The 72,089-nt window shown below is 45.1% G+C and overlaps 1 protein-coding gene across 1 annotated transcript; it reads right to left on the bottom strand.

Moving 5' to 3' along the window:
• Window positions 1-22,213: 22,213 nt before the first annotated feature.
• Window positions 22,214-50,374, bottom strand: LOC121857669. The gene is made up of 4 exons (XM_042353729.1): window positions 50,355-50,374; window positions 28,406-28,729; window positions 26,417-28,319; window positions 22,214-26,323 (listed from the first exon to the last, which is right to left on the bottom strand). The coding sequence occupies exons 1-4, from the start codon at window positions 50,372-50,374 to the stop codon at window positions 22,214-22,216; spliced, it is 6,357 nt and encodes a 2,118-aa protein (XP_042209663.1).
• Window positions 50,375-72,089: the final 21,715 nt, after the last annotated feature.

Raw genomic sequence — 72,089 nt, 5'->3', positions numbered from 1 at the left:
CTCCACCACCCTTCCCTCTCCACCACCTCTTCCTTTCCACCACCTTCCTCACCACCACCCTTCCTCTCCACCACCCTCCCTCTCCACCACCCTTCCTCTCCACCACTCCTCCTCTTCCACCACCCTCCCTCTCCACCACCCTCCCCTCTCTCCACCACCTTCCCTTCCACCACCCTCCCCTCTCCCCACCTCCCCCTCTCCACCCCACCCCTCCCTCTCCACCTCCCCTCCCCCCTCCCCACCCCCTCCCCTCCACCACCTCCTCCCCTCTCCACCTCCCCTTCCCCTGGTCACCACCATCTCTCTCTCTCTCTCTCTCTCTCTCTCTCTCTCTCTCTCTCTCTCTCTCTCCCCTCTCTCTCTCAAGCCACGCCGTTCCCTTTGATGTTCGTCTCATATTCACAGTATTTCGTTCAACTGCTACATTTTGACTCGTCCTGATTTTACCCTCAAAGTCCGTCGTCGAGTTGGATTGGTCTTTGCCTCATGTCGTTTCCATTGAAGTTGGAGGGTAGGCGTTCAAAGGGATAATCTCTCGTTTTTTCTTTATGTATAGTGGTATGTATGTATGTATGTATGTATGTATGTATGAATGTATGTATGTATCTATCTATCTATCTCTGTCTACAGTATCTAATGTCTATATATCTATTTATCTATCTATCTATCTGTCTGTCTGTCTATCTATCTATCTAATATCTATTTATCTATCTATCTATCTATCTGTCTGTCTGTCTATCTAATGTCTATCTATCTATCTATCTATTATTCACGGTATCATTATTATCATTTATTATTATTCATTGTTATTCATTCTTAGTCGTCATTTATTCACTCCTCCTCTCCCTCTCACTACTGCTCTTTCTCCCTCTCACCATTGTTCTTCTCTCCCTCTCACTACTGTTCTTCTCTCCCTCTCACCATTGTTCTTCTCTCCCTCTCACTACTGTTCTCTCCCTCTCACCATTGTTTTCCTCTCCCTCTCACTATTGTTCTTTTCTCCCTCTCATTATTGTTCTTCTCTCCCTCTCACTATTGTTCTCTCTCGTCATTGTTTTCTCTCCCTCCTCATATTGTTAACCTCTCCTCTCACTACTGCTCTCTCCCTCCTCACCATTGTTTTCCTCTCCTCTCACTATTGTTCTTTCTCCTCTCATTAGTCTTCTCTCCTCTCACTATTGTCTCTCCCTCTCACCATTGTTTTCCTCTCCCTCTCACTATTGTTCTTTTCTCCCTCTCATTATTGTTCTTCTCTCCCTCTCACTATTCTTTCTCCCTCTCATTATTGTTCTTCTCTCCCTCTCACTATTGTTCTTCTCTCCCTCTCACCATTGTTTTCCTCTCCCTCTCACTATTGTTCTTTTCTCCCTCTCATTATTGTTCTTCTCTCCCTCTCACTATTGTTCTTTCCCTCTCAGTATTGTTTTCTCTCCTCTCACTAGTGTTAACCTCTCCCTCTCACTACTGTTCTTCTCTCCCTCTCACTATTGTTCTTCCTTCCCTCTCACTATTGTTCTTCTCTCCCTCTCACTATCCATCTCTGGTCCGCCTTAAGTGTTGCTTCACCATCAACAAGGACACACATGGAACACTCCATTGTATTACTGTTTTCTGTTGACGTAGTTTGTGTGTGTGTGTGTGTGTGTGTGTGTGTGTGTGTGTGTGTGTGTGTGTGTGTGTCGTGGTGGTGGATTTTTAAGGTAAATTTAAGTTTTTTAGATCAATTTCGCTCAACTAAGTTAGTGTTCATATATATATATATATTACCTTATTCAGCGTGAGTAGCGACAGAAGGCCCACTGGGAGGTACTTTTAGGCTGAGGTCTTTCACATGTCACAACCATTGCACGGACTTTGCCTTGACACGTTCCCTCTTCTCAGGCTTCCTCAAAGGTGGTCCCTCTCACCCACTCTCCTTCACAGGGTCTGGCTTCACCACTGATCCTCCTTTACCTACAGCTACGGTCAGATGGCTTCTTCAACCATTCTCTGATGATCAAGTCTGGGAGGGTGTAGGTGTAGGGAGGGTGTTGATGTGTAGGTGTAGGGAGGTGTTGATGGTAGGTGTAGGGAGGGTGTTGATGTGTAGGTGTAGGGAGGGTGTGTGTGAGGTGTGAGAGGTGTTGATGTGTAGGTGTAGGGGAGGGTGTTGATGTAGGTGTAGGGAGGGTGTTGATGTGTAGGTGTAGGGAGGGTGTTGATGTGTGTGGGTGTGGGGTGTTGGTAGGTGTGGGGTGTTGAGTAGGTGTGGGGTGTTGATGGGGTGTGGGGTGTTGATGTGTAGTGTAGGGGAGGTGTTGGGGTGTGGGTGTGGGGAGGGTGTTGAGGAGTAGGTGTGGGAGGTGTTGGGGAGTGTGGGTGTGGGGAGGTGTTGAGTGTAGGTGTGGGGAGGTGTTGGGGGTGTAGGTGTGGGGGAGGTGTTGATGGTAGGTGTTGATGTGTAGGTGTAGGGAGGTGTGATGTGTGTGGTGTAGGAGGTGTTGATGTATGCGGTGTAGGGAGGTGTTGATGGTAGGTGTGGGAGGGTGTTTGGGGGTGTAGGTGTAGGGAGGGTGTTGATGGTAGGTGTAGGGGTGTTGATGAGTGGGTATTGGGGGTGTAGGAAGGTGTGAGTGTGGGTTGGGGAGGTGTTGATGGTGGGTGTTGGGGTGTAGGTGTGGGGAGGGTGAGGAGTGGTTAGGGGAGGTGTTGGGGTGTGGTGTAGGGAGGTGTGGTGTAGGGTGAGGGTGTTGGGGTGTAGGTGGGGGGGGTGTTGGGGGTGGTGTAGGGAGGGTGTTGATAGTAGGTGTTGATGTGTAGGTGTGGGGAGGGTGTTGGGGGTGTAGGTGTAGGGAGGGTTAGTGTAGGTGGGGTGTGAGTGTAAGGTGTAGGGAGGTGTTGATGTGTAGGTGTAGGGAGGGTGTTGGGGGTGTAGGTGTAGGAGGGTGTTGATGTGTAGGTGTGGGGAGGTGTTGGGGTGTGGGGAGGGTGTTGATGTGTAGGTGTGGGGTGTTGATGTGGGGAGGGTGTTGGGGTGTAGGTGGGGAGGTGTTGATGTGTAGGTGTGGGAGGGTGTTTGGGGTGGGTGTAGGTAGGGTGTGTGGGGTGTAGGTGTGGGGTGGGGGGTGGAGTGTGGGGAGGGTGTTGGGGTGTGGAGTGTAGGGGTGTTGGGTGTAGGTGTAGGAGGGTGTTGGGGTGTAGGTGTGGGGAGGGTGTTGATGTGTGGGTGTGGGGGGTGGTGTGGGGTGTTGGGGGTGTAGGTGTGGGGTGTTGATGGTGGGTGTAGGGTGTTGGGGTGTGTAGGTGTGGGGAGGGTGTTGTGTAGAGGGTGTTGAGGGGTGTGGTGTGGGGAGGTGTTGATGGTAGGTGTGAGGAGGTGTTGGTGGGGTGTAGGAGGTGTTAGGGGGTGTAGGTGTGGGTAGGTGTTGGGGTGTGGGTGTAGGGAGGGTGTTGGGGTGGTGTGGTGGGGTGTGGGTGTGGAGGGTGTTGGGGTGGTGTAGGTGTGGGGAGGTGGGGGTGGGGTGTGGGTAGGGTGTTGGGGTGTGTAGGTGTAGGAGGGTGTTGGAGGTGAAGGTGTGGGGAGGTGTTGGTGGTGTAGGGAGGGTGTTGGGGTGTAGGTGTGGGGAGGGTGTTGGGGGTGTGGGTGTGGGGTGTGGGGGGGTGTGGGTGTGGGGGGGTGTTGGGTGTGGGTGTGGGGAGGGTGTTGATGTGGGTGTGGGGAGGGTGTTGGGGGTGTGGGTGTGGGGTGTTGGGGTGTGGGTGTGGGGGTGTTGAGGTGTAGGTGTAGGGAGGTGTTGGGGGGTGTAGGTGTAGGTAGGGTGTTGGGGTGTAGGTGTGGGTAGGGTGTTGGGGTGTAGGTGTGGGTGGGGTGTTGGGGTGTAGGTGTGGGGAGGGTGTTGATGTGTAGGTGTGGGGAGGGTGTTGGGGGTGTAGGTGTGGGGTGTTGGGGTGTGGGTGTGGGGAGGGTGTTGGGGGTGTGGGTGTGGGGAGGGTGTTGAGTGTGTGGGTGTGGGGAGGGTGTTGGGGTGTAGGTGTAGGAGGTGTTGGATGTGTAGGTGTAGGGTGTTGGGGGGTGTAGGTGTAGGGAGGGTGTTGATGTGTAGGTGTAGGGAGGGTGTTGGGGGTGTAGGTGTGGGGAGGGTGTTGATGTGTAGGTGTGGGGAGGTGTTGGGGTGTAGGTGTGGGGAGGGTGTTGATGTGTAGGTGTAGGGAGGGTGTTGGGGGTGTGAGGTGTAGGGAGGGGTGTTGATGTGTAGGTGTGGGAGGGTGTTGGGGTGTGGAGTGTAGGGAGGTGTTGATGTGTAGGTGTAGGGAGGTGTTGATGTGTAGGTGTAGGGAGGGTGTGGGGGTGTAGGTGTAGGGAGTTGGGTGTGGGTGAGGAGGGTGTTGGGGGTGTAGGTGTAGGTAGGGTGTTGGGGGTGTAGGTGTAGGGAGGGTGTTGGGGGTGTAGGTGTAGGGAGGGGTGTGGGGTGTGGGTGTGGGGAGGGTGTGGGGTGTGGGTGTGGGGAGGGTGTTGGGGGGTGAGGTGTGGGGAGGGTGTTGGGGGTGTGGGTGTGGGGAGGGTGTTGGGGGGTGTGGGTGAGGTAGGGTGTTGGGGGTGTGGGTGTGGGGAGGTTTCGGGGTGTAGGTGTAGGTAGGGTGTTGGGGGTGTGGGTGTGGGTAGGGTGTTGGGGTGTAGGTGTAGGGAGGGTGTTGGGGGTGTAGGTGTGGGGAGGTGTTGGGGGTGTGGGTGTGGGAGGGGTGTTGGGGTGTAGGTGGAGGGTGTTGGGGGTGCAGTGGAGGTGTTGGGGGTGAGGTGTGGGGAGGGTGTTGGGGGTGTGGGTGTAGGGAGGTGTTGAGGTGTTGTAGGTAGGTGTTGGGGTGTAGGTGTAGAGGAGTGTTGGGGTGTAGGTTAGGTAGGAGTGTTGGGGTGTAGGTGCTGGGTAGGGTGTTGGGGGTATGGAGTGTGGGGAGGGTGTTGGGGTATGGGGGTGTAGGGAGGTGTTGGGGGTGTAGGTGTGGGGAGGGTGTTGGGGTGTGGGTGTGGGAGGGTGTTGGGGTGTAGGTGTGGGGAGGGTGTTGGGGGTGTGGGGTGTAGGGAGGGTGTTGGGGTGTGGGTGTGGGGGGGTGTTGGGGGTGTGGGTGTGGGGAGGGTGTTGGGGTGTGGGTGTAGGAGGGGTGTTGGGGTGTGGGTGTGTGGGAGGGTGTTGGGGTGTAGGTGTAGGAGAGGTGTTGGGGGTGTAGGTGTGGGGGGGTGTTGGGGGTGTGGGTAGAGGGTGTTGGGGTGTAGGTGTGGGAGGGTGTTGGGTGTGGAGTGTAGGGAGGTGTTGGGGGTGTAGGTGTAGGGAGTGTTGGGGTGTGAGTGTAGGGAGGTGGTGAGGGGTGTGTGTAGAGGAGGTGTTGGGGGTGTGGGTGTAGGTAGGGTGTTGATGTGTAGGTGTGGGGAGGGTGTTGAGGTGTAGGTGTAGGGAGGTGTTGGGGGTAGTGGAGGGGTGGAGGGGGTGTAGGTGTAGGGAGGTGTTGGGGTGTGGGGTGTAGGGAGGTGTTGGTGTGTAGGTGTAGGGAAGGTGTTGAGGGTGTAGGTGTAGGGAGAGTGTTGGGGGTGTAGGTGTAGGGAGGGTGTTGATGTGTAGGTGTAGGGAGGTGTTGGGGGTGTAGGGGGAGGGTGTTGGGGGGTGTAGGTGTGGGTGGGGTGTTGGGGTGTAGGTGTGGGGAGGTGTTGGGGTGTAGGTGTAGGTGGGAGTGTTGGGGTGTAGGTGTGGGGAGGAGGTGTTGGGGTGTGGGGGTGTAGGGAGGGTGTTGGGGGTGTAGGTGTAGGTAGGGGTGTTGGGGGTGTAGGTGTAGGAGGGTGTTGGGGTGTGTGGGGAGGGTGTTAGGGGTGTAAGTGTAGGGAGGGTGTTGGGGATTTAGGTGTAGGGAAGGTGTTGGGGTGTTGGTGTAGGAGGGTGTGGGGTGGGTGTAGGGAGGGTGTTGGGGGTGTAGGTGTAGGGAGGGTGTTGTGGGGGTGTGGTGTAGGGGAGGGTGTTGGGGTGTAGGTGTGGGGAGGGTGTGTTGGGGGTGTAGGTGTAGGTGGGGTGTTGATGTGTGGTGTAGGGAGGGTGTTGATGTGTAGGTGTGGGGAGGGTGTTAGGTGTGGGTGTGGGGAGAGGGTGTTGGGGGTGTAGGTGTAGGGAGGGTGTTGATGTGTAGGTGTAGGGAAGGTGTTGATGAGTAGGTGTGGGAGGTGTTGATGGTAGGTGTAGGGAGGGTGTTGATGTGTAGGTGTAGGGAAGGTGTAGTTTGTTTATATTACCTATACCAGGATACACCCTCGTTACGTCGTGTAGTTATTTGAATCAACACAGCAAATAATGTTTCATATCATTTTATAATAATTTCTGAACTGCAATTCATGTTCTGTCGTTTATGGCATTAATAGAGAAAACAAAAGAAATGAAATAAAAACAAGAGGGCTAAAAGACATGAATACATCACAAGCGTCGTTTGTTTTTCCCTCGCTTGTATCGATAACGTCACTGGGACATTCGAGTCTACACACAAAATCAATCAAGATATTTCGTTTGATAGTTTTCTTTTTTTTTTTACCTGTTTAGCTCTCCACGTGTACGACAATGACGCATGGGCCACCTCTTTTTATTTTCGTTGAGTTTTGCAGCGTGTGAGGCGAACAGGGCAAACGAAATCACTATGGGAACTGTTGTTATGGTAACGAACAAGGAATGTGGGAGGTGGGTGAAGAAGAGATCCCCAGGAGATGACTTGTGGCGCATTGTGGTGCACTGTTAACATCATCCTGCCGTCATGATGGTGTTAGTGTGGCGTTTATTTGAATACAATGAAGTATACCTTTGGGTTACGATGACATTGTACTCGAGGAATTGGCTATTGTTTACGTTACAACAGCTGACTAATGTTTACGTTACAACAGCTGACTCATATTAACGCTTCATCAGATGAGTAATTTATGTGGCCAGGGATGACGTCATTTATTTCTCACCCGCAAAGAAAGATGAAGAGGATGAGTAAGAAATTAATTCATGGGTAACACACACACACACACACACACACACACACACACACACACACACACACACACACACACACACACACCGTGATAACAGACAAATATAGTCATGTGTAGGCAAACAAACCCACAAGCTGTTTTTTTCTTAATGTCATGAGTTTGTACATTTACATATACACGTTGTTATATGTAGTAGTATAGTAGTAGTAGTAGTAGTAGAAGTAGTAGTAGTAGTCGTATTATTATTATTATTATTATTATTATTATTATTATTATTATTATTACAGGTTCGTCAATACAATGAGTCCTTTTCACCCGCCCATGTAATTCTTACGTACCCCGTAGTGAGGTGTCAATAACATAGATAGTCTCCTCTCTGCTCCTTACTCTTTAAGAATAATAATAATAATAAATAATAATAATAATAATAATAATAATAAATCATACTGTTATTTGAAGGCGAATTATTACGTAGTGGGGAAGATGAATATGCAAATTATAATGACCAATATGCAGTCTAGAACACTCTTAGCTACACCGGTCATAATTCTACAACATGACAGCATTCACAACAACACATATTAACATTTTGCAACATTACAATACTCATAACAACATATATCAACATTCTACCTCCATCACAACACTCACAGCAACATTCTACCTCCATCACAACACTCACAGCAACATTCTACCTCCATCACAACACTCATAACACTACAACACTCACAGCAACACATCCACATTCTACCTCCACCAACCTCATAGCAACATTCTACCTCCACCACGACACTCACAGCAACATTCTACCTCCACCACAACACTCACAACATTCTACCTCCACCACAACACTCAGCAACATTTTACCTCCACCACGACACTCACAGCAACATTCTACCTCCACACAACCTCACAGCAACATTCTACCTCCACCACGACACTCACAGCAACATTCTACCTCCACCACAACACTCACAGCAACATTCTACCTCCACCACGACACTCACAACATTCTACCTCCACCACAACACTCACAGCAACATTCTACCTCCCACGACACTCACAGCAACATTCTACCTCCACCACACAACACTCACAGCAACATTCTACTTCCACCACAACACTCACAGCAACATTCTACCTCCACCACGACACTCACAGAAACATTCCACCTCCACCACGACACTCACAGTAACATTCTACTTCCACCACAACACTCACAGCAACATTCTACCTCCACCCAACACTCACAGCAACATTCTACCTCCCACCACGACACTCACAGCAACATTCTACCTCCACCGACACTCAGCAACATTTTACCTCCACCCAACACTCACAGCAACATTCTACCTCACCACAACACTCACAGCAACATTCTACCTCCACCACAACCTCACAGCAACATTCTACCTCCACCACAACACTCACAGCAACATTCTACCTCCACCCTCCAGCACATTCTACTCCACAACACTGACAACATATGAATAATTGAATATTAGTAGAAATGTGTTTTATGTTCTTCATTTCGGTAGCTCCCCCTGCAGGTATACCAAGGAATATACATGCATGAATAATGAATACACTTTCACATATGTGTATGTATATAAACACCTTTATATGTATCGATAATTGTATGCATGTTTACTTATACATTTATATATCGGTGGTTGTTGAATGAAAGAGTGTGAGGGTGTGTAGGTGTGTGGTGAGGGTGTGTGGTGAGGGTGTGTAGGTGTGTGGTGAGGGTGTGTAGGTGTGTGTGAGGTGTATAGGTGTGTGGTGAGGAAGGTGAGAGGAGAACGACAGAGCAGCCCCAAATATACCCTCCACCCTGCCGTGATATTAACCTCACTCTACACACACACACACACACACACACACACACACACACACACACACACTCACACACACACACACACACACACACACACACACACACTTCAGTTAGGTTCCTACATTCTTTATTTCTGGTATTTTTCTTGGAATTTTTTTTCCTTTTAATTTCTTATTGTTTATTTTTGTTTGTTGATTATTGCATTTTTATGGTTTATTTCGTTTTTTCGTCTCTCTCTTTCTCTCTCTCTCTCTCTATCTCTTCTTTCATCTCATTCACTCACTCATGCACTCTCTCACTCTCTCTGTTTCTGTCTCTCACTCATTCATATACTATCTTTCTCTCTCCTTCACTTCGTCTAAGTTTCGTCTTGGTGTGAATAATTTTTTTGAAAACAAGACTTTCTGCTGAATCTTATTTACATTTTTTTTACAAACTTTTACACCATCTGAATCTCTCTCTCTCTCTCTCTCTCTCTCCTTGGTTTACTCTTTTAATCAACAAAGAAATCCACATGCGAATTTTTTCTCAATCTTTTTTTAATTTATTTCATTTGATGTTTGTATTAAATTTTCCGTCTATTTGGTAACTGAGGAAATGAGTTTAATAATATGTTGTAATGTATTATTGTTGTTAGTATTGTACTGTATGTTAGTTTAAGTGTTACGAAAGAGTTTTATATAAATATAGGTTGTTGGTGTGATGGTGGTGATTGTATTACTTCTTTAGTTGTTTTGGTAGTAGTAGTAGTAGTATAAGTCACACTGTCGTAGTATTAGTAGAAGTAGTAGCGACCTGTAGAGTAATGGTCAGCATGCTCACCTCGCAAGCGAGCGAACCCGGGTTCGATTCCTGGGCAGGGTGAAACTACGGGCAAGTTTCTTTACGCCATTTGCCTTTGTCTACCCAGCAGTAATTGAGGACCTGGATGTTAATCGATTTGGACCGTGCTCCGGGGTAATGGTTACCCAGTGCAGTTGGCGAGTTGTCCGGTCTTCTCGGACTATTCCTTGACACTGGGTCATGCAACTCGTTAACTTAGGGTGTGGTTGTTGCGTTGGCAACAGCTTGTACACCTTAAACAAATTCACGCCTATGTGGCCCTTGGGCCGGCCATTCTCGTTACGCGAACAACCATTATTATTATTAATAATAATATTAATAATAATAATAATAATAATAATAATATAATTATTATTATTATTATTAATAATGTGTATTATTGTGTATGTGTAATTGTAATAATAGTAGTAGTGGTAGTGTCAGTAGTTGTTGTTTTTGGTAGCAGTAGTAGTTGTAGTAATAGTTGTTGTTGTATTAAGCTGACCTATCTAAGGCCACCACGCCAAGGATTTTATTAGCATTATTTTTATTATTATTATTATTATTATACTTCAAGATAGGTTAAGTATTATTTAAGTGAGGTTTATACTTATAATGGGCTTTGTACTTATAAACAGGTAATTTGTAAGTAAATTCGTTCTTGTACTTTTTAGTACGTATATTTAAGTACATCTCTTTATCTTTATACTTGTAATCAATTTATAAGTACACTTTTATATATATATATATATATATATATATATATATATATATATATATATATATATATATATGCTGATAACCTGTTTATCAGCATAGACCTAGATCACGCGCACCTACAGTTACTTGCATATATATATATATATATATATATATATATATATATATATATATATATATATATATATATATATATATATATATATATATATATATATATATATATATATATATATATATATATATATATATATATATATATATATATATATATATATATATATATATAAAGTAGATGAATAAAAAATAACTGCAAATTACATCACTGAACTTTTCACTTCGAACCAGATATTACTTACAGACAGGTATTTCTAAGTATAAATATAAGTCTAAGTATAAGTATGAGTAAGTCGACAGAGGAAAATCGTGGTACCTATAAAGTGAGTCGTCTTGTTGTGATATACTGAAGAACACATAGTAATAACCTGCTATCTGAGGCTAAGATAACGAAGGGAATGAGAAGGAGAAGAAGATAAGGGATGAGGAAGTAACAATAAAGGAGGAGAGGTTAGAGGGCAGAGGTGAGAGGTCAGTCAATGAGTGTGCGGTGTTATGAAAGTGGGATCGGAGTGGGGTATTTGGGCAGTGAAGGAGAGTGTGAGTGAGAGGGAGAGAAGGAGAGTAAGAATGAAGATGAGGGGGAGTGATGATGAGGGAGAGTGATGATTAGGGAGAGTGATGATGAGGGAGTGTTAGAGTGAGGGAGAGGATGCTGAGGGGAGGGCAGAGTGGTGAGAGGATGCGATGAGGGAGGATGATATTAGGGAGAGTGATGATGAGGGAGTGTTAGAGTGAGGGAGAGTGATGATGAGGGAGTGTTAGAGTGAGGGAGAGTGATGATGAGGGAGTGTTAGAGTGAGGGAGAGTGATGATGAAGAAGAATGAGAGTAGGAGAGTGAGGGAGAGAGAAGGAAAATGAAAGAGAGAGAGAATGAAACAATGATTATAAGAAAGAGTGAGAGAAGGAAAGAAATGAGGAAGAGTGAAAGTGTGAGAGAAAGCGGGAAGGAGAGAGTGAAACATTGAGAAGTGAGAGAGAATAATTATAGTGAGATAGAGATACGATTAGAGACGGAGAATGTGAAATAGTATGTGAGAAATTAAGAGAAAGAGATAGATAGAGAATCAGTGAGAGATAGAGACATGGCGGATGTGAGACAGCATGTGAGACATTGAGAGAGAGAGAGAGAGAAAGAGAGAGAGAGAGAGAGAGAGAGAGAGAGAGAGAGAGAGAGAGAGAGAATAACTCAACTGTGGATCCAAATTGTATAATATTATGACCTAAATTAAGTGCTATATTTCAACCTCTAAATTTATATCTGCAATATTTGGCGTCTAGTTGCAATATATTGGTTTCTTCTTGCGGCAATATCTTGACTTCTGTCTTGTAATATCTTGTCTTCTTGTAGCAATATTTTAACCGCCTGGATTTCTCTCTTGCAATATTTAAACTTCTTCGTTTTGCAACATTTTATTTTTGTTTCTTGCAACATCATGATTCTTGTAATAGTTTGAAGTTATATTGACTTCTCGTTGCAATATCTTGACATTTCTCTTTGCAAGATGCTGCTTTCCTATTGCAGTATCTTGAATTTTCTCTCTTAGCATCTTGTTATGGCTCCTCCTTGTTGTAATATCTTAAATGCTCTGTTTTGCAATATTTTTCATCTTGTTGCAATATTGCGGCTCCCCTTGATGCAGTATTGTGACTCCTCGTTGCAATATTATGGCTCCTCCTTGTTGCAATATTATGGCTCCCCCTTGTTTCAATATTATGGCTCCTCCTTGTTGCAATATTGAACTCCTCGTTGCAATAATATGGCTCCCCCCTTGTTACAGTATTATGCCCCTTTCATATTATGGCTCCCTTTTACAGTGTCCTTGTTCAGTGTTATGACCCCTTGTTACAGTATTATGGCTCCCCTTGTTACAGTATTACCAAAACCCATTTGCAGATTATGAAACCCTTGTTTGTATTATGGCTCCCCCTTGTTACAGTATTGTAAACTCCCTTGTTTACAGTATTGAAACCCCCCCTTGTTGCAGTATTATGACTCCCCCATTTACAGTATTATGACTCCCTTTTTACAGTATTATGAAACCCCCTTGTTACAGTATATGATACGTGTGCTCCCCTTGTTACAGTATTATGGCTCCCCCTTTTTACAGTATGCCAAACCATGTTACAGTATTATGAAACCCCTTGTTACAGTATTATGAAACTCCTTGTTACAGTATTAGCACCACCTTGTTACAGTATTGTAAATACATATTTGCAGTATTATGGCTCCCCTTGTTACAGTATTATGGCTCCCCCTTGTTACAGTGTGACACTCCCTTGTTACAGTATTATGAAACCCCTTGTTACAGTATTATGGCACCCCCTTGTTACAGTATTAGCAACCCCTTGTTACAGTATAAATACACTTGTTACAGTATTATGGATCCCCTTGTTGCAGTGTTATGACTCCTTGTTACAGTATTGACACCCTTGTTGCAGTATTGGCCTCCCCTTGTTACAGTTTATGAAACCCCTTGTTGCAGTATTAAACCCCATTTGCAGTATTATGACTCCACTTGCAGTATTGCGTCCCCCTTGTTACAGTATTGAAACCATGTTGCAGTATTAGCTCCCATTTACAGTATTATGGCTCCTTGTTGCAGTGTTAGGCTCCCCTTGTTGCAGTATTATGAATCCATATTTGCAGTATTATGGCTCCCTTGTTGCAGTATTATGCTCCATGTTACAGTATTAAACCACTTGTTACAGTATTATGAAACCCTCTGTTACAGTATTATGCACCCCCTTGTTACAGTATTATCCATTTTTACAGTATTGCCACCACTTGTTGCAGTATTATGGCTCCCCCTTGTTACAGTATTAGCAAACCATATTTACAGTATTATGAAACACCCTTTTTACATATTATGACCCCTTGTTACAGTATTATAGCTCCCCTTGTTACAGTATTATGGCTCCCCCTTGTTACAGTATTATGAAACCCCCTTGTTACAGTATTATGGCTCCCCTTGTTACAGTATTATGGCTCCCCTTGTTACAGTATTGTGGCTCCTCCTTGTTGCAATATTGCATCCCCTTGATGCAGTATTGTGACTCCTCGTTATATTATGGCTCCCCCTTTTTGCAGTATTGTGGCTCGCCCTTATTTGTATTAGTGACTCCTCGTTGCAATATTATGGCTCCCCCCTTGTTGCAGTATTGTGGCCGCCCTTGTTGCAGTATTGTGGCTCTCGTTGCAATATTATGGCTCCCCTTGTTGCGGTATTGTGGCTCGCCCTTGTTGCAGTATTGTGGCTCCTCGTTGCCAATATGGCTCCCCCTTTTTGCGTATTGTGGCTCGCCCTTGTTGCAGTAATGTGCCTCGTTGCAATATATGGCCCCCCTTGTTGCAGTATTGTGGCTCGCCCTTGTTGCAGTATTTGGCTCCTCGTTGCAATATTATGGCTCCCTTGTTGCGGTATTGTGGCTCGCCCTTGTTGCAGTATTGTGGCTCCTCGTTGCAATATTATGGCTCCCCCTTGTTGCAGTATTGTGGCTCGCCCTTGTTGCAGTATTGTGGCCCTCGTTGCAATATTATGGCTCCCCTTTTTGCGTATTGTGGCTCGCCCTTGTTGCAGTGGCTCCTCGTTGCATACTTGACTCCCCTTGTTGCGGTATTGTGGCTCGCCCTTGTTGCAGTATTGTGGCTCCTCGTTGCAATATTATGGCTCCCCCTTGTTGCGGTATTGTGGCTCGCCCTTGTTGCGTATTGTGGCTCCTCGTTGCAATATTATGGCTCCCCCTTGTTGCGGTATTGTGGCTCGCCCTTGATGCAGTATTGTGACTCCTCGTTGCAATATTATGGCTCCCCCTTGTTGCGGTATTGTGGCTCGCCCTTGTTGCAGTATTTGGCTCCTCGTTGCAATATTGAGCTCCCCTTGTTGCGGTATTGTGGCTCGCCCTTGTTGCAGTAGTGTGACTCCTCGTTGCAATATTATGGCTCCCCCCTTGTTGCGGTATTGTGGCTCGCCCTTGTTGCAGTATTGTGTCCTCGTTGCAATATTATGGCTCCCCCTTGTTGCGGTATTGTGGCTCGCCCTTGTTTGTGTGGCCCTCGTTGCAATATTATGCTCCCCTTGTTTCAGTATTGTGGTTCCCTCGTTGCAATATTATGGCTCCCCCTTGTTTATGTAGCCGTTCCCCTTTTTGGAGTATTGTGACTCCTCGTTGCAATTATGGCTCCCCCTTGTTGCATATTGGTCCTCGTTGCAATATTAGGGCTACCCTTTGTTGCAATATTATGGCTTCCGTTGTTTTCAATATTGTGGCTCTCCACTTGTTGCAATATTGGCTCCCCCTTGTTGCAGTATAGTGGCTCCCTTTGTTTTGCCCAATATTGGCTCCCCTTGTTGCAATATCTTCATACTTCATACAGTATATCACTGTTACTTACCACAGCAATGGTTTAACTCGGCTTGATATTATATCAGGCAATGCTTAAGATCCACTTCGCCTTAAAAACAATATGATAGAATTATGGTATTTCTCTGAAATTGTGACCTTGAGTGTATGTGACCTTGAGTGTATGTGACCTTGAGTGTGTGTGACCTTGAGTGTGTGTGACCTTGGGTGTGTGTGACCTTGAGTGTATGTGACCTTGAGTGTGCATGACCTTGAGAGTGTGTGACCTTGAGTGTATGTGACCTTGAGTGTGTGTGACCTTGAGTGTGTGTGACCTTGAGTGTGTGTGACCTTGGGTGTGTGTATGACCTTAAGTGTATGACCTTGAGTGTGTGTGTGACCCTGAGTTAGTAGCCAGACTTGTGTTGGTGGATGAAACAGATATAACAAAGAAGCGAAAGAATAAAAACCACACCAATAACAAAATAAAAAGGGTAAAAATCATATATATATAAAAGAATGGCGAGAATTATGTGTGAGTCTCCTGGTGTGATCTTTGTAAACAAAAATCAGCTGGTCTCGGGTTTCCTCGGCCACTCTCGGATTGCAAAAGTTAATTAAATAACTTCTTTTTGTCTTTTATTCTGCCTTCCTTGATATTTTCTTTAATACTCTGAAGCGCTTCTATCTTTTTTTTGTATTCCTTGTTTTATTAAATTTCTAATGATCTCTTCTCTTGCATACTTAAATATTATGAAACAGATTATTACGAATATATTAAATTGCAATAAGCATTCATAAGTTAAGCGCTGTTTCTGTCATATAATAATTTAATTCCTAACAAAGGACTCTGGATTATAATATAAGCATCTGTGTATTTGATACATGGTCTATACATCATTATAAAGGCTCATACTGTATATGTATGCATGTATGTATGTATGTATATCTAGCATAGTTCCCCTTACACCGTTCTCTATGTATGGAGGTGTTGGGCATGGAAGCGGCAGCGCGCAAGAATAATTTCCATTAATATATGACTACGACTCCCCCACGAAATATTATGAGTTCTAGCCATACTGAGTTAATTACATAAATATTACATGAAAGCATTGCAGTATTCACAGAGGGCAAGAAATGTTAGCCTGGATTCATGAATATTTTAAGAGAATTTTTTTGGTTTGTTTTTGTTTTGCTCTCGGCTGCTGGTCATAACTGAGGTGTAGTAGTGGCGTCGTTGTGGTAGTGGTGTTGTTGTGGTAGTGGTGTTGTTGTGGCAGTGGTGTTGTGGCAGTGGTGTTTGCAAATCTCACCAGATAAAATCCTGCCAGACCAAACAAAATCCCACAATCAAATTTAAATAAAGACAAAATTCCATTAAACTGAATCCCTAAACAAATTCTCAAAGACACAAAATCCTCGAAACAAAAAGACAAAATATTTCACTGGACTAAAATACCTTAAGATAAATTTACACACATACTACTTGGCTGTCACTCGTAATCGAGTATGACTAAAGGCCGATTCGGGACTGGCAGAGTTGTTCACAGATGTTGCACATGTGGAGGGCTACATCAGGTGCGGGAGGGGCGGCGGCAGAGTCTTTCCGGCGTTGGCGCTTGTCTGCCTCGGTTTGCAGTCGGGCTAACTCGATAGTATTGACACATTCTCGTGTGGTGCTCCTCCAAGCGTTACGATGTGGAGTAATCATCTCCCAGGTGAGGGGGTCGATTTGGCACTTTTTCAGGTTTGTCTTAAGGCTATCTTCATACCTTTTTAGTTGCCCGCCGGCGTCACGCTTGCTATTCGTTAGGTGACTGTAAAGTAGCTACTTTGGCAGTCTACTGTCGTCCAGGCGGGTAACATGGCCAGTCCAACGTTGTTGTTCATGGATAATGGTAGCATTGATGCTCCTGTAGTTGGTGTCAGCAAGAATACTGGCATTTGTTCTCTTGTCTTCCCAGCGAACTGGGAGGATGGAACGTAGACTATGTCGGTGAGAGTTTTCAAGTGCCTTGAGGTGCCTCCTGTATGTGACCCATGTCTCGCTGCCATCTAGCAGGGTGGGGAGGACCGCTGCTCGATATACGTGTAACTTTGTAGATAATTTCAGCTCCCTACAACAGAAGACACGGTTTTGAAGTCTGCCAAAGACTTGAGATGCACATCTGATCCGATGCTGAATCTCTTCATCGATGTCCGCGGTGGTGGACAGGTGGGAGCCGAGATGGGTAACATTAAAGGGGGTAGTATCGTTAAGATGGATGAATGGTGGAGATGTGTCTGAACCAGGGGCAGGTTGAAAGAAAATCTGAGTCTTACGTACATTAACCTCAGGACCGAAGTGTGCATACGCATCTGCGTAGGTGTTCAGGATTTCCTGTAGGTCGCGTTCCGTGTGAGCAACAAGAGTGAGGTCGTCTGCATACTGAAGTTCAGTAATGAAAGCTGCCGACGCCTTTGTTCTTGCCTGGAGCCGTCTTATGTTGAAAAAACCCTTCATCCGGTATTGGATGTCCACCCCACCAGCTAAATTGGCACTGGCACGAGTAAGGAAGGCTGCCAAGAAAATGGACAAGAGAGTTGATGCCACTACACACCCTTGTTTAACCCCCGTTTGGATGGGAGGGGGGAGAACTCAGACTGGGTGCCATTGTGCAGGACACTGCCGTTCATGCCATTGTGCAGGACACTGCCGTTCATGCCATTGTGCAGGACACTGCCGTTCATGCCATTGTGGAGTTGCCTCACAATGGCGATGAATTTTTTGGGGGCAGCCAAAACGGCTGAGGGTCCACCAAAGTGCTTCCCTGTTGGCCGAGTCGAAGGCCTTGGTTAGGTCGATGAAAGCTATGTACATGGCAGGACGCTGTTCTCTGCACTTTTCCTGTATTTGGCGGGCAGCAAATATCATGTCAGTAGTGCCACGTGATGGCCTTAAAGCCACATTGAGATTCTGGGAGGAAGAAGTCTGTTTAGGAGGACTCGGGCAATAATCTTGCCAGCTACGGACAGGAGCGAGATCCCGCGGTAGTTGCCACAGTCTGACCGGTCTCTCTTGTTCTTATAAATATTGACGATGAAGGCGTTTTTAAGAGCTTGGGGATTTCCTCCTTTTCCCATATATTCTCCAGGAGAGAGTGGAGACGGCTGGTAAGCTGAGGTCCTCCTGCTTTATACACCTCGACTGGGATTCTATACATACATACATACATACATACATACATACATACATTCTTACATACATGCATACATACATACATTCTTACATACATACATGCATACATACATACATACATACATACATACATACATACATACTATTATGCCAAATAAACAAAGTCATTAACACGAACAATATATTTTTCAAGTTGACAAGATTAGCTTATTGTTATATACTGTACATGTAAAATGGATTTATATTTGATCATGAGTAATTTGTATGAAGCTCAGTAATTAAACACGTCAGATAGAGAGATAAATATACTTCGTTATTGACATACTTCGCTGTAAAGATACCTCGTTATAAAGATGCTTTGTTATAAAGATATTTTGCTGTAAAGATACTTCGTTATAAAGATACTTCGTTATAAAGATACTTCGTTATAAAGACCAACTTCGTTATAGACATACTTCGTTATAGACATAATTTCTTTATAAAGATACTTCGTTATAAAGGTATTTCGTCATGAATATACTTTGTTATAAAGATCAACTTCGTTATAGACATACTTCGTTATAGACATACTTCGTTATAAAGACACTTCGTTATAAATATACTTTGTTATAAATATCATCACTGTGAGACCAACATCAACTTGCTTCACACACACACACACACACACACACACACACACACACACACACACACACACACACACATGCGTGGTTGTTAAATGTGGTTGTATATTAGTTCGTCTGCTGCTGTATATTGTGTTGTGGTTGTAGGATTATCTTACACTGTCATAACCATAAAAAACCATTTACCTCTAGAACACACCCATTTGACCTCTGAATGACGATGTTCAAAGATGACCTCAGAGGCGCTAACTTAAATATTATTTCTGTATTAAATCATCGACATCAAGGTACACAGAAAATTAATCTTGTAAAATGTAATTATAACTTAATATTACGTATCGATCATAAAGTATTGTGGAATTTTAATGTAATTTATAAACTTTTGTCTTCGTTAAAAGTTTGGTTAATCGACCCTGAACTTGTGTGGTCAATGTTGCATAATATTTGGGAGTTATTATTATTATTATTATTATTATTATTATTATTATTATTATTATTATTATTATTATTATTATTATTATTATTATTATAATTGTTGTTGTTGTTGTTGTTGTTATTGGTGATGGTATTATTAGTAGTGTTATTATTATTATTTATTATTATTATTATTATTATTATTATTATTATTATTATTATTATTCCCCGACAGGCAGAACTACAGTACACCGCAGAAGCAGCTTGACCTTGACCTTGACGTCTTCCGGTTAATTGGCTCCAGAGTTGAATTACCTGGACCCTGGCTGTTGTCTTATGGGTGTGGCAAGGTTCATCAATATTGGTCCATTAGTTTTGGGGTATGTGCCTGTATTTTATTGAGATACTTACACGGTGAATACTTACATGGATATCTATACGTACACCTTAAACACACACACACACACACACACACACATTTCTTCTCATCCTCCCTCCATCCATCTCTTTCCATCTTGTCTTTCCTTCCCTCCTCCTTTCCTTCCATTCTCTCCTTCCCCCTCCCCTCCCCCCCACCCCCCCACCCCATCTTATTATTCCTTGATTCCCGCGTGTGCACATGTCAGCCGAGGAATTTTGTGTGTGTGTCTGTACGTGTGTTTTGCTTGTTGTCGTCTTCTGCTGATGTGAGGCCAGGAGGTGACAGGCAGGAGGAGGAGACATGTGTAAGTTGAGAGGGATTTATTCTGTCTGTCTGTCTGTCTGTCTGTCATCTATCTATTTATCTCAGTTTCTATCTATCTATCTATCTATCTATCTATATATCAGTTTTCTATCTATCTATCTATCAGTTTTCTATCTATCTATATATCTACCTACCTATCTATCTACCTTCCACGTGAACTGAACTCTTTACAATGACCCTTCACCTTTGACCTACCTTTATCCAGGATCCAACCTCCACCTAACTCCCCCTCCTCCCTTTCCGCTCCCTTCCCTCTTCTCCCTTCCCCCCTTCCCTCCCCTAGCTGTGACCTGGTGACCCCGGCAATCTTGACCCCTGGCTATAAGCGTTCAGCGATAATCCTCAGGAATTTCATCTGAAGGGTTGAAGGCGATAGCTCTGGTAGTTTTCAAGGAGATGGAGGTATCGTCTAGGTCACCACTATACATACATACATACATACATACATACATACATACATACATACATACATACATATTTACAAAATCTAGACGGAATAATTTGTAGTGAAAATCAAAAAAAAAAAATCACGAAGAAAAAAATGTTCCAAGAAAATTAAAGGATAGAAAAAATAATTAATACAAACATAGAATTATTATCATGGAAAAAAAAGAGAAATGAATAATAAATGATAAAATAGAAGAACTAAGAAAAAATCGATTGGGAAAAAATATGTATGTATGTATGTATATATCTATGTATGTATGTATGTATGGATGTATGTATGTATGTATGTATGTATGTATGTATGTATGCATGTCCCGTTTTATTAACAGTGTTGCCATACCTGATTCAAGACCGTGTTAGCTCCTCCTTCCCCTTTCCTTCTCTCCCTTAACTATTCCCCCTTCCTTCCTTCCCTTCATCCTCCCTCCTTCCTCTCTTCCTCCTCCTCCCCTCCTTCCCCCCCTCATTTCCCTCACTGGCTATGCATTTCCTCTTAACACTTACTCCAGAAAAAGCATCGAAGCACTCACAAAAAACGTACATGAAAGCGCTCGCATGTAAACGTCCATGGAAATATGTATGTGGCTATTACACATAAAAACATTTACATTACAACAATCACATAAAAAACGTACATGGAAGCATCCCCAAATATGCGTACGTACATAGATACGCTCACACGACAAAACTTACATAAACATACATATACATGATTAGCTCTTAGATGATGAATCGTTAGGTTAGGTTAGGTCAGGTTAGGTTAGGTTAGGCTAGGTTACGTTAGGTTAGTTCAGGTTAGGTTAGGTTAGGTCAGGTTAGGTCAGGTTGTGTTAGGTTAGGTTAGGTCAGGTTAGGTTAGGTTAGGAATTAAATTTAAAACAGTAATAATTTCACATTTATTCCCTCACCTCTTCCCCCACGCCCACAAGACCTCCTGCTGGGGGTGTCCCTTGTAGTGCTGTCAATGACCTCAGAGTCGTGTGGCACTGGCGGGTGGCTGTCAGAGTGCCAAGTTTTATAGCTAATATTATATAGTGTGTGTTGTTGTGTGTGTGTGTGTGTGTGTGTGTGTGTGTGTGTGTGTGTGTGTGTGTGTGTGTGTGTGTGTGTGTGTGTGTACGCGCGCTACTGCCTTTGTGCTTTCTTTCTCACTCATGACCACACCTCTCCACCACCTCTCACATTCAACCCATTCAGCCACAGGCCCTCTCTCTCTCCAACGTCATAACCCAACTTACCATTGCCTTACACCCTCTCAGCCCTCACCACACCCCTACCACACCCCCATCATACCTACACCCACCACACCTCCACCACACCACACCTCCCACCACACCCCACCCACCCACACACACACCTCCCACCACACCACACCTCCCCACACCTACACCCCTACCCACCACCCACACCCCTACCACCCACCCCCCACCACCCCACCACCCACACCCCACCACCCACCACACCACCACCCCCACACACCCCCACCACCCAACACCCCCACACCCACCACCCACCCACCACCACCCCCACACCCACCCACCACCCACCACCCCACCCACACCCCCCACCACTCACCCCCACCCCCACCACCCACCACCCCACCCCCACCCACCACCCACCCCACCACCCACCACCCCACACACCCTCACCACTAACCTCTGAGCTCCACCCAGTGTTAAAATTTTAGTTCAGGGCGGCTCGTATAATTTATGTGTTTTGTTACGACCTGACTTATGAAAGTGTAGTCGCGGCGCTCTGTCTCTGTCTGTCTGTCTGTCTGTTCTACACTGCTGTCTATTTGTCTGTATTACTTTTCTACTTACTGTTTGTTTGTCTGTCAGTCTGTTTGTTCTACCGTTCTGTCTGCCTACCTGTCTCATAATCTGTACTATCCTCTGTGTGTGTGTGTGTGTGTGTGTGTGTGTGTGTGTGTGTGTGTGTGTGTGTGTAACATTGCGTAGCTCAATTGGTGGAAAGTTTTCATGTCAGGTAATTGTCACCGATTCTGTTCCCGACCAAAGTGGAGTATGGAGTTTCGTCCTTGACACTGGTCCTTGCACACCGGTCCTGTACACTGGTCCTTGTAAACTGGTCTTGCACACTGGTCCTGTACACTGGTCCTGCACACTGGTCCTGTACACTGGTCCTTGTACACTGGTTCTTCCACTGGTCCTGTACACTGGTCCTTGCACACTGGTCCTGTACACCTCCTGACACTGGTCCTTGTACACTGGCACGTCCTGTACACTGGTCCTTGTACACTGGTCCTGTACACTGGTCCTGTACACTGATCTTGTACACTGGTCCTGCACACACTGGTCCTGTACACTGGCCTTGTACACTGGTCCTTGCACACTGGTCCTGTACACTGGTCCTTGTACACTGTCCTTGCACACCGGTCCTTGCACACTGGTCCTTGCACACTGGTCCTGCACACTGGTCCCTGCACTGGTCCTTGCACACTGGTCCTTGACACGCCTTGCACACCTGGTCCTGTACACCGGTCCTGTACACTGCCCTTGTACACGGTCCTGCACACTGGTCCTGTACACTGGTCCCTGCACACTGGTCCTTGCACACCGGTCCTTGTACACTGGTCCTTGTACACTGGTCCTTGTACACTGGTCCTGTACACTGGTCCTGTACACGGTCCTCACACGGTCCTACACGGTCCTGCACACTGTCCTGTACACTGTCCTGCACACCGGTCCTGCACACTGGTCCTTGCACACTGGTCCTTGCACACTGGTCCTGTACACCGGTCCTGCACACTGGTCCTGACACCCCACACCCCAACAACCACAGTCCTTGTACACTGGTCCTGTACACTGGTCCTTGCACACTGGTCCTGTACACCGGTCCTGTACACTGTCCTGTACACGTCCTGACACGTCCTGACACCGGTCCTGTACACGTCCTGACACGTCCTGCACACCGGTCCTGTACACGTCCCACACGGTCCTGCACAGGTCCTGTACACTGGTCCTGCACACTGGTCCTTGCACACTTGTCCTGCACACTGGTCCTTGTACACTGGTCCTTGCACACCGGTCCTTGCACACTGGTCCTTGTACACTGGTCCTTGTACACTGGTCCTTGCACACTGGTCCCTGCACACTGGTCCCCACACGGTCCTGCACACTGCCTGTACACTGGTCCTTGCACACTGGTCCTTGCACACTGGTCCCTGCACACCGGTCCACACGTCCACACCCACCCCTGTACACCGGTCCTTGCACACTGGTCCCTGCACACTGGTCCCTGTACACTGGTCTTGTACACCGGTCCTTGCACACTGGTCCTGCACACTGGTCCTGCACACTGGTCCTGTACACTGGTCCTGTACACTGGTCCTGCACACTGGTCCTGTACACTGGTCCTGTACACTGGTCCTGCACACTGGTCCCTGCACACTGGTCCTGTACACCGGTCCTTGTACACTGGTCCTTGACACTGGTCCTTGTACACTGGTCCTTGTACACTGGTCCTTGTACACTGGTCCTTGCACACTGGTCCTTGCACACTGTCCTGTACACTGGTCCTTGTACACTGGTCCTTGTACACTGGTCCTTGCACACTGGTCCTGTACACTGGTCCCTGCACACTGGTCCTGTACACTGGCCCTGTACACTGGTCCTGTACACTGGTCCTGCACACTGGCCCTTGCACACTGGTCCTTGCACACTGGTCCCACACTGGTCCTGACAGGTCCTGCACACGTCCTTGCACACTACACTGGTCCTGTACACCGGTCCTTGCACACTGGTCCTTGCACACTGGTCCTTGTACACTGGTCCCTGTACACTGGTCCTTGCACACTGGTCCTGTACACTGTCCTGCACACTGGTCCACACGGCCCACACCGGTCCTTGCACACCGGTCCTGCACACTGGTCCTTGTACACGGTCCACACGCCTGCACACCGTCCTGTACACTGGTCCTTGCACACTGGTCCCTGCACACTGGTCCCTGCACACTGGTCCTGTACACTGGTCCTTGCACACTGGTCCTGACCTGGTCCTTGCACACTGGTCCTTGCACACTGGTCCTTGCACACTGGTCCTTGTACACTGGTCCTGTACACTGGTCCTTGCACACTGTCACTGTCCTGACACGTCCTGACACTGGTCCCTGCACACTGGTCCTGTACACTGTCCTGCACACTGGTCCTTGCACACTGGTCCTTGCACACTGGTCCCTGTACACTGGTCCTTGTACACTGGTCCTTGCACACCGGTCCTGCACACTGGTCCTGCACACCGGTCCTGCACACTGGTCCTGCACACTGTCCTTGCACACGGTCCTGCACACCGGTCCTTGCACACCGGTCCTGTACACGGTCCTGCACACCGGTCCTGTACACCGGTCCTGTACACCGGTCCTGTACACCGGTCCTTGCACACCGGTCCTTGCACACTGGTCCTGTACACTGGTCCTTGCACACTGGTCCTGTACACTGGTCCTGCACACTGCCTGTACACTGGTCCCTGACACCTTACACCGGTCCTGTACACTGGTCCCTGCACACTGGTCCTGTACACTGGTCCTTGCACACTGGTCCTTGCACACTGGTCCTTGCACACTTGACCCTGACACGCCTACACGGTCCTTGCATGTCCTGACACTGGCTTGCACACTGGTCCTTGCACACTGGTCCTGTACACGGTCCTGACACTCTGCACACTGGTCCCACACTGTCCTGTACACTGGTCCTTGTACACTGGTCCTGTACACTGGTCCTTGTACACTGTCCTTGACACTGGTCCTGCACACTGGTCCTTGCACATGGTCCTGTACACTGGTCCTTGCACACTGTCCTTGCACACTGGTCCTCACACCGGTCCACACCCTGTACACTGGTCCTGCACACTGGTCCTGTACACCGGTCCTGCACACCGGTCCTGTACACTGGTCCTTGCACACTGGTCCTGTACACTGTCCTGCACACGTCTGCACACTGGTCCTGACGGTCCTGCACACCGGTCCCTGCACACTGGTCCTGTACACTGGTCCTTGCACACTGGTCCCTTGCACACTGGTCCTTGCACTGGTCCTTGCACACTGGTCCTGTACACTGGTCCTTGCACACTGGTCCTTGCACACCGGTCCTTGCACACTGGTCCTGCACACTGGTCCTTGCACACTGGTCCTGTACACTGGTCCCTGCACACCGGTCCCTGCACACTGGTCCTGCACACTGGTCCTGTACACTGGTCCTTGCACTGGTCCTTGTACACTGGTCCCTTGCACACTGGTCCCTTGTACACTGGTCCCTGTACACTGGTCCTGTACACTGGTCCTTGCACACTGGTCCTGCACACTGGTCCTGCACACACTGGTCCTGTACACTGGTCCTTGTACACTGGTCCTTGCACACTGGTCCTTGCACACTGGTCCTGTACACTGTCCTGCACACTGGTCCTGCACACTGGTCCTGCACACTCTGCAAGTCCTGCACACTGTCCCTGCACACTGTCCTGTACACTGTCCTGTACACTGGTCCTGTACACTGGTCCATACGTCCTTGCACACCAACTGGTCCCACACTGCCCTGCACACTGCGTCCTTGTACACTGGTCCTTGTACACTCACACTGCCCTCACACTGGTCCTGTACACTCCCGCTGCACACTGGTCCTGCACTCCTTGCACACTGGTCTGTACACTGGCCCTGAACTGGTCCTTGCACACTGGTCCTTGCACACTGGTCCTTGCACACTGTCCTCACACCGGTCCTTGTACACTGGTCCTTGTACACTGGTCCTTGTACACTGGTCCTGTACACTGGTCCCGGTCCTGACACCCCTGTCTTGACACGTCCTTGTACACTGTCCTGTACACGGTCCCTGCACACTGGTCCTGTACACTGGTCCTTGCACACTGGTCCCACACTGGTCCTGCACACTGGTCCTTGACACGCCCACCGGTCCTGCACACTGGTCCTGTACACTGTCCTTGCACACCGGTCCCTGCACACCGGTCCTTGCACACCGGTCCTTGCACACTGGTCCTTGTACACGTCCCTGTACACTGGTCCTTGCACACTGGTCCTTGCACACTGGTTCTTGTACACTGGTCCTGTACACTGGTCCTGTACACTTCACACGGTCCTGACACTGTCTCCTTGCACACTGGTCCTTGCACACTGGTCCCTGCACACTGGTCCTGTACACTGTCTCTGTACACTGGTCCTTGCACACTGGTCCTGCACACTGGTCCCTTGCACACTGGTCCTGCACACTGTCCTTGCACACTGGTCCTTGCACACTGGTCCTGTACACTGGTCCTTGTACACTGGTCCTGTACACTGGCTACAGGTCCTGTACACTGGTCCCACACTGGTCCTTGTACACTGGTCCTGTACACTGGTCCTTGTACACTGGTCCTGCACTGGTCCTGCACTGGTCCCTGTACACTGGTCCCCTGCACACTGGTCCCTGCACACTGTCCTGTACACTGGTCCTTGTACACTGGTCCTTGCACACTGGTCCTTGCACACTGGTCCCTGCACACTGGTCCCTGCACTGGTCCTGTACACTGGTCCTTGTACACTGGTCCTTGTCACACTGTCCTGTACACTGGTCCTGCACACACCTGCACACTGGTTCCTGTACACCGGTCCTTGCACACCGGTCCCTGCACACCGGTCCTTGTACACTGGTCCTGTACACTGGTCCTGCACACTGCACACTGGTCCTTGCACACTGGTCCTTGTACACTGGTCCTGTACACTGGTCCCTGCACACTGGTCCTTGCACACTGGTCCTTGCACACTGTCCCTGCACACTGGTCCTGACACTCCCTGCACACTGTCCTTGCACACCGGTCCTTGTACACTGGTCCCTGCACACTGGTCCTTGCACACTGGTCCTGCACACTGGTCCACACTGTCCTTGCACACTGGTCCTGCACACTGGTCCTGTACACTGGTCCTTGTACACCGGTCCTTGCACACTGGTCCTTGCACACTGGTCCTGCACACTCGGTCTTGCACACTGTCCCTGCACACTGTCCTTGCACACTGGTCCTTGCACACTGGTCCTTGCACACTGGTCCCTTGCACACTGGTCCTTGCACCGGTCCTGTACACTGGTCCTGTACACTGGTCCTTGCACACGGTCCTTGCACACTGGTCCTTGTACACTGGTCCTTGCACACTGGTCCTGTACACTGGTCCTTGCACACTGGTCCTTGCACACTGGTCCTTGCACACCGGTCCTGTACACTGGTCCTTGCACACTGGTCCTTGTACACTGGTCCTGTACACTGGTCCTGTACACTGGTCCTTGCACACTGGTCCCACACTGGTCCTGTACACCGGTCCTGCACACTGGTCCTGTACACTGGTCCTTGTACACTGGTCCTTGTACACTGGTCCTGTACACTGGTCCCTGCACACTGGTCCCACACTGGTCCTTGTACACTGGTCCTTGTACACTGGTCCTGTACACTGGTCCTGTACACTGGTCCTTGCACACTGTCCTGTACACTGGTCCCTGTACACTGGTCCTTGTACACTGGTCCTGTCACACTGGTCCCTGTACACCGGTCCTGTACACTGGTCCTGCACACTGGTCCTGTACACCGGTCCTGTACACTGGTCCCTGCACACTGGTCCTTGCACACTGGTCCTGTACACTGGTCCCTGTACACTGGTCCTGCACACCGGTCCCTGCACACCGGTCCTGCACACTGGTCCTGTACACCGGTCCCTGCACACTGGTCCTTGCACACTGGTCCTGCACACCGGTCCCTGTACACTGGTCCTGCACACCGGTCCTTGCACACTGGTCCTGTACACTGGTCCTTGCACACTGGTCCCACACTGGTCCTTGTACACTGGTCCTTGCACACTGGTCCCTGTACACTGGTCCTGTACACTGGTCCTTGCACACTGGTCCCTTGCACACTGGTCCTGTACACTGGTCCCGACACTGGTCCTGTACACCGGTCCTTGCACACTGGTCCTGTACACTGGTCCTGTACACTGGTCCTTACACCGGTCCCTGCACACCGGTCCCTGCACACTTGTACACTGTCCTTGTACACTTCCCCACCGGTCCTTACACTGGTCCTGTACACTGGTCCTGCACACCGGTCCTGTACACTGGTCCCTGTACACTGGTCCCTGTACACTGGTCCTTATACACTGGTCATATACACTGGTCCTTACACTGGTCCTTGTACACTGGTCCTTGCACCAGACCTGTACACTGGTCCTACTGGTCCTGTACACTGGTCCTTGCACACTGGTCCTTGTACACTGGTCCTGTCACACTGGTCATACACTGGTCCTAGCCTGGTCCCTGCACACTGGTCCTTGTACACTGGTCCCTGTGCACTGGTCCTTGTACACTGGTCCTTGCACAGTCGCCCTATACACTGGTCCTGTACACTAGTCCTTGTACACTGGTCATATACACTGATCCTTGTACACTGGTCATATACACTGGTCCTTGTACACTGGTCCTTGTACACTGGTCCTTGTACACTGGTCCTTGGTCAACGCCGTATAATTTATTCCATTAATTCAGATACAAAAAAAATATAGTAATATTCAGTGGTGTAACGTGTGACGGTTGAGCTGTTTAAATGTCTATCTGTCTGTCTGTCTGTCTGTCTGTATCTATGTCTGTGTCTATCTTTCTGTCTGTCTATGTCTTTGTGTATCTGTCTGTCTATGTCTGTGTCTGGCTTTCTGTCTGTCTATTCTATCTTTCTGTCTGTCCATGTCTTTGTCTATCTTTCTGTCTGTCTATGTCTTTGTGTATCTGTCTGTCTATGTCTGTGTCTGTCTGTCTGTCTGTCTGTGTCTGGTTGTCTATCCTGTCTGTATATCTGTCTATGTCTATCTGTCCGTCTGTCTGTTTGTCTGTCTATGAATCTATGTCTGTCTGTCTGTCTGTCTAATTGTCTGTCAGATAAAGTTTATATTATTTACTTCCTTTTATAGACTAATAACATGATAAACAATTTCTCGTTGAAGGTGAATTAAAGTTTATAATTATTGTGTTGTAACTTTGTTGTGTGTTTGTCGTGTTTGTTTGATAGGATTGTTTATGTTGTGTTTACGTTGTGTGTTTGTCGTGTTTGTTTGATAGGATTGTTTATGTTATGTTGTGTTTACGTTGTGTGTTTGTGTTTTTGATAGGATTGTTTATGTTGTGTTTACGTTGTGTGTGTTTGTCGTGTTTGTTTGATATGATTGTTTATGTTATGTTGTGTTTACGTTGTGTGTTTGTTGTGTTTGTTGATAGGATTGTTTATGTTGTGTTTACGTTGTGTGTTTGTCGTGTTTGTTTGATAGGATTGTTTATGTTGTGTTTACGTTTGTGTGTTTGTCGTGTTTGTTTGATTGGATTGTTTATGTTATGTTGTGTTTTACGTTGTGTGTTTGTCGTGTTTGTTTGATAGGATTGTTTATGTTGTGTTTACGTTGTGTGTTTGTTGTGTTTGTTTGATAGATTGTTTATGTTGTGTTTACGTTGTGTGTTTGTCGTGTTTGTTTGATAGGTTGTTTATGTTGTGTTTACGTTGTGTGTTTGTTGTGTTTGTTTGATAGGATTGTTTATGTTATGTTGCTATTTACGTTGTGTGTTTGTCGTGTTTGTTTGATGGGATTGTTTATGTTGTGTTTACGTTGTGTGTTTGTTGTGTTTGTTTGATAGGATTGTTTATGTTATTTTGTATTTACGTTGTGTGTTTGTTGTGTTTGTTTGATAGATTGTTTATATTTGTGTTTACGTTGTGTGTTTGTTGTGTTTGTTTGATAGGATTGTTTATGTTATGTTGTATTTACGTTGTGTGTTTGTTGTGTTTGATAAGTTGTTTATGTTGTGCTTTACGTTGTGTGTTTGTTGTGTTTGTTTGATAGATTGTTTATGTTATATTTGTATTTACGTTGTGGTTTGTCGTGTTTTGTTTGATAGGATTGTTTATGTTATGTTTACGTTGTGTGTTTGTCGTGTTTGTTTGATTGGATTGTTTATGTTATGTTGTGTTTACGTTGTGTGTTTGTTGTGTTTGTTTGATAGGATTGTTTATGTTGTGTTGTGTGTTTGTCGTGTTTGTTTGATAGGATTGTTTATGTTGTGTTGTGTTTACGTTGTGTGTTTGTCGTGTTTGTTTGATAGGATTGTTTATGTTGTGTTTACGTTGTGTGTTTGTTGTTTTTGTTTAATAGATTGTTTATGTTATGTTTATATTTACTTTGTGTTTTGTCGTGTTTGTTTAATAGGATTGTTTATGTTATGTTGTGTTTACGTTGTGTGTTTGTCGTGTTTGTTTGATTGGATTGTTTATGTTATTTTGTGTTTACGTTGTGTTTTTTTGTGTTTGTTTGATAGGATTGTTTATGTTGTTTGTATGTGTTTCGTGTTTGTTGATAGTTGTTTATTGTGTTGTGTTTACGTTGTGTGTTTTTTGTTTGATAGGATTGTTTATGTTATGTTGTGTTTACGTTGTGTGTTTGTCGTGTTTGTTTGATAGGATTGTTTATGTTGTGTTTACGTTGTGTGTTTGTCGTGTTTGTTTGATAGGATTGTTGTTTATGTTATGTTGTGTTTACGTTGTTTTGGAGATGTTTAGGTACACGTGACTTTTACACAGGTAGATATAGGACAGGTAGAGTTTATACCCCTCTCTCTCTCTCTCTCTCTTAGGACAGGTAAATTTTATAATTATCTTCTATCCTCAACTTTTCTCTCTGTCTTGCTGTCTTCAGTATAACGTCTCTCTCTCTCTCTCTCGTTCTCGTCAGCTCTTGCATTTCTAGTTTGTTCTCGTATTGGACATACTATTTGCCATTCATGAATTCTGACTCTATTACGCAGTCCACGTTTGTCATTTCAATCTATTTTCTAGTAATGTTGTTGTTGTTATTATTATTATTATTTGTATGTGTGTGTTTACTGTTATTATTGTTGTTGTTATTATTATTATTATTATTATTATTATTATTATTATTATTATTTATGCGTGTGTTTACTGTTGTTGTTGTTGTTGTTGTTGTTGTTGTTGCTGTTATTATTTTTATGAATTTGCTGTTGTGGGAAATTTTAATAAGCTCAATTGTGTTGCTCACTGGTTCTGTTAATTAATTATTCTCACAAAATCAAATACAAATAAAATAATAAATATACACTTACGTGATGTTATTGTAGTGGACTGTAGTATTAAATAGTTGGTATGTAGGTAAGTAGAATAACCTATGAAAGGCCTTTAATAATACTAGGTATATACACTTGGAGATGTATTAAGATTTACCAAAAATCTTATGAAATTATGATCATTTGCTGGGATTAATACATAGAAAATGGGGACTGCAGCGCCTATTGTTAGGGATCAAGTGTCAGGGGAAGAATAATACAATATATTGTAATTATAAGTGAAATACCCTCCAGTTGACTGCTCCTTTACTAATTTTGCTGGAAGGAAATTCACTTTTTTTATGAAATTTCCGACAACTGTTATTATTGTTGTGGTTGTTGTTATTATTATTTGTTGTGTTTACTGTTATTATTATTGTTGCTGTTATTATTTTTATGAGTTTACTGTTGTTGTTATTGTTGTTAGTTTCGTTATTATTATTATTATTATTATTGTAATTATTATTATTATTATTATTATTATTATTATTATTATTATTATTATTATTATTATTGTTTTACGTTACTATTTTATCGTGTGTGTCTCTTCCTTATTCGTAGTTACGTTTCTCTTTTAACCTCATTTGTATTCTGTGTGTACTCCTCTCTGGCCTTCCCCTCCCATTGTCCCCCCCCCCTCCTTTCCCTCCCTCACCTATCCTTCCTCTTTTTCCCCTCACCCTTTATCTCTCTTCTCTCTTTTTTCTCTCGTCTCCCTTCCCTCTCCTCTCCTGCTCTCCTACCCCTTTCTTCTCTCCCTCTCCTCCTCCTTTCTCTTTCTCTCCCTTCTCTCTCCCTCTCCCCTCCGTCCTCTTTTCAGCTTTCTCCTTCCCCCCTTCACCATCCTCCTCTTTCCTCAACTCCTCTCTTCCATCGTCATTTCCCCCTCCTCCTCTCCCCTAGCCCCTCTCCCTCTCTCCCCCTCTCCCTCACTTTGTTCTCCCTCCTCTCCCTCCCCCCTCCTCTTCTCCTGCTCTTCTCCTCCTCCTAATCCCAACCTCCCCTCCCTCCCCTCCCCCTCTCCCTCTCCTCCCTCCCTCCCCCTCCTCCCTCTCTCACACCCTGCTGATGTCCTGACTCTCCCTCCCACATGAATCTTGATGAGTAGTGCCTTAGAGTATGGTGTTTACCTCTCTCATACCTACATACACATACATACACTGGTCCTCTGTATGTAACTTCCCTTATTATCATACTATTTATATTCTCTCTCTTTCCTCTCTCAGTTTCTTGTTCTCACCATTCGCATTCCTCCTGCACCTCATATTAAGTTATTCATTTTGTTCATTGTGTTAAGTTTTTGTTGCTCAGAATGAACTTGGTTTTGATACTACTAATACTACTACTACAAATTAAATAAATAAATAATATACTACTACTACTACTACTAATAATAATAATAATAATAATAATGATAATAATAATAATAATAATAATAATAATAATAATAATAATATAAACTGATTCTTGTGTATATACATTATGCCCTGTATATTTTACGTATGTTTGTATATTGTATATGTTTGTGAGTTTGTTATAGCTTCAGTGTATACAAATACCAGCTTCTTATTATCAGAGTTACACATTATCCATATTGACCTTGACCCCAGGAGCTCACAAGATCATTCAAAGGTCAAAGGTCACGCAAAGGGTCAAATGTCACTCAAAAGCTCAAAGGTCATTCAAAAGCTCAAAGGTCATTCAAAAGGTCTAAGGTCATTCATAAGGTCTAAGGTCATTCAAAAGGTCAAAGGTTATTCAAAAGGTCTATGGTAATTCATAAGGTCTAAGTCATTCAAAAGGTCAAAGGTCATTCATAAGGTCTAAGGTCATTCAAAAGGTCACAGGTCATTCATATGGTCAAATTCATTCAAAAGGTCAAAGGTCATTCATAAGGTCTAAAGGTCACTGGGTAGTTCATTAAGCCATCGCCTTAAAACTCTCAGATCAGATCTTGGTGTTCAGCTCAGAGTGTTTACGTGGAGGAGTGTCCAGGTATTTGAGTTAATTAGTGCCTCGGGGACTTCTCACCTGCTTTTCCTGCTGTTTGCTTTTGTGTTGCAACTGATGGAGGTTTTGAGCTGGTGTTTGTTTTGTGTTGCAACTGACGAAGGTTTTGAGTTGGTGTTTATTTTGTGTTGCGACTGACGTAACTGTTGTTTGTTTTGTGTTGCAATTAGCGAGTCTTTTGATTTGGTGTTTGATTTATGTTGCAGCTGGCGTAACTATCCCTCTTCTTGTGTTGCAAATGACTCAACAACTAAACACGTAATTCTCTTGAGAAACAAAAACAAAGGTAAAACTGCGCGTTTCCTTGATTGAATTAATTGAAAGAAACACATAGAAGAAAACGATATTTTTTTCAACCTTAAGACTTAACTCCTTGTTCAAGTCCAATCTGTATTTAATTATTTTTGCCTCAATTTGAATTCTTCATAAAAAATCGTCTTAAAATGGGTCAGATATTTTTTTTTAGACACCCTGTATGTTTCACTTCAAACAAATTAAGAAAGAGAAGGCTCACCCATTCCTACACCAATTGGCTTCCAAACTTTACCGCTATTTGAGTCGGGACCTTGAAGTGATGCCCTATCTTATTTAGGTCAACAGATAAGAAACGGAGTAACGATTTGACCTGGGTTTTTTTTTGGGATACTTTAATATTAGTTAGACTGTAGGTTAGGATGGAGGGAGGGGTCAGGTAAGGTAAGGTAAGGTAAGGTAAGGTAAGGTAAGGTAAGGTAAGGTAAGGTAAGCAGGAGGTCAGGTGAGGTAAGGGTGAGGTAAGGTGAGGTGAGGTGAGAAGTCATCAGGTAAGGTATAAGGTGAGGTAAGGTAAGTAAGGTAAGGTAAGGTGAGGTAAGATAAGGATTTTGAACTAGTATTGGATATGAGGGTTTTATGATGTTGTATGGTGGGGAGTGTTGTTGTTGTTGTCGTCCATTATTGTGGTGTGTTGTGCTCTTCTCTCTCTCTCTCTCTCTATACTTTTTCTGTTTTCCTTTGCCTGGTCTTTTTAATCTTTTGTTTTTCCTGTTTTATTTTTTCTTAGTGTTCTTTTTGTTGTTCTTCCCTTTATTCATCCATTCTATTTCTCATTCATTTACCTTCTTCCATTTATCTCCCAGCCTTCTACGTCCTTCCCTCAGTCTCACCCAACCCTCACCCCTCATCCACTCAACCCACCTCACCCACCAACCCACCAACCCACCTCACCCACCAACCCACCCCCTCACTTACCCAATTTCAGACCAATCCACCCACCTACCTACCTACTCATTTCCTCCTCCTCCCTTCAAATCCCTTCCCCACCTCCCTCCCCTTCCCCACCCTCCCCCCCACCCAAATCCTCTTCGGTTCAGCCATAAAACTTGGCCCTGGACATGACAATCTCCCCTGGGGGTGAACACTGCTTGAATGCAAATGGTGGATAATGGTAAGGCTATGGTAGTATCATGGTATCTGCCTTTATGAATGGTAATTGGATGTATGGTTAGTGTTATGGTAGCTATGTACGGTTATGTATGGTAGTTAAGTGTATGGTAGTGTCCTGGCTGATGGTGATGGTTTACATGGTTGTTTCATGGTAGATTAGATGGTAGATGTATGGTAGTGATGGTGTCTGAATCATGGTTAATGGTAGGTGTATGGTAGTGATGGTGTCTGAATCATGGTTAATGGTAGGTGTATGGTAGTGATGGTGTCTGAATCATGGTTAATGGTAGGTGTATGGTAGTGATGGTGTCTGAATCATGGTTAATGGTAGGTGTATGGTAGTGATGGTGTCTGAATCATGGTTAATGGTAGGTGTATGGTAGTGATGGTGTTCGAATCATGGTTAATGGTAGGTGTATGGTAGTGATGGTGTCTGAATCATGGTTAATGGTAGGTGTATGGTAGTGATGGTGTCTGAATCATGGTTAATGGTAGGTGTATGGTAGTGATGGTGTCCGAATCATGGTTAATGGTAGGTGTATGGTATGATGGTGTCTGAATCTGGTTAATGGTAGGTGTATGGTAGTGATGGTGCGAATCATGTTAATGTGGTGTTATGGCGATCATGGTTAAGTATGGTAGTGATGGTGTCTGAATCATGGTTAATGGTAGGTGTATGGTAGTGATGGTGTCTGAATCATGGTTAATGGTAGGTGTATGGTAGTGATGGTGCCTAATGTTAGATATATGGTAGATGTATGGTAGATATTTTGTTATTATTGGTTCATGTCCTTCCATTAATCCCTTGTTTAAGGACGGGAGACGTGAAGAGGGGAAGAGAAGTGACAACGGGGAGATAACAGGGATGGGAGAGAGAAGGAGGAGAGAGAGAGAGAGAGAGGGGGGAGAAGGGGTAGTATAAAGGAAGAAAGAAAGATAACAAGGGTGGGAGAGAAAATGAGGAGAGAAGGAAAGAAAGAGGGAAGCAGAGAAGGAGGAAGGAAAGAGAGGGAAAGAAAAAGAGTAAAATTACAGGAACAAAAGATAGAATGATGGAAGAAGGAAGGTGAGATAGAGAGAGAGAGAGAGAGTCACACACAAAAAACAAACACTACAAACACCTCAATTAAGTGTTCAAGGACAACCTCTAAGGACGAACAGTAATTCAAGTCATACTCATTAATTTCAAGGCTGATCAAAATTAAATACATCTCACCAATAAAATAATAATAAGAAAAAACTTTAAAATACATAATATATAAAGAAAAATATTATCCCCAGCAATAAACCTCTGATGACGTCATTGTTATAAATTATTATTTTTATTGTTATTTTAGGTCCAGTCCTTAAAGGTAATATTAAATAAACGTTCAGATTGAGAAGAAAAAATAAGTATTTTTTCTTATATTAAATAGATATAATATTTTACTTAGAGTTGTAACTAAAGTCATAAATACTCGGGAAATTTTTTAACGAACGTAATAATGGTGATCCGTGATGTTCCCTGCAGCCACGGACACTCGGCTCAACCAGAGACCCAAAACATATCATCTTACTAGAGTAGGTCTGAATCCTTGTCGCCATGAAGTTCACTTAGTTTAGTTTTATTCCTTATTATTATTTTCCAAACATAAATTTATTTGTTATCGTATATTATGTTGTTCAGCTGTCGTGGGATGGCGAGTGTTGACGAGGGTAATAAACTTTTACTTTTTCTTTCTAATCTTGTTTTTCTTTACTTTCTCTTACTTTTAAATGTTGTTTATTTTCTTCGTTTTGTTTTTTGCTTTCTCTTTTTTTTTTTCTTTTGCTATCTTTCGTTTTCTTCCTCTTTTTTCTTTGTTTTTTCGTTGTCTTCCTTCCTTCCTTCCTTCCTTCCTTCCTTCCTTCATCACATCTCTCTACACCACTACACTAAGGTTTGTTTACATACTGGCGTCACTGTGTTCAAGTCCTGTGGTGTTTATTGTTATTGTCTACCCAGCCTTAACATGATGACGCTGCTCCCTCCAGCTCCTCCAAGGTCTCTCTTAACCCGAGCTGTGTATTTTGAGCACTGAAACGCGAAAACAAAATAAATAAATCATGTAGTTGTGTTTCATTTTACGTAAATTACCGACACTAAAATACGAAAACAAAAAATAATTATGTTTTTGATCATTTTTTTAAGGAAGTGCCATCATTAAAACGCGAAAACAAATTAAATAAATCATATACTTGTTTTTCATTTTACGTAAATTACCAACACTAAAACGCGAAAACAAAAAAAATACGTTTTCTTTCATTTGAAGGAAAGTGCCAACACTAAAACACGAGAGCAAAATAAAAAATAATTAGGTTTTCGTTCATTTTACAGAAAGTACCAACACTAAAACCCGAAAACAAAAATAAAAGAAATAATGAAGTTTTCTTTCATTTTACCTGTGCATGGCGTCAGGTAATCTGAGTATAATATAGTCTGAGTCAGTGTGTGTGATGATGCTGTGTTATGCTTCTACCTTAGACTGTGAGACGAGAGAGAGAGAGAGACAGAGAGAGATAAAGACAGACAGACAGAGAGAGACAAACAGACAGGTAGAGAGAGACAGAAACAGACAGATAGAGAGAGAAAGAGACAGGCAGGCGGAGAGGGAGAGAGAGAGAGAGAGAGAGACAGAGAGTAAGGTATACAGAGAGAAAATGAGAGGGAGAGATAACTAAGTAAAGGGAGGATAATAGGATTTAAGATGATGAGCGAGAGGATGATAGGCTCTAGGAGAGGGGTGAGAGGGAGGGAGGGGTGAGAGGGAGGGGGGGGTGAGAGGGAGGGGAAAAAAAAAAAAAAAAAGGGTAGGGAAGGGAGAGGGAGAGAGGGAGGAGTGGCGGCGGATGGTACAGGAGTCACTCACAAAATTGACCTTGGCGATGTTATTTTGGTCATTTAATTTTGTAGCAATAGTAGTGGTAGTTATAGAAGTAGTAGTAGTAGTAGTAGTTATAGAAGTAGTAGTTTTAGGAGTAGTAGTAGTAGTTTTAGGGAGTAGTAGTAGTAGCAACAGCCTGAGATTAGAAATGATAGGAGAGACTGAGAGAATGAAAGATAGAGAGAGCGAAGAGAGAGAAAAAAAGGAATGCATAATGAAGATGTTAAAATGGAGACACGAATGAGAGAGCGTAGAGATAGAATGATGGTAACGAGAGAAAGAGAGAGAAAACACGTGTCTCTGGTAGGGAGATGAGAGTGGCTCCATGTACAAGTGTGTAGCCTGAACCCACCTCTCACCCCCTGGTGCATACACAACCTCTCTGGTCCAGCTGTTGACATTCTCAGGCCATGAAGGAAAGACTATGACGTCATCTGGGACAACCGTGACGTCATTATAAACAGGATATGACATCACTATAGTCGTAATAATATGAACCTAGGTAAATGGACCCCAATCCTAATGATTATACTGGGGTCTATTATGATAAGAGAAGGGCCCAGAGAGAGAGAGAGAGAGAAGACCAGCCTAACGGGACATATAAAGAGTTATATGACCCTGAAATAAAAATTTTAAGGGAAGGGGCATGAAATTATTTTGAGGGAGAAGCGACGACCAAATTATTCCATCTAAATTTTATGTCCCGACGTAAACCACATGACGTTGGTCAGGCGAAGTTGAAGTCAGGTCAGAGGTCATAAGTTTACTAGTTAGGTCAGAGGTCAGTTAGATAGTTTATTAGTCAGGTCATAAGTTTACTGGTTAGGTCAGAGGTCAATTTGATAGTTTATTAGTCAGGTCGGAGGTCAATTAAATGATAGTTTACTAATCAGGTCAGAGGTCATAAGTTTACTAGTTAGGTTAGAGGTCAATTAGATAGTTTACTAGTCAGGTCATAAGTTTACTAGTTAGGTCAGAGGTCAATTTGATAGTTTATTAGTCAGGTCGGAGGTCAATTAGATAGTTTACTTGTCAGGTCACAGGTCATAAGTTTACTAGTCAGGTTAAAGGTCAATTAGATAGTTTACTAGTCAGGTCAGAGGTCAATTAGATAGTTTACTAGTCAGGTCATAGGTCATAAGTTTACTAGTCAGGCTAAAGGTCAATTTGATAGTTTACTATATCAGGTCGGAGGTCAATTAGATAGTTTACTAGTCAGATCAGAGGTAAATTACATGGTTTACTAGTCAGATCAGAGGTCAAAAGTTTACTAGTCAGGTCGGAGGTCAAATGGATAGTTTGCTCGTCAGGTCAGAGGTCAAATAGTTTACTTGAGTCAGGTCAGATGTCAAATGGGTAATATTCTAGTCAGGTCAGAGGTCAAATATTTTACTAGAATCAGGCCAGAGATCAAAGTTTACTAGTCAGGTCAGAGGTCAGATAATTTATTGGTCAGTTCAGAGTTCAAGTGGATAATTTACTAGTCAGGTCAGAGGTCATAGTAAATTCTCTAGTCAAGTCAGAGGTTATATAGATAGTTTACTAGTCAGGTCAGAGGTCAAATAATTCACTAGAGTCAGGTCAGAGATCAAATAGTTTACAAGTCAGGTCAGAGGTCAAATGGATAGTTTACTAGTCAGGTCAGAGGTCAATAAGTTAGATTACTAGTCAGGTCATAGGTCATATAGATAGTTTACTAGTCAGGTCAAAGGTCATATAGATGGTTTTCTAGTCAGGTCAGAGGTCCTATAGATGATGTACTAGTCATATCAAAGGTCATATAGCTGCTTTACTAGTCAGGACAGAGGTCAATTGGATAGTTTACTAGTCAGGTCAAAGGTCATATAAATGGTTTGCTAGTCAGGTCAAAGGCCATATAGTTGGTTTACTAGTCAGGTCAGGGATCAATGGATGTCAGAGGCCGAAAGGTTCGTGTAAATAACTTCCAATTTTACAAGATTTTAATTCAAATTCAAGTATTATGTCCCTTAAACCAATATGTAAATAATATATACTTTTTTTTACACTATAATAGGTGAAAAAGTTTGTATATTTACTGTATGGAATAAGTGTAAATGGTGCTGAACTAGTAGAGCATCCTTAAAAAAAACAAAAACATACAATTACTCTGGGTGTTATTGTCAATAGGTTATTTACACTCAATAAATCACCTGAAACTTACAACAAAAACAAAGAATTTATGGGGTTTCAAAATATTACAGTTAAGGTCAATATTCCTGTGTGTGTGTGTGTGTGTGTGTGTGTGTGTGTGTGTGTGTGTGTGTGTGTGTGTGTGTGTGTGTGTGTGTGTGTGTGTGTGTGTGTGTTTCTAGTCACCTTAAAACTCACAGAAATGAAGTGTAAAATAAGATGAAAAATTTTGTAAAATATACTCAAGATTTGCAGTGTTGTTGTTGTTGTTGTTGTTGTTGGTGATGGTGGTAGTGGTGGTGTTGGTGTTGTTGTTGTTGGTGTTGTTATTATTGTTGTTGTTACTGGTGGTGGTGGTGTTGTTGTTGTTGTTGTTGTTGGTGTTGTTATTATTGTTGTTGTTACTGGTTGTGGTGGTGGTGTCGTTGTTGTTGTTGGTGTTGTTATTATTGTTGCTGTTGTTTGGTCGGTGGTGGTGTTGTCATTGTTGTTGGTGTTGTTATTATTGTTGTTGTTACTGGTTGTGGTGGTGGTGTTGTCGTTGTTGTTGGGTGTTATTATTGTTGTTGTTACGGTTGTGTGGTGGTGCTGGTTGTTGTTGTTGGTGTGTATTATTGTTGTTGTACTGGTTGTGGTGGTGGTGTTGTCGTTGTTGTTGTTGGTGTTATTATTGTTGTTGTTACTGGTCGGTGGTGGTGGTCGCTGTTGTTGGTGTATATTGTTGTTGTTACTGGTGTGGTGGTGGTGTTGTCGTTGTTGTTTGCTGTTATTATTGTTGTTGTTACTGGTGTGGCGGTGGTGTTGTTGTTGTGGTTGTTGTTGGTGTTGTTATTATTGTTGTTGTTACTGGTTGTGGTGGTGGTGTTGTCGTTGTTGTTGGTGTTGTTATTATTGTTGTTGTTACCGGTTGCTGGTGTTGTCGTGTTGTTGTTGTTGGTGTTGTTATTATTGTTGTTGTTACTGGTTGTGGTGGTGGTGTTGTCGTTGTTGTTGTTGGTGTTGTTATATTGTTGTTGTTACTCGGTCTGGTGGTGGTGTTGTCGTTGTTGTTGGTGTTATTATTGTTGTTGTTACTGGTGAGGTGGTGGTGTTGTCGTTGTTGTTGTTGGTGTTTATATTATTGTTGTTTTACTGGTTGTGTGGTGGTGTTGTTGTTGTTGTCGTTGTTGGTGTTATTATTGTTGGTTACCGGTGGTGGTGGTGTTGTCGTTGTTGTTGTTGGTGTTGTTATTATTGTTTACTGGCTGGTGGGTGTCGTTGTTGTTGCTGGTGCATATTGTTGTGTACTGGTTGTGGTGGTGGTGTTGTCGTTGTTGTTGCTGGTGTTATTATTGTTGTTGTTACTGGTGGTGGTGGTGGTGTTGTCGTTGTTGTTGTTGGTGTTGTTATTATTGTTGTTGTTACTGGTCGGTGGTGTTGTTGTTGTTGTTGTTGTTGTTGGTTGTTGGTGGTGATGGTGGTAGTGGTGGTGTGGTGTTGTTGTTGTTGGTGTTGTTATTATTGTTGTTGTTACTGGTGGTGGTGGTGTTGTTGTTGTTGTTGTGTGTTGGTTATTATTGTTGTTGTTACTGGTTGTGGTGGTGGTGTTGTCGTTGTTGTTGTTGGTGTTGTTATTATTGTTGTTGTTACTGGTGGTGGTGGTGTTGTCGTTGTTGTTGTTGGTGTTGTTATTATTGTTGTTGTTACTGGTGGTGTTGTTTTCTAGTGTTATTATTGTTGTGTTTATTGTACTGTAGAGTTATTTTAAAACTAATAGAAATTTGGAGCAGGTAAAAATCACACTGTCAAGAATTATTTAGTAATGTGATAGATATTGGTTCACTGTGAGCTTAAAATGACCAAAGTTTTGACGATCACTGAGAATGGGTGGTGGGTGTGGGTGAGAGGGTGGGGTTGGTGGGTGGGTGAGAGGGTGGGTTGGGTTGGTTGGGAGAGGGTGGGTTGGGTTGGTTGGGTGAGAGGGTGGGTTGGGTTGGCGTTAGCCAGAGGGTGGGTTGTTGGGTTGGGTCAGAGGTGGGTTGGGTGGGTGGGTGGGCTGTAATTAGGTGGAGGTGATCAAGCCAACACAATCCCAGAACTTATCTAACGTCACACCACACCACCACCACCACACCACACCACACCACACCACACCACACCCACCACCACACCCCCACACCACACCCCACACCACACCACACCACACCACACCACACCACACACACAACCACAACCACACCCCACACCACATCACCCCACACCACACCACATCACCCCACACCACACCACACCACACCACCCCACACCACCCACACCACACCACACCACCCCACACCACACCACACCACCCACACCACACCAACCACCCCACACAACACACACACCACACCACCCACCCCACACCACACCACACCACACACACCACACCACTCCACCCACACCACACCACACCACACCACCCACACCACACCACACCACTGCCACACCACACCACCCACCCCCCACCCTCCACCACTGCCTCCACCGCACAACACCACCCCACACCACATCACCCCACACCATACCACACACCACACCACACCCCACACCACACCACCCTACCGACCCACCACACACCACACACACCCCACACAACACCACGCCACACCACACCACCCCACCCCACACCACACACCACACCACCCACCCCACACCACACCACCCATCCACCCACCCCCACACAACACCACCCCACACCATCACCCCCACACCACACCACCCCACACCACCCCACACCACACCACCCCACACCACCCCACCCCTACTCACTCCACCCCACACACACCACCCCACGCCACACCACCCCACACCACCCCACTCCACAACCACACAACACCACACACACCCCACACCACACCACCCCCACCACACCCCACCCCACACCACCCCACACCACACCCCACACCACCCCACACCACCACACCACCCCACACTCCCCACACACACCACACCACACCACTCCACACACACCCACACAACATCACCCCACACCACACCACCCCCACACCACACCCACATCACCACACACACCACCCCACACCACACCACACACCCACCACCACACCACACCACACCACACCACTCCACACCACCACACCACATCACCCCACACCACACCACCCACACCACTCCACACCACTATCACCACACAACACCCACAACCATGACAACAAACTATTACTTCACATAAACATTAGTTGGTGATTAGTGAAGTTGTTGAGCTATAGATAAATTGTCTTGACAGCTGGTGTGTGTAAACTGAGTAAGACAGATAAGCTAAGTTTCGTTGCTTTAGTGCTTAAGCTAGTTAAGTTTGAAGAAGTTGAGTTGCTTAGTTAGTTAGAAGTTGTTTGTTAAGAGGTTGTTTAGTTGTGTTGTTGCTTAGGTTAAGTTGCTTCAGCTAGGTTGGGTTGCTGTTGGGTTGGTTGCCTTGTGCTTAAATAGTTGTTGTGTTGTGTTGGGTTGGTGTCAGGCTGCTCTGTTGGCTTAGCCAAGCTCTGAGTCAGCTTGGGTCAGGTTGGTTGGTCAGGCCAGGTTGGTTGGCCAGCGGCTTAAGTCAGTTTGCGTTGGATTGGTGTTGTGCTTGTGAAGAGTTGCTTGTGTTGTGGCTAGGTTGGGTTGTGCTAGGTTTTACAGTTAGCTAGGTTAGAGCAACCAAAACAAATCAGTTGGTCTTTCACTTTATCCACACTGTTAGTTCACACCCCAAAACCTCCACATTTCTTCACCAAAACACCATAAAACAACAGCCGACACCTTACACAGTTCTTGGTCTAGATTATCTCGCTATTAGAGGCCCAATTGATTTTCCCTAATTACAAAGTTCTTAATTAAATGCTTATTCAGTCGCTTTTAAGCTAATTAAAAAGTAATAATAATAATTACTGGTGTTAATAATGTGTTAGGGCCGTAATGTTCCGCAGATGATGTTTTTGTTTTTTATAGAAAATGGTGATAGTTTTAGGGGGGACTTGTGGTTATTGAGGTCAAGACAGACGTGTGTGTGTGTGTGTGTGTGTGTGTGTGTGTGTGTGTGTGGATTGTGTGATAAGACGATAAACAACACAAGCCAATCAAACTAAACTAGATCAACCTAATGTAACTTAAACTAACCTAATTCTAGTGGTCTTGGATTAGATATTAACATTTGGCTGTGTTGTTGTATTTGTTAACTAAATTAAACAAGTTTCTTATTAACACAGTTTCCACCATCATCCCCCCCAGCCCAAGTAGTGTTTCTCATCATCCCTCTCAGCCCAAGTAGTGTCATCACCTCCCAGCCCAAATAGTGTTTCTCATCATCCTCTCAGCCCAAGTGTTTCTCATCATCCCCCAGCCCAAGTAGTGTTTCAATGCCCTCCCACCAAAGGTTTTCATCATCCCCTCAGCCCAAGTAGTGTTTCACCCCTTCCAGCTCATCATCCCTCCGCCCAAGTAGTGTTTCATCGCCCTCCCAGCCCAAATAGTGTTTCTCATCATCCTCTCAGCCCAAGTAGTGTTTCATCCTCCCCAGCCCAAGTAGTGCCTCATCATCCCCAGCCTCAAGTAGTGTTTCTCATCATCCTCTCCTCAGCTCAAGTAGTTTCTCATCATCCCTCCTCAGCCAAGTAGTGTTTCATCATCCCCCAGCCCAAGTAGTGTTTCATCATCCCTCAGCCCAAGTAGTTTCATCATCCCTCAGCCCAAGTAGTGTTTCTCATCATCCTCTCAGCCCAAGTAGTGTTTCCATCCCTCAGCCCAAGTAGTGTTTCTCATCACCTCCCAGCTCAAGTAGTTTCTTCACCTCCTCAGCCCAAATAGTGTTTCATCATCCCGCCCAATAGTGTTTCACCTCCCAGCTCAAGGAAGTTTCATCACCTCCTCGCCCAAATAGTGTTTTCACGCCCTCCCAGCCCAAGTAGTGTTTCATCACCTCCAGCCCAAGTAGAGCCATCACCCTCCCAGCCCAAGTGCTCATCACCCTCCCAGCTCAAGTAGTGTTTCATCACTCTCAGCCCAAGTAGTGTTTCTCATCATTCCTCCCAGCTCAAGTAGTGTTTCATCACCTCCCAGCTCGTGTTTCATCATCCTCCCAGCCCAAGTAGTGTTTCACTCTCCTAGCTCAAGTAGTGCTCATCACCTCCCAGCTCAAGTAGTGTTCATCACCTCCTCAGCCCAAGTAGTGTTTCTCATCATCCCTCCCAGCCCAGTAGTGCTTTCATCATCCTCTCAGCTCATAGTGCTCATCACCTCCCAGCCCAAGCAGTGTTTCATCAGCCTCAAGTAGGCTTCTCCACCTCCACAAGTAGTGTTTCATCATCCTCTCAGCTCAAGTAGTTTCATCACCTCCCAGCCTGCAGCCATCGCCCTCCCAGCCCAAGTTTTCCCAACTGCTCAATCACCTCTCAGCTCAAGTAGTGTTTCTCATCACCTCCCAGCCCAGTTTTCTCATCGTCCTCCCAGCCTGCAGAGTTTCATCGCCCTCCCAGCCCAAGTAGTGTTTCTCATCACCCATCCCAGCCCAAGTGTTTCACTACCCCTCAGCCCAAGTAGTGTTTATCACTCCATCCTCCAGCTCAAGTAGTGTTTTCATCACCCCTCCTCAGCCCAAGTAGTTTCATCATCCTCCCAGCCAGCTAGTGTTTCATCACTCCCAGCCCAGTGTTTTCACCCCCAGCCCAAGTAGTGTTTCTCATCGCCCCCAGCCCAAGTAGTGCTCCATCATCCTCCCAGCCCAAGTGTTTCATCATTCCTCCCAGCCCAAGTAGTGTTTCTCATCACCTCCCAGCCCAAGTGCAGCTCATCGCCCCCAGCCCAAGTAGCTCATCAACCTCAGCCCAAGTAGTGTTTTCATCATTCCTCCAGTAGTGTTTCTCATCACCCCTCTCAGCTCAAGTAGTGTTTCATCACCTCCCACCAGAGCCATCGCCCTCCCAGCCCAAGTAGTGTTTCTCATCATCCCCAGCCCCAGCGCAGTTTCTCATCATTCTCCCAGCCCAAGTAGTGTTTCACCCTCCTCAGCCAGTAGCTCATCGCCCCTCCAGCCCAAGTAATGTTTTCATCAGCCCTCTCACGTAGTCTTCATCACCTCCCAGCCCAGTAGTGTTTCCATTATCCCTCAGCCCAAGTAGTGTTTCTCACGCCCTCCCAGCCCAAGTAGAGTTTCTCATCAGCCCCCCAGCCCAAGTAGTGTTTCTCATCATCCCTCTCAGCTCCAAGTAGTTCTTCCTGCACAAGTGTGCTTCTCAATCCTTCCTAGCCGATATAATGCTTTCAGAAATTTCAACAAAAAAATCATACATTTTTTCTAAACAGAAGAAAAAACTTGATTTATTTAAAGATTTTGATTCATTGAGATATTAAACTAGTGTCTGATAACTCTCATTAATGTGATTGCCTGTATAAAGGTAATATTATACCTGCTTATTGAGGTGTGTGTGTGTGTGTGTGTGTGTGTGTGTGTGTGTGTGTTTGTTTTGTGTGTGTGTGTGTGTGTGTGTGTGTGTGTGTGTGGGAGATACAGGTAGTATATATATGTTGTATTTACTAAAAGTTTAGCAATCTGTTGACTGTCGCTTGTATTGATGCCAGCTAACGTGGACTGTAAATAGACAGTTTAATCTGCTTTTAGATCAAAGGTCAAGTGGACATTTAATAGACAGACAGTTTAAGTGAACAGTTTAATAGACAGGGCAGTTTATGAAACAGTTAATAGAAGGACAGTTTAAGTGAACAGTTTAATATACAGTTAAAAGGGACAGTTTAAGTGAACAGTTTAACAGGCAGTTTAGAAGAAAGTCTTACCAGTCAATTTGGGTGAACAGTTTAACAGTAGTCGAGACAGAGGTGAAGTGGACAGCTTAATTGGCATCAGGTCAGAGGTTAAGCGGACGGTCATTTTGTTTACTACAGACAGACAGAGAGAGTACCAAGGGCCACTCAGGACTGGCAGACAGACAAAAAAAATATATATATATATATATATATATATATATATATATATATATATATATATATATATATATATATATAACAGAAACAGACAGACAGACAGACAGAGTATCAAGCACAGACTGACAGACAGACACACATACAGACAGAGAGAGTACCAAGCACACTCAGGACTGACAGACAGACAAACAGACAGACAGAGAGAGTACCAAGCACCACTCAGGACTGACACACAGACAGGATTTACGAGGTATCAATAAAGACAACTGGCCAATAACAGGTCGTTTATGGCCCAGTGCGAGGAGAAGATGAAGGAGGAGGGTAACGAATGGAGGAGAAGGGGATGAAGAATGAAGGAGATGTATTAAGAAAAGAGATGAATTTGGGAGAAGGAATAAGATCTGAAGAAAAACAACAAGATTGAAGAAGAATGAATATGAATGAAGGAGAAGGGATAAGAATGAAAGACAAAGAATGAAAATGAAGGAAGGATGAATGTCCATCATAAAGAGTTAGAAAGAATGGAGTAAGAAGAAGATGAGAGAGAAAGAGAGATTAGATAAAAGAGGAATTGAGATGGAGAAGGAAGAAGGGCTGAGAGAAGGAAGAATAGAGGAGAAGAAGACAGGGAGAAGGAAAGTGGGAAAAAGGAGGTAGTGAGAAGAATAGGAATAAGAGTTAAATAGGAGAGAATCGAAGAAAAGAGAAAGAGAATGGAAAGAAAATGAAGAGAGAGAGAGAGAGAGAAAATAAAATTAATCGGGTAGAAAATGGGTTTAGCTAATGATAGTATTCTCTCGCTCTCTCCATATATATATATATATATATATATATATATATATATATATATATATATATATATATATATATATATATATATATATATATATATATATATATATATATATATATATATATATATATATATATATCCCTATTTCTTTCTCTGTGTATACGTCTCTTTCTTCCTCTATCTATCCATCCATCCCATCCATCTATCCATTCATCTATCTATCTATCTATCTCTGCTCATTCATCCATCAATCTATCTATTCATCAATCAATTCATTCATCTACATTCATCTATCTATCTATCTATTCATTCATCAATCCATCCATCTATCTATCAATCTATTCATTCATCTATCTATCTATCTATCTATCAATCTATTCATTCATCTATCTATCTCTCATTCATTCATCTATCTATCTATCTGCTTATACTTTTTTTATTCTCATTCGTTGTCAAAATAAAATCCCCACGAGAAGAATAAGCTCACCCCGACAAGAGTTCCTCCGGTGGAGTAAGATCATTAGTACTGTAGTGGTAACAGACCACAACAACACGAGACGATGACAGTCTAGCCTGGAGGACCACAGCACTCAATAATATTATGCTTGCTCACTCCACAGCTTAATTAACTCTCTAAAAATTATAATTCTCCTCTGGGGAGGGGTGGGAGGAGGGGTGGGGAGAGAGGGTGGTGGGCGGGAAGGGGTCCTGGGAAAGGGAGGGATACGGTACGTTTTTTTGGAACGCAGAACATGATACCTCACACACACACACACAACAAAGCACACACACACACTACTACTACTACTACTACTACTACTACTACTACTATATTATTTTGTTGTTACTCTGAATCGAGTATAATGATCATCCACCTATGATACAATGATATGAGTTGTTGGTAAGCTCTGAGGTGACTCGAGAGGACGATGCGAGACCGACAGGGTCGTCCACAGATGTTGCACGTGTGGAGGGCTACATCTCGTGCGGGAGGGCCAGCGTTTTTCCGACGTCGGCGCTTGTCTGCCTCAGTATGCAGTCGGGCTAACTCGAAAGTACTGACACCTTCTCATGTGATGTTCCTCCAAGCGTTACATGGTGTGTGGGAGTGATCGTCTCCCAGGTGAGGGGGTCGATTTGGCACACTTTTAGGGTTTGTCTTTAGACTATCTTTATACCTTCTTAGTTGCCCGCAGCGTTACGTTTACTCTTCGTTAGGTGGCTGTAAAGTAGCTGCTTTGGCAGTCTACTGTCGTCCATGCGGGTAACATAGCCAGTCAGCGTAGTTGTTCATGGATAATGGCAGCCTCGATGCTCCTACAGTTGGTGTCGGCGAGAATACTGGCCTCTGGTCTCTTGTCTTCCCAGCGAACTGGGAGGATGGAACGTAGACTACGTTGGTGAAAGTTTTCAAGTGCCTTGAGGTGCCTCCTGTATGTGACCCATGTCTCACTGCAATGTAGTAGGGTGGGGAGGACCACTGCTCGATATACGTGTAACTTTGTAGATAATTTCAGCCCCACAGCTGAAGACACGGCATGGGAGTCTGCCAAACACACACACACACACACACACACACACACACACACACACACACACACACACACACACACACACACACACACACTGGGCCGGCGCTACTGTCAAGTCTCTGGAGGATGAGTGAGTGAGTGTCATCCTGCAGGTGAGCTAACCTACAAGCACTGGCTCCTGTTCCCTCCCCAGAGATACAACAACAAACTGTCTTCTGGTTTATGCGATACTGAAATAGTATTGTGTTAACCTGGTCTGCCGAATGGACGGATTTAGCCGGTGTTAATTATTTTTGAGTTTCAATCACAAAGGGAATTCTTCATAACGAGAGAGAGAGAGTGAGAGAGAAAATTAGAGAGTGAGAGAGCGCGTGGAAACAAAGCTAGTAAGGAACGTGTCAACATACATGTCAAGCGTCCAAAAAAATCCCTGTCGGAATATCACATTTTATAAACACCATATAACAGTATTCAATATGCCACTGAGGAGGGGTTCTGTGTGACAGATTCAGAGTATTTGTTTTCTCTCTCTCTCTCTCTCTCTCTCTATCTATATATATATCTCTTAGTCAGATGGCGTTGTTTACCTGAGAGATAGATATAGAGAGACAAAGAGACACTTACGTACACAAACGGAAAACGAGACAGAGAGACATTGAAGAGACAGACAAACAGACGTAGATAAAGAAAGTGATAGACAGATAGACGTAGACATTGAGAAAGACAAACACAGAAAGAAGACAGTCAAACAAACAGACAAAGAGAGATAAAGATAGAGAGAGAGAGAGAGAGAGAGAGAGAGAGAGAGAGAGAGAGAGAGATTCACTTTGGCTTCGGTTACCTGGGAGATGAGAGGAGGAGACACGCATCTTATAACACTCACCTCTTACCTCAACAACAACAACACTACTACTACATACTGTTACGTGGCCTCCAGCCTCCCCCAATAGCCACACCTTCGTCGCCATTTTATTACCTTTTAAAATATCCTAATACATAAGTAGCTATCCTAACTGTGTTGAGTTAGTTGAGCCGCAGATCTATGAGGCATTCAGTGACTGTTGCCTCATAGTTAATATTTGCAACTGTTGTCGGCTTAGCAGATGCTCTGTTCCCTTGAGGCAGAGCAAAGCCGACCAAGGAGAGAGAGAAGGACAGTGACATCTCATCCAGGCTGTAACATAACTTGGCTGCTGCTTCTGTTCGATATCACCTCAGTTCGGCCATAAGCATCTTGCACTTGGTCCCATCCCACCAGAGGTTGTACCAGAGGAGTGAAGCTGCCTTGATCAACGTTCTGAATTCTCTCCTCATATGCCCTTATCTTGTCGTTCTCGTTCCTCCTGTGCAGCATCGAGAGCTTGCTACAGGTGACATGCGGCCATGGGATCAAAAACTCTGATGTCGGAAGGCTCGCTGTCCCAGCCCAGAATCCTCGAGCACTACGTCCACACCGGCTTCGTTAGATGTATTTGAAGTCCTGTGTTGGAAGATCTCACCATCCAGTGGAAGGGGGTCGGTTCACCATGACGTCCCGGCAGATTTCCTTCAACATATTTGCTGTGAGATCCCTTACCTCGTCATGCCTCATGCATATGAAGCCCCCCTTCTTGCACACCATGGCATGATCGACGTCATAGGTAGAGCCACACACGCATTGGGAGGGCAACCCTTCTACTGGCCCACCGTACCTTAGAGCATCGGCATCTGTAAATTTCTGTTTATTAAGGCTGCAACCATTTGCCCTTATCGGTAACGTAGTTAACCAGTTCGAGGCGCCTATAGCTACTTTTTTTTTCAAATTATCTGGTACCTGCAGCAACAGTTGCTGCAGATTATCACTTTGGCTGTGCTGTCGTTCTGTCGTAATGGACCTACGAATCCTGTTTACTTCACTGGTATCCACCTCCCCTTTTGCGTTCTAAGCTATTATGTGGTCCGTGAGGGATGCCGTGAGCTTAACTGAGTTTTGATGCTCGGTGACAGCAGTCTCCTCTGGTTTGGTAAGTTCCATTCTTCCCAGTATCGGTGGTAGTGCAAGGAGTGATCTTTCTGTTGGTAAGAGGGTGTTTCACTAATTTGGGAATGAAATTGACACTGATAGCTTCTTCCAGAGGGAGGAGGAGGAGTCCGATATTAGGGAGAGTGCGCATCAGGTAGTTCCAGCGATGCTTGACTCCATGGGTGAATGCCGCAAAAGCTGCATGTGGCTCTGTGTTAGCAATCTCAGACAGAGCTTGGATTTCTGACCCACTCATTTACCTTTCCCTTGCAGCTCGGTCGTGAAGTCCTAGTGCCAATTACTGCGCCTAGATGTCTTTGGCCATCCTTTGTTATTTTGACCTCACTTCCGCCAAACACCTCCATTGCCCGTTCATAATATTCTGGCTTCACAATGAGGAAGGACTTGCTGGCGTTTGGGTGGTACCCTATTTGAGCCTCGCGATGTTACCAAATCCCACCATTTTTTGATGTCCTCCACTTTTCCTGCTCCTGTAAGTCCAGAGTATGGGGTAAAGGTGATGTTACACACTGAAGTATTATAGTCAAGATGAACAACAGTCCGTGTCATATGAGTGGAACTTTTAATTAAATTTGTAACGTAGATGTATCTATCTATCTATCTATCTATCTATCTATCTATCTATCTATCAGTCAACACCACCGCCACATACACACACGCCCGCCTCATCACTCACCCCCTGACTTCTCAACCTCCTCATCTCTCACCCTCCTCATCTCTCACCCCCATCTCACCCTCCCTCATCTCTCACCCCCCCATCTCTCACCCCTCATCGCTCATCTCTCTCACCTCCTCACCCACCCCATCTCACACACCCCCCTCATCTCACCCCTTACCTCACCCTCATCTCACCCTCATCTCTCACCCCCCCATCCCCTCAACTCCCCCATCTCACCCCCATCGCTCATCTTCCCATCCCCAACCCCCATCCCCTCAACCCCCATCCCCCACTCATCCCCATCTCCCCATCCCCATCCTCACCATCCCTCATCCCCACCCCACCATCCCCACCCCCATCCTCACCTCCCTCATCCCCTCTCCCCATCTCACCCCCCATCCTCAACTCCCCATCCTCATCTCCATCCCCCCCACACCCCTACCCATCCTCATCTCATCCTCAACCTCCCATCCTCAACCTCCTCATCCTCACCCCATCTCCCCAACTCTCCCCATCCCCTCCCACCCCCACATCCCCAACTCCATCCCTTCACCCCACCCCATCCCCCACCTCATCCCCCAACCCCCCATCTCTCACCCCCCACTCCTCCCATCCTCTCCATCCTCAACCCCCTCATCCCCACCCCCATCCCTCAACTCCCCACCTCCTCATCTCCCATCCCCATCTCCATCCCCACCTCCCATCCCCTCATCTCCCCATCCTCAACTCCCCATCGCTCATCTCTCATCCCCCCCCATCCTCCCACCCTCATCCTCAACTCTCATCCCCAACTCCCTCATCTCCCACCTCCTCATCCCCTCTCCCCATCTCCAACTCTCCCATCCCCACCCCATCCCCCCTTCACTCTCCCATCCCCACCCTCCCCATCTCAACCCCCCTCATCTCACCTCATCCCCAACCCCCATCTCTCACCCCCTCATCCCCACCCCCATCTCACTCATCCTCAACTCCCCATCCCCACCCCCATCTCACCCCCATCTCTCACCCCACTCCCATCTCCCCATCTCATCTCACCCCACCTCATCTCTCACCCCCATCCTCATCTCCCCATCCTCTCACCTCATCTCTCACCCCATCTCACTCTCTCCACCCCCATCTCACCTCCCCATCTCACCCCATCTCATCTCCCCATTCTCACCCCCATCCCTCACCCCCCATCCTCACCCCCATCTCAATCTCCCCATCCTCTCACCCCTCTCCATCTCACCCCCATCCTCACCCCCATCTCCCCACCCCTCATCTCTCACCCTCCCATCTCACCTCCCCCCATCCTCCTCATCCCCACCCTCCCCATCCTCACCCTCCCCATCTCCTCACCCCCATCTCACCCTCCCCATCCTCACCTCATCCTCACCCCTCATCTCTCACACTCTCACCTCCTCACCCTCCCCATCCTCAACTCCCCCATCCCTTCACCCTCCCCATCTCACCCCCTCATCTCCTCAACTCCCCCATCTCCCCACCCCCTCCTCATCTCTCACCCCCATCTCATCTCCTCCCCCACTCTCAATCTCCCATCCTCACCCCCATCCCCCTCCCCATCTCTCTCACCCCCCATCTCTCACTCCCCATCTCTCACCCTCCCCATCTCACCTCATCTCACCCCCTCATCTCCCACTCTCCCCATCTCTCACCCTCCCATCCTCATCCTCCCCACCCCTCAACTCTCCTCGTCCTCACCCTCCCTCGTCCTCAACCCCTCGTCTCCTCTCTCCCCATCCTCAATCTCATCCTCACCTCCCCCATCCTCACCCCCATCTCCCCACCCTCCTCATCTCTCACCCCTCATCTCTCACCCCTCCTCATCTCTCACCCTCCTCATCTCTCACCCTCCTCATCTCTCTCTCATCTCTCACCCTCCTCATCTCTCATCTCTCTCACCCTCCTCATCTCTCCACCCCTCCTCATCTCTCACCCCTCCTCTGCTCTCTCACCCTCCCTCATCTCTCACCCTCCTCTCTCCCCCCCCTCATCTCTCCACCCTCCCCTCACCTCTCACCCCTCATCTCTCTCACCTCACCCTCCTCATCTCTCCACCCCCTCATCCTCATCTATCCTCCTCCTCCTCTCTCACCCTCCTCCTCCTCCCCTCCTCCTCATCTCTCACCCTCCTCATCCCTCACCCTCCTCATCTCTCACCCTCCTCATCTCTCACCCTCCTCATCTCTCACCCTCCTCATCTCTCACCCTCCTCATCTCTCACCCTCCTCATCTCTCACCCACTCATCTCTCACCGTGAGTGCTGTTTCCTCTTCATCATCGTTATTCTCTTGTGAGCCTTAGACGTCTCATGTTCTCTGTTCTCTTTATCTCATTACCTTATGTCTTCTGTCTGTCTCTGTCTCTTTCTCTCTATTTATTTGGTGTTCTCTGTCTGTTTGTCTGTGTCGTTCTCTGTCTGTATGCGTCTCTCATTCTGTCTGTGTGTACATAGCTCTCTTTCTTTCTGTCTGTCTGTCTGTCTGTCTGTCTGTCTGTATCTCTTCTTTTTTTGTCTGTCTTTGTCTGTCTGTTTGTATCTCTTTTTTTCTTTTTATGTCTGTCTTTCTGTCTCACTTTCTCTATCTACCTGTTTATCTGTCGTTCTCTCTGTCTCTCCTTCTGTCTGTCTGTCTCACACACACCCGGGTCTTGTTGTCTCACGTTTAGTATCTGGTAACAGCGAGGCGGCGGATGGTGTTACCTGTCTTCACCTGCAGGGTTAATTGTGTTATGAGTGGGTGTTGGGTCCGTTACTCACCAGGTGTTGTGAGTGGGTGTTGGGTCCGTTACTCACCAGGTGTTATGAGTGGGTGATGGGTTCGTTACTCACCAGGTGTCATGAGTGGGTGATGGGTGCGTTACTCACCAGGTGTTATGAGTGAGTGATGGGTGCGTTACTCACCAGGTATTGTGAGTGGGTGTTGGGGTCCGTTACTCACCAGGTGTTGTGAGTGGGTGTTGGGTCCATTACTCACCAGGTGTTGTGAGTGGGTGTTAGGTCCGTTACTCACCAGGTGTTATGAGTGGGTGTTGGGTCGATACTCACCAGGTGTTGTGAGTGGGTGTTGGGTCGTTACTCACCAGGTGTTGTAGGTGGGTGTTGGGTCGTACTCACCAGGTGTTGTGAGTGGGTGATGGGTTCGTTACTCACCAGGTGCTATGAGTGGGTGATAGGTCTGTTACTCACCAGGTGTTATGAGGTGGGTGTTGGGTCCCTTACTCACCAGGTGTTGTGAGTGGGTGTTGGGTCCGTTACTCACCAGGTGTTGTGAGTGGGTGTTGGGTTGGATTACTCACCAGGTGTTATGAGTGGGTGTTGGGTCCGATTACTCACCAGGTGTTATGATTGGGTGTTGGGTCCGTTACTCACCAGGTGTTATGAGTGGGTGTTGGGTCGATTACTCACCAGGTGTTGTGAGTGGGTGTTGGTCCGTTACTCACCAGGTGTTGTGAGTGGGTGTTGGGTCGTTACTCACCAGGTGTTATGAGTAGGTGTTGGGTCCGATACTCACCAGGAGTGTTATGAGTGGGTGTTGGGTCGATTACTCACCAGGTGTTGTGAGTGGGTGTTGGGTCCGTTACTCACCAGGTGTTGTGAGTGGGTGTTGGGTCCGTTACTCACCAGGTGTTATGAGTGGGTGTTGGGTCCGTCTCACCAGGTGTTATGAGTGGGTGTTGGGTCCATACTCACCAGGTGTTGTGAGTGGGTGTTGGGTTCGTTACTCACCAGGTGTTAAGAGTGGGTGATGGGTTCGTTACTCACCAGGTGTTGTGAGTGGGTGTTGGGTCCGTTACTCACCAGGTATTGTCGACAGTCACTCATAACACTTAGTACCAAGTTGATCATAGAGGGGAAGAACCCGGCATCTTCGAGGTGTAGATTAACACAGTATAACCTTTTTCTTCTCTATTTTTAATTTATTTCTGTTCTTATTTTTTCGCCCCTCAGGCCCCGCTGTGGGTCGTTCGATCTGTGACCAGGTGGGCTAACATAACCTCACCTCACCTAACCTAACCTAACCTAACCAAACCGACAAACAAATGAAACGTCTCCCTGCAGAATATCAAGTGTCGAAATCTCAGTGTGGTCGACCAAGAGACCCTTGTTCGATGTTGACCAAATTTATACAGTTCTTAGTTGTTGCTAAGGTCAATCAGCTGTGGAGGCTTGGTAGAGATCGGATGAAAATTATTGACGGGAGCGGACGAAGAGATTAATGAACACACTAAAGGGAACTGATAAGCGGATTTGGTCAATTATTTGTTATTTCGTAAAGTAAAAAGAAGCAAAAGATGTCATATAATGTTTGGTATTGGTTAGCTCTCTCTCTCTCTCTCTCTCTCTCTCTCTCTCTCTCTCTCTCTCTCTCTCTCTCTCTCTCTCTCTCGTGACCACAACACCTGCTCGGCCAGAAGCTTCACGACCATCTGACATCATCGTCACTTACATCAACATCACCGTCTTGTCGCCACTTCTCCTCTTCACACAAATCTGGTTTTACTCTCGCATAAATTCCGGAGTTCCCCCTCATCCTTTTTTTTCCTTGTCCGCGCGTCTTCCCTGCTTTTAGGGTAATTTAAGAGTAATTTCCCCCGCATTTCCATCTGAGTTGGGCTTTCTCTTCCCCCTCAGTCGAAGCTCTTAGGGTAATTCCTTGCACCTCTGTTTTTGTTTTTACCTTAGTTTACCCTCGTGTTTGTCTCCGTTTTCTCTTTCCGCTGCGACTTGGTTCTTTTCTATCCCATTTTCCCGTTCATTTCCCTCCTATTATGGTTTCATCCCTTCTATTCTTACCATCCCTTGCTTTCCCATATTCCTTCACCCCCACCACCCCCCCTTCCACCCTTCCATTTCCTTCTTCGTCTTTCTTCTCCCTGATTTCTTTAGTTCATCCCCCTCCTTGTACTCGTTTTCACTTTCCATTATTCTCTCTCTCTCTCTCTCTCTCTCTCTCTCTCTCTCTCTCTCTCTCTCTCTCTCTCTCTCTCTCTCTCTCTCTCTCTCTCACAGCGTCTTCAGCCCAAGCCTCAACACATCTATACCCACACAAGCAGTAAAAAGTTATAGAGACAGGGAGAGAGGGTAGGAAAAACTTTGTACACGTCACAAAACGTCTAAAAGTTTCCCTCGTTCTCTGTTTGAATTACCCGCGTAGCAGAATGGCGCCAGCCCCGCCCACCCACCAGCTGACTATTGTTGTTGTTGTTGTCGTCAGTAACTCTGTATATAGTAGAAGTGGTTTTGGCCAATTTTTAACGCCTGCACGTATACTAAGGAAGAATACATTGGTTTTGGGAAGGCTTTTCAACGGAAGTAACCAGAGGAAGCGATAGTTTCAATAGCTTATAATGGCAGTACCTAACCCGATGTTCCTGATGGTTTTATCACGCCAAGACCTACCGTAACAAGGTTGTTTATGGGTCGTCCTGAAGTCTGTTTAAACGAGAGTACAATGGCCTTACTATCCAAGGCTTAAGGAGGTTTTTTAACTAGTTTGGCGCTACTGTAAAATGTTCTAAGCGGGTGTTAACGAATCTGGTAAACACTGCAAAAGATTTCTAAGCGGTTTTTAACAAGGCAGTCGACAGTGTCAGAGGTTTAGGTGATTTTTGACAACGGTATTTACACAGGGTAGGATGGTGGCTAATGCTGCTTGTCCGCCATCATGAGGACATACACACACTCACTTGACCAACTCTTCTTGGCCACCTCCACTATATGGCCAACCTCAATTGGCCTCCTCCTCTTTGTCTATCACAGGGCCAACCTACAACCCAACTTGGCCACCACCTCGTGGCCAACAACATTTATCCAACCCCTACTGAGCTTTCTCTTCTCCCCGCCCCCCCCATCCTCCTCCACTTGGCCAGACCTACTTGGCCACAACCACTTGGCCAGGGCCACTCAGAAACCCAGTGAATGACACAGAATCTTTGGCTACTTGTCATCCTCTAAAGATCCAAAGACGAACATCAAGTCCTCTCTCTCTCTCTCTCTCTCTCTCTCTCTCTCCCTTGTTAAGTAGGCTGAGGAAGGTGTATTTTGTGTAGGTATAGTATACAATGTCCTCTGTGTGTGTTGTCTAGGTGTCCTCTCCTGTGTGTGTGTGTGTGTGTGTGTGTGTGTGTGTGTGTGTGTGTGTGTGTGTGTGTGTGTGTGTGTGTGTGTGTGTGTGTGTGTGTGTGTGTAAGAGAGAAAGAGAAACTTTTAGAGAAAACAAAAACCGAAGAGAACAAAATAAAAGAAAAGATGAGAGAGAGAAAGAGAGAGAGACAATGAATGGCATGTGATAAATAGCAAGTAAAGGAGCGACTTAAGAGAGACCTTAAAAATATCAACTGTGCATTAGTGGACGGGTTTCTCTCTCTGACACACAGGGCCGCTGCTCTAAGGCTCAGAGAAGCTCCCAGGAGTCCAGTTACCTCAACTCTCACAATACGCCCAAAGAACGTGGCGGCGTCACTCATGCTCAGCCTCCACTCACCTGCCCACTCCACCTCCCCCCTCCAGTGCTGCCTACCTCCCCCACTCCTTCCACTCCACTCCACTCCACCACCCTGACATAACCCCTCTCCACCGACATGGACGACCCTCACGTATATAAAGCCCACTATTCTGGGTCTTACGAGAGATGTGGTATAGACCTCTCTTGTCCCCCTCTACCGCCACAGCGTCACACAGAAGCTTAGTGAAAAGTAACGCGTGTTCCACTCTAGCCAAGAGCTGTCAGCCAGCCCGTGTCAATAGATCCTTCTGTCGGGGGACGAAATGGCTTATTAGACGAAAGTCAAATACCTTTGCGCTGATCTCAAATGAGAGAGTGAGTGTGTGCCAGTGAGAGCAAGAGAGAGAGAGAGAGAAGGAGAGGCAGAGAGAGAGAGAGGGATACACATTCACATATATAAAAAAATGCGGAGATATTTTCATGTACAGGTATGTAATGATCCCCTTGGGCACCTGATGACGTCCTCACTGACAGCCTACACACTCACGTTTCCTGTCAGTCCTCCTCCCTCTCTCTCTCTCTCTCTCTCTCTCTCTCTCTCTCTCTCTCATATCCCTCCATCTTTCTATTCTATTTCCTCGTTATTCTGGCTTTGTCTCTGTCTTTCAGCTCCCCTTTTGCGCCTCACTCTTCCGTGTTGTGGAGAGCTAACACTCGTTCTGTCAGGCCTCCAGTCCTTCACTTCTTCTCTATCATTTTTTTTATTATTATTATTATTTTAATTTTTCCTTTTTTCTACTTCTTTTCCGATTTTTCCTTTATTTATTTAATTTATTTTATTTTTTCTTTACTTTTTTATTTTATTTTTTCTTCTTTCTTTCGTCTTCTTCGTCTTCCTTCATTTTTCTTCAGTCTCCCCTGCTGTCTCTCTTCAATCTTATCATTTTCTATCATATATACACACATATTTTTCTCTCCCCTCTTCTAATACTTTTCTCTTAATCCTCTTTCCCTCTTCCTTCACTTTTCCATATTGTATTTCCTCTTCTACCTTTTATCCCCAGTTTTCTTTCACCTATTCCTTCCTAGCCTTCATCGGGTACCTATGAAGGGGCATTGAATAGGAGGGACATGGAAAAATGGGTATCTGAAAGGTGTTACTTCAGAGGGGGGAGATTACGTAAGAAGGGGGCACCAGGCAGGGAGAGGGAAGGGGGAGTACTTTAGAAAGGGGCACTAGAGAGAGAGAGAGAGAGGAGGGGGGAGGAGAAAGAAAGAAGAAGAGGGGGTAAAATGGTAACATACTACTGACGTCATAATGAAAATTACACAGTGTATTGTTAAGAGTGACACACTTACTGAAGCATAATTAAAAGGCAAATATGTCTCTTTGTCTTTTTTATTCTCCTTTCTTTTATTTTTTCTCTCTCTCTCTCTCTCTCTCTCCTCTCTCTCTCTCTCTCTCTCTCTCTCTCTCTCTCTCTCTCTCTCTCTCTCTACCAATATATTCCCGTTTAGTTAGAATAGAAACGTAATTGATTTATTAGACTTTACCAACATCCAGGTAATGTGAGAGAAAGAGACACATAGTAAAAATTCAAGTACTACTATTACTACTACTACTATTACTACTACTACTACTACTACTAATAATAATAATAATAATAAGTCCACTGAATCTATCACACAGTCTATCCATTAACAGAACATTCAACAACAACAACAACAACAACGACAAACAAGAGACAGTACTAACAAACAAACAAACAATTAAATAACTAAACACGACAGACAAACAGACAGACTCTCCTGACTCTCCTGCTCGTCCAAGGTGTTGAGACTATCCGACCTGTGATGTCTTCAGTGATGGATAGATACACCGGGTGAGGGGATAGAGAACTGAAGGGGTGTGTGAGTGGGAATGGGGAGAGGGATAAGTGGGAAGGGGTGGATGGGATGGGGACTGGGACGAGAGGAGAGAGAGCTATGGGTGTGTGTGTGTAGGGGAAGAGGGAAGGTATAGAAATGTTCTGGTCCAAGAAATTGTAACACGACTTCCTGATCTGCCCAATACTTACCCAGTACAGTAGTCTCTCGAGGATTTGCCACCAGCAGCGTCCCCGACTTTACCCCCAAGTTGATTAAAGAACTTTTGTGGAGCCACTATGTAAATATTTCCAGAATTTAAGATAAAATAAAATAAAAATTGTGGATAAAATAAAGAATAAAGAAAATGTCAATAATACAATTTTATTATTTTTTTTATTTAGTTATTTGTTATTGATTTTGTTTCCATTTGGTGTTGTTGTTATTACGGAAAGTACTTACAAATATCCACTGTCGACAATAAATACAATAATTCGATTAAATCAGGTGATGGTTTACACACACACACACACACACACACACACACACACACACACAGACACACACACACAGGCATCTTGATGGACTTGACGGCCGTATTGAATGATGATTGAGCCTTAAGATGTGGTCATGTCAAGGGCCAACACAACAATAACAACCACCAACAACCACCATCACCAACAACAACCACCATCACCAACAACAACCACCAACAACCCAACAACAACCATCACCACCACCAACAGCAAGCATCTTCACCACCAACAGCAGCCACCAACAACAACCACCATCACCATCACCAGCAACAACCACCAACAACCACCATCACCCACCACCACACCAGCAACAACAGCCATCACCACCACCACAAGCAACAACAACAACCATCACCACCACCAACAACAGCTGCCAGCAGCAACCACCATCACCACCACCGAAACAACAGCCACCATCACCAACGGCATACCACCACCAGCAACAACCATCACCACCACCAACAACAGCTACCAACAACAGCCACCATCACCATCACCACCACCAACAACAGCTGCCAACAACAACCACCATCACCACCACCAACAACAACCACCACCACCACCAACAACAACAACAACAACAACAACCACCAACGACAACTACCACCACCACCACCACCAACAACAACAGCCACCAACGACAACTACCACCACCACCAACAACAACAACCACCACCAACAACAACAACTACCACCACCCAGATCTCGTGTCCTGCAGTCTTCAACATTTCCTGGACTTTTTTCTTAACTATATTCAAACACAGAGACACAAAGAAGAACTGGCGAGGGATGATGAGAGAACTTTTGAGATAGAAGAGAACACCTCGACGGGGATAAAGAGGGTCGAGAGAGATAGAGAATAGCAGAGAGAAAATGAAAATGAGAGATGGAAGAGAGACACTTGTATGACCTCCTTGTATGTGTGTGTTTGTGTGTGTGTGTGTGTGTGTGTGTGTGTGTGTGTTCCTTGATGTATCTACAGTTTACATTACCTCCACCATCATCTCCAACACTATCATCACCATCACTCCAACACTATCATCACCATCATCTCCAACACTATCATCACCATCACTCCAACACTATCATCACCATCACTCCAACACTACCAACACCATCACTCCCACATCACCATCACTCCAACACTATCATCACCATCACTCCTACACTACCATCACCATCACTCCTACACTACCATCACCATCACTCGAACACTATCATCACCATCACTCCAACACTATCATCACCATCACTCCCACATCACCATCACTCCTACACTACCATCACCATCACTCCAACACTATCATCATCATCACTCCAACACTATCATCACCATCACTCCAACACTATCATCACCATCACTTCAACACTATCATCATCATCACTCCAACACTATCATCACCATCACTCCAACACTATCATCACCATCACTCCAACACCATCATCACCACATCCACTCCAACATTATCATTACCATCACTCCAACACTATCATCACCATCACTCCAACATCATTACCATCACTCCAACACTATCATCACCATCACTCCCACATCCTGTCATCCCCATCACCATCTCCCACATCACCATCACTCCTACACTACCATTACACCAACACTCCATCACCATCATCACTGCATCACCATCATCACCAACACTACCATCACACCAGCCCATCATTCCAACACTGTTATCACCATCACTCCAACACTACCATCACCATCACCAACACTACCAAAATATCACCATCCACCGGCACTCCACACACTAACACTACCATTCCTACCATCACCATCACTCCAACACCCCATCACCATCACTCCAACACCCCGTCACCATCACTCCAACACCCCATCACCATCACTCCAACACTCCATCACCATCTCTCCAACGGACAATTACCAAGTTCGTCACGTGAACTATCAGCCTTCAGGAGAAAGGACACTGTTCACTAAAGCACTTAAACTATAATACCGAGTGAAGGAACAATTATTTCCACTCAGGAACACAGTGGAGCTGCGAGAACAAGAGAACAAAAGAACAAGAGGAACATGTTGTTGGTTTTTAGATGAAATTATGTAGTGAACAAATTAGTCAATCTTTTGTTTTAATGTTGTGTGTGTGTGTGTGTGTGTGTGTGTGTGTGTGTGTGTGTGTGTGTGTGTGGCGTTATATACACCGGATCACCTGAGGATTAGACCCCCAGTTTATTTTCTATCAAGATTAATCACCTTAACCTAACCTAACCCCCTAAGTAGCGTCATAATGTTTAATCATCAGATAGAAATAACCTATAGGGGGTGGCTAATCTTCAGTTGACTCTTCATATTATCACAGCGAGAGGTTATATCGTGTATAAACAGACAGACATGTTCTATAGTCACTGGAAGACGTGAGGCTGAGATGTGATATGGATGCCTCTGTGTTCGTGAGAGTTGTTTCTTTACATGAGGTTTTCAGGAGAGTTTGATCGTCCTATTGTTCCTATAATATATTATTTACTGATTCATATTATTTGTGATGATAGATAATGGCTCAGTTATTGTATATTTAAGGAATTAATTATAGTTTTTTTTATGTATTAATTGGTATTGTTTTTATAGCACGATTATACAAGATACAATTATGATTAATTAGGTGATATTATCCCTAAAAAAAATATACTGATATCGTTCTTGAAATGTTGAAAATCATGTTGTGATAACTCTGAAACTGTGTTGGCTTAGAGTTGTTGATGGATGGAGTATTACGTGTCCAAACATCTTGACGTGAGCATTATCGTACTGTTTATCCTCTACAATAATAAATAGTGGGAATACCGTACGTAGCCAAACAAGACAAATATTATCGTACATGAGATAAACTAGCAGGACCCCTCTAGACCACACTATCATTGTGTGTTGTTGACCCATTACCTGACCCAAAAATATTCAGACGTTGGTTCACTGTTGACTGGGTGAGATATTTGGATACTTCGCCTCTTATACTCAATGCAAGACAAGATAATAACACAGGCTACATAAACATTATTACCATAAAACTCCCAGCACAGCACAGCACAGGACAGTACAGTACAGCACAGCACAGCACAGTACAGTACAGTAAATGGGCCGTATTATACCTGATATTACCACCACCCATCTCCCAGCGACCAAGGAGGACATCTGAGAAGCATTACAGCTCACAGTACTTATACCTATACATATAATTCCTTTACAGTATACCTTGGAGAGAGCACTGAATAGAACGCTTCACCTCTGAATGGTGTTCTTGTATCATTCAACCACCAGCACCAGCAGTAGTAGTTCATAACATCCCTCTTCACATATCTCCAGTTTCCAAAAATGACGTTTACTTCTGTCAATAGACTTAATAGTGACACTCTTGTGATCTCTCTCCCTGCGTTATATATATACGGTTATTTTCCTTTACAGTCCACAGAGCGTAGTGTGAGAGCGATAAAGCTGGAGGCAAGAGAAATGCTTTTATAATGTCCTCACTCTGATGCTCCAGGTAACTCGGAGATTCTCCTCATTATCAAGTGTCCCGGGTTCGATCCTCTGGCAAGGTGAAACCAAGGTCATTTTTTTTTCTTTCATTTGCCTCCGTCTGTTCGTTACTATTCTGGGATATTGATGATAATCGATTAATAAGTGATGTTCCGGGGTGAAAGTTAGTCAGTGCGGTTGTCCGGTTGTCGTGGGTGACTCACTTCGAGGTCCCATCACTGGTTCAGACACACCTGTACTACCTGACATGTCTAGAGGAGAGAGAGTAGGGGTCTCTCTCTCTCTCTCTCTCTCTCTCTCTCTCTCTCTCTCTCTCTCTCTCTCTCTCTCTCTCCTTATAGATCCTCACCAGACTCTTGGACACCACCTGCTGGGTCTCAGGACAAACACATTTATCAGCTTACTTAGACTTCTCAGCTGCTCCCAGGGGCTGTGTGTGTGTGTGTGTGTGTGTGTGTGTGTGTGTGTGTGTGTGTGTGTGTGTGTGTGTGTGTGTGTGTGTGTGTGTGTGTGTGTGTGTGTGTGTGTGTGTGTGTGTGTATTGCTGTTTGTATGTATGTATGTATGCATGTATGTATGTATGTATGTATGTATGTATGTATGTATATGCGCTAATACAACAACACATAAACATAGCTAAGTTAATTGGCAATCTCAATTTAATTCATCTTATACCTGCAGTAATACCAACTCACTCTAAAGCATCACACCTCTTAAGGACAGTCAGTGTTACCAGAAGCACAGGTGCCTCTCATGATGACCATTTACGTGACGCGCCTGGCAGTAATAGCCTTGAGTTCTATGATTATACTAAAGAGACCAAGTTTGTGTCAAGTTATATAAACTCTTGGTGAATGTTTGACGTCGATGCTATTTTGTTTTGTTATGTTTTTAGTCTTATATCATTTATTGTTTTTAGTGATATATTAAGAGATAGAGAAAAATTGATAGATACAAAGATAGAGAGATAAATAGATAGATAGATAGACAGACAGAGAGACAGACAAATAGATAGATAGATAGATGAATGGATAGACAGACAGACAGACAGACAGACAGAAAGATAGATAGATAATACTATAAAGCTGGCGCAAGAAAGCATTAATTTGACTTATGTTAAAATCACATTAAAACTCGTAAAAAAATTTAATAAAGTTATGAGAAAATTGACTACGATAAAATTATTATGGAATTATTTTGGTTAAAATTTAAAGAAAATTGTCAATCTTGAGATATTTTTTATTTATTATTATTTTCATTTAAATCAAAGAAGTTAGGCTTTTTTTTTAATATTATTTACTATTTGGGGAAGGGGTAGCGGGGGGCAGAGAGGGGGTGGGCGTGAAATGGGGAGGAGGAAGAGGAGGGGAGGAGTTAAAGAGGTGGGAGGGTAAGGAGGAGAGAAGGAGAAGGAAGAGTAGGAGGATAAAAAGGAGGTAAGGAGATGGAGAATGAAGAGGAGGAGGAGGAGGAAGAGATGCTGAAGGGGGAGCTTAGACAGGAGAGAGAGGGAAGGGGAAGCAAGTATCCTCAAACTACAATACTCTCAACCTTAAAATCACCCAAGTATATATTTTTCCTACATGACTCACCAAAATCCTACATAAACTACCTAAATCTCAATGATGTTCTTTTAGTCATCACATACACGACAATGACTCAATGACTCCCTAACACCAACCTCATGAGTCCTGAATCACAAAGGTCCTGGTATAACTACAGCTGCAAGAATATATATATACAACTGACCAAAACTTAAACTAAAATTCAAGATTTTTTTTTTTGGGGGGGGGGCTGAAACTGTTCACTAGTAAGGCCAAGCACTAGACAAAAGGAATTAAATTTTATCTAAATATCAGATTCTCCCCCGCGGCCGACAGTTAGTTCAGCTCACACAGTCTTCGTGGCGATAAAGTCTTTCTCTCTCGACCATTTAAAAGTTTTGGGTAATTATGAGGATATTCAGAAAAGTCCAGAGGCTTCCGTCCAACACCAGGCTTCAGGACATCCCAGGGCAGGAGTACCTCAGAGCAGGAGTACCTCAGGGCAGGAGTACCTCAGGGCAGGAGTACGTCAGAGCAGGAGTGTCTCAGGGCCGCAGTACCTCAGAGCAGGAGTACCTCAGAGCAGGAGTACGTCAGAGCAGGAGTGTCTCAGGGCAGGAGTACCTCAGAGCAGGAGTACCTCAGAGCAGGAGTACCTCAGGGCAGGAGTACCTCAGGGCAGGAGTACGTCAGAGCAGGAGTGTCTCAGGGCCGCAGTACCTCAGAGCAGGAGTACCTCAGAGCAGGAGTACGTCAGAGCAGGAGTGTCTCAGGGCAGGAGTACCTCCCAGGCGGGGAGTACACTCAGGGCAGGAATAACACTCCAGAGGCAGGGATGGCTCAGGACAGGAGTACCTTAGGGCAGGAGTACCTCAGAGCAGGAGTACCTCAGAGCAGGAGTACCTCAGGGCGGGAGTACCTCAGAGCAGGAGTGCCTCAGAGCAGGAGTACCTCACTACCTCAGGGCGGGAGTACCTCAGGGCAGGAGTAACTCAGGACAGGAGTACCTTAGGGCAGGAGTACCTCAGAGCAGGAGTACCTCAGAGCAGGAGTACCTCAGGTCGGGAGTACCTCAGGACTAGAGATTTCGCTCATTATTATACTCCTTACCAGGCTTGTTACTAACACGACACTAACAAGTTGTTAGTCTTTACATATCGTCTGTGTGTGTTTGTTAAGCAACCTCCTGAATCTTGATATAGAGACTACCCAATACTGAATAATCTTCTGTCTCGTGGTAGTGGTGACAGAGTATACTTATAAGCGCCACACCTGTTACCTCACCTGTCACCTCACCTGTCATCTCACCTGTCATCTCACCTGTCATCTTACCTGTCACCTCACCAGTCACCTCACCTGTCATCTCACTTGTCTCACCCCCTCAAGGTAAACCCCGCAGCACATACCTTCGCTTTAATCTTTCCCACTTAATGATTCCTTCAATAAAGAGAGAGAGAGAGAGAGAGATCAGAAAGAAAGAGAGAAATTGAGAACAAGAAAGGAAGATAGAGAAAAACAGAGAGAGAGGAGGGAAGAAAGCAAGAGAATGAAAGAGAGAGAGAATGTGAAAAATAGAGAAAGAAAGATAGAGAGAAAGAAAAAAGAGAGAAAGCGAAAGAAAGAGAGAGGAGGGTGGTACACAGATAGCAAAAGACATAACAGTACATAACAGATAACATTGAAAAATACAAAGAAATTAACATAAAACACCAAAACGTTGACTAACAGAGATAAACAAGGATTACTCACGATTACTTTCATATTGAGGTTGATATTATTGTTATCTTTTTGTTATCTTTTACTTTTATTTTTGTTATCTTTTACTGTTATTTTTGTTATCTTTTTGTTATCTTTTACTGTTATTTTTGTTATCTTTTACTGTTATTTTTGTTATCTTTTTGTTATCTTTTACTTTTATTTTTGTTATCTTTTACTTTTATCTTTGCTAGCTTTTGTTATATATTTTCTTACTTTTTTATTATATTGTTAATTTTTTGTAAACTCTTTATTATATTTCTGTTATATTTCTGTTATATTTTGTATTATTTTTTTTATCGTTATTGTAATATTTGTTATAGTTGTTATCATTGTTATTGTTATTTTTTTATATTTGTTATTTTTTTTTCTTTTTTTTTTGTTATCTGTGTTTTCCATTTTATTCATCTTTTGTTTTTCTTTTGTTTTAGGGTAAATAACAACAGTTTCCTCGGTCACAAACACTGGTGTATCCCCGACGTCTCTAAAGTAAGGGAAATCACGTGAAGATTAGGTTGAATGTAATTAATTGTAGCTGACTGTTGTAGACTGTTAAGTGGTAATTAATTGTAGTTGACTGTTGTAGACTATTGAGTGTTAATTAATTGTATTTGACTGTTGTTGACTGTTAAGTGTAATTAATTGTAGCTGACTGTTGTTGACTGTTAAATGTTAATTAGTTGTAGTTGACTGTTGTTGACTGTTAAATGTTAATTAATTGGAGTTGACTCTTGTAGACTGTTAGGTGGTAATTAATTGTAGTTGACTGTTGTAGACTGTTAAGTGTTAATTAATTGTAGTTGACTCTTGTAGACTGTTAAGTGTGAATTAATTGTAGTTGACTGTTGTAGACTGTTAAATGTAATTAAATGTAGCTGACTGTTGTAGACTGTTAAATGTAATTAATTGTAGTTGATGACATAGAATCTCAGATATAATTAATTATTAGTTGGCGACCCTCTGTAGACTCTCACACGTAATTAAATATTAATTGGTGAGTTAGTTAATGATTTATGCACCTTGAGAGAGTGTTTGTTTGTTGATGTTTTTGTTAATGGTGGTGTGTTTGTTTGTTTGTTTTTGTGTACGGATTTCGGGAGTTACGTCACCAGGTGTGTGTGTGTGTGTGTGTGTGTGTCCTCTCCTTTCGATCTTCGTAAGTGGAGGTTCTGTTTAACGAGAGCAATCACACACACACACACACACACACACACAACTTCCGGCTGCTGCTGACCATTGCATATTCTAGCGGAGCATTTCAGTATGGAATGGGTGAAATAGATGAAGGAGGGGGAGAACAGGTCAGGATGGTGAGGGAGAGGTCAGGAGGGTGAGGGAGAGGTCAGGATGGTGAGGGAGAGGTCAGGAGGTTGAGGGAGGATACTAAGAGGTCAGGGGTGGATCAGGGAGGGTAGAAGTTGGCCAGGGAGGGTAGTAGGAGGTCAGGATGGGTCAAGGAGGGAAGGAAGAGGTCAGGGAGGATAGGAAAAGATCAGAAGTGGGTCAGGGAGGATAAGAAGGGGTAAGGGGCTGTAGGAAGAGATCAGGAGTGGGTCAGGGGGTTAGTAAGAGGTCAGCAGTGGGATAGGAAGGGAAGAAGGAGGTCAGGGAAGGAAGGAAGAGGTCATGAGTGAATCAGGGAAGGTAGAAGGAGGTCAGGTGTATATCAGGGAGGGAAGGAAGAGGTCAGGGGTGAGTGAGGGAGGGAAGGGAGAGGTCAGGGGTGAGTCAGGGAGGGAAGGAAGAGGTCAGGGGTGAGTCAGGGAAGGGAGGAGAGGTCATGAGTGAATCAGGGAAGGTAGAAGGAGGTCAGGGGTGAGTCAGGGAGGGAAGGGAGAGGTCAGGGGTGAGTCAGGGAGGGAAGGGAGAGGTCAGAAAGGATATGAAGAGGTCAGGGGTGGGTGAGGGAGGCTGAGGCGGGCGTGGCATCCTCCAGAGTGCCAGGATGTGTGAGAGAGCCACTTTGTGATTGTCAGTCTTCATCGTTCGTACCCTCTTGGCACTGTAGAGATATTTCTGTTGTTCTTTAAGTTTTGTGAGGGAGGGATGGTGGTTGTGAGGGAGGGATGGTGGTTGTGAGGGAGGGATGGTGGTTGTGAGGGAGAGATGGTGGTTGTGAGGGAGGGATGGTGGTTGTGAGGGAGGGATGGTGGTTGTGAGGGGAGGGATGGTGGTTGTGAGGGAGGGATGGTGGTTGTGAGGGGAGATGGTGGTTGTGAGGGAGGGATGGTGGTTTGTGAGGGAGGGATGAGGTGGTTGTGAGGGAGGGATGAGGTGGTTGTGAGGGAGGGATGAGGTGGTTTAGCTGAGGGAGATGGTGGTTGTGAGGGAGGGATGGTGGTTGTGAGGAGAGGAATGGTGGTTTGTGAGGGAGGGTTGGTGGTTGTGAGGGAGGGATGGTGGTTGTGAGGGAGGGATGGTGGTTGTGAGGGAGGGATGGTGGTTGTGAGGGAGGGATGGTGTGGTTGTGAGGGAGGGATGGTGTGGTTGTGAGGGAGGGATGGTGGTTGTGAGGGAGATGGTGGTTGTGAGGGGGATGGTGGTTGTGAGGGAGAGATGGTGGTTGTGAGGGAGGGATGGTGGTTGTGAGGGAGGGATGGTGGTTGTGAGGGAGGGATGGTGGTTGTGAGGGAGGGATGGTGGTTGTGAGGGAGAGATGACTTCCTTCTTGCCTACCCCGCTCAAGGCTCCTCCCCCCTCACCCCTCCTCTTTTCCCTTCTTCCTCACTTCTACTCACCATCCCTTCCGATGTTAATGAAGGGAAGAAGAATAAGAAGAAGAAGAATAAGAAGAAGAAGAAGAAGAAGAAGAAGAAGAAGAAGAAGAAGGAGGGAGAGAGGAAGAGGATGAAAGTGGCACATCATCTCAGGGTCAGGGCGATAAATTGTTTAGCTTTCAAAATTTCTACAGGGATTCGTTCCATCAGTCAATCATCCATTCACTTTACCACCCAGTCACCCAGTCCAGTCATTCATCCAGCCGATCATTCATCCAGGGGAGGAGGAAGGGAGGGAAGATTGGAGGGAGAAAAGGAAGGAAGATTAGGAGGGAGGGAAAGAGAGAGATGGGGAGATGGAACAAAGGAAGGAGGTTTTGGAAGGAGGGAAGAAAGGGGGGAAAAGGATGGATGAGAATGACATTAAGCTGTAGGAAGGAAGGAAGGAAGGAAGGAAGGAAGGAAACAAGGGCGGTAAAAAAGAAGGAAGGATGAAGATTGCTGAGAGGGAGGAAGGGAGGAAGATCTACAGGGCGGAAGAGATAGAATGGGAAAGAGTTCGAGGAGAAAGGTGATAGAAAAAAAAACGAAGATGAAAAATGAGGATAAGGAAGAGAAGGAGGAGGAGGAAGAAGATAGGACGAGAAGGGGAAGAAGGAAAAATAGAAGAGCAGGAGAAGGTAGCCAAAGAGGGAAATAGAGGAGGAGAAGAATGAGGAGGGTCAATGAAGAAGGAGGTAGCTAAAGAGGTGAAGTTGAGGAGGAGAAGGAGGAAAGGGGGACACCGAAGAAGAAGTAGAAGAGAAAGAAAAGGAGGTAGGCAAGGAGGGAAGAGGAGGAGGAGGAGGTCGAGAGGAAGAAAAGCAGATGAAGAACGTGGAGGCTTATCGTCATGACAGGAGGGAGATGAGTGGGCAGGATTTACTCACTCCAGGTGGTGGTGAGTGTGTGTGTGAGGGCCTCTGTTAGGTGAGGAGAACACTCACTCAAACTGTGGGAAACATTCTCTTTCTCTCTCTCTCTTATTCGCCAGGTACACACAACACCTGCAAGAACTAGGTATACGCGGTCAATTCATCAACTGATCTGCATAATGGAAATGAACTGGGGTTGTCCTGGGCGCGAACCAGAGACCCTTAGTACAGGAGATTGAGCTCTGTATCCACTCTGCCTCAACACTGTTCCAACCTGTGAGATGTTGGGCTGTATTCTCAGTCGCCATGCCCGATGGTGTGCCCGGCCATCGGGCACCATACGCTTGTGTGGGGCGAGGTCATTCAAGAACATGCTTCGGGCAATACGATGGTATGGGAACGCGATGTACCGAGCAGCGCTACCAATATTTTCAAATCGGCTGGATGGCCCACTGTTACCACAATCCAGGCGTCGAATACCCAATAATATTTCCCTTAAACACAAAAAATGTAACCAGAGAAACAAACATCATATGACCAAACGAACATAAAAGTATTAAGAGGATATCTATGAGATATAGAAATTATTATTCCCGGGTGTTTGTGAGGTTTGTTTTGAAGGTTATATTTCGCCGGGTGTTGGCCACACTGGGATGGTCGACGGTTGGCTTCCAGAGTGAGCTGACACAACACGGCGCGGTGTTGTTTATGCACGGCTGCCCGCTCATGATCAACCGGGAATATTTTACACTTGAAAATAACTGACAATCTTTGAATGTATATGGAACAAAAAAAATTCACCAACAACTAATTTTTTATCAGTTTTGAATATATTTCATTTCAATATATCAAAATGTGGAGGGTGAAAAAGATTTTTATATTCACCGGGACGTCATCGGGAGGGCATACCCTCCGAGGAAATGTTCTGCTAAGCTCTTTCACTAACATTGGTAACTTTTCTTCTGAATCATTCATTAG

The sequence above is a fragment of the Homarus americanus genome, unplaced genomic scaffold, assembly GCF_018991925.1.
Source record: "Homarus americanus isolate GMGI-L3 unplaced genomic scaffold, GMGI_Hamer_2.0 scaffold16712, whole genome shotgun sequence".
Classification (NCBI taxonomy): domain Eukaryota; kingdom Metazoa; phylum Arthropoda; class Malacostraca; order Decapoda; family Nephropidae; genus Homarus; species Homarus americanus.
The sequence above is the reverse complement of the archived record's forward strand: the minus strand, read 5'-3'. Positions and strand labels throughout refer to the sequence as shown.

What these genes read in the sequence shown, in the direction of transcription:
- LOC121857669 (XM_042353729.1), bottom strand. Translation starts at nt 50,374, where the DNA reads ATGCTTATGGCCGAACTGAG. An exon ending in ATGCTTATGGCCGAACTGAG is followed by an intron (nt 28,730 to 50,354) that starts GTGATATCGAAC and finishes GCGTTGACCAAG; the next exon opens with GACCAGTGTACAAGGACCAG. An exon ending in ACCAGTGTACAAGGACCAGT is followed by an intron (nt 28,320 to 28,405) that starts GTAAGGACCAGT and finishes ACCGGTGTGCAG; the next exon opens with GACCAGTGTACAGGACCAGT.